Raw genomic sequence first — 72089 nt, forward strand, 5'->3', positions numbered from 1 at the left:
CCTCGGAATGCTGGCCATGCAAGCAACTAAGCAAGCTGATGCTGATATGTTGCTGCCTCTGTAGCCTAACATATACACCCCTCTCTCAGGGAGCACTGGGGCAGAGCTGAGGGCACTGTGGAAAGGCTATACTTCACTTGTCCAGCCTGCCACCACTGGATGAAAGGCCCTGAGGGAGAAGACATTCTACCTCTGAGCTACATCCCCAATGCTACTTTGTTTTTTGGTTTGTTTGTTTGCTGTTTTGTTTTTTTGAAAGAAGGTTTTGCTATGTTGCTGAGAGTCTTCTTAATTTGCTGAGGCAATCATTGGACCTGGGATCCTCCTGTCCCAGCCTCCTCAAGTACTGGGGTTTACGGACATGCAACACCATGTCCGATTCAGGACATTTTCTTCAGCCTGTCTAAAACCTACCCTACCACCCCGGCATAAGTGGGCTGTGGAAGTGATAACCAAATATATTTCCCTAGTACATGGCAGTTGTTTTGGGGAGACCAGCTTGCAGAGAGGGGGGGGCAAGAATATATTACTCACTGACTGGGTATATATATATATGAATTTCTTAAACACAAACATTAAAGGCACCACAATGTCTGTAACCCCATTTGGGCATTTTTGTTCATGTTTGAACATATCAAGAATATTTTTGAGGACTTCCAGGAAGATGGCGACCGAGAAAAGCGGGGCTTAAGAGCCCCGCTAACAACAAATATCCATTACCACAAAATCAGGGCCTTTCAAAGCCAGAAAACAACATCACCAGAGAAACAAAAAAAATCACCAGGCTCCAGAGAGAAAGCGGACTGAGAACAGAGCCACAGAGGAGATCCTCATGCCCGAGGACGCGGCAGACGCAGCAGCAGCGCCATACTGCCGGCGAATTCACGGGACGGCCACAGCAAGCCGAGGGGAGCCGCTGCGGAACAGCCAGGCGGGATTTCTCGGCGCAGAGGACATCTAAAGCTCCCAGTGTCTGAGCTCAGCACACGCTGCAGGGATTCAGAGTGGAAATCAAAACCAAGAAAAAAAAAACGCCAGCCCAACAGCCGAGAGCGTAGCAGCGGCGCCATATTGCCACCGGCGGCAACAGCACCGAATTCACTACAGCTACATCTGCGTACTCAAGAACAGTGAGTCAAATTGCGGGCCACAGCGGAGAAATCCCAGTACTGTACTCACTGGGACTTGACCCAGAGGGAGAGGGGCGGTGGCAGTGATATCACACCATAGGAGAACGTGCAACCTGGCACCCCCCACGGTCTAAAGCAGCCTCTATCGACTCTCTGGGTCGGAGACTCTGTGATACAACCCAGTAAAGGAGTAGTGGGGTCTGAGATACTACTGACTCGAGATCCAGAGCACCTTAAGTGAAGTCATAGTGACCCAAGGGAAGAACCCAGAGAAGGCACAAACTTCCGAAATCATGGGAAAGAGGAATAATACTGGAGCAATGAATGCTCACAACCCCACAACATCAGAACCCGATAAAACAGAAAATCAGAGATTTCTAGAAGATCAAATCAGGAATGTCACGGACTAATCTCAGTCGGTTTGTAATTTTCCATTCCCAGTCAAAATCTCAGAAAGATGGGGCAAAAGGCAGGTGGAGTTCTGCAGATTCTTATCTGCAGCGATTCTTTCTCCTTTAGGGACTGAATTTTCTTTAGGTCCCTAAATGACGACGCTTTGGAAAGAATCTGAGGTGGACAAAGGCTTCTTGAGCCAACGACACTTTATTACGAAAACCCCAAGAAATTTATACACTTCACCAGTAAAGTTAAGTGAAAGGGGGGAGGGTCTTTCAGCTGGCTGTTGGCCTTTGAAGAATTAACTTCTGTTCCTCTCCAAGGTCCCAAGGTCTTGTAGATAAGCAGTTCCAGATGGCAGCCTCCCAGGATAGTTAAGGCTTGGGAGCTTCTCGGGGGAATCTTTTTTAACTTTTCCTGGAACTTTTCCATCTTTTGGGCTCAGTTCATATAGCAAGTGTGGGGAAATGTGGTGATTCAGGTGGATGTGATGGAATTTCTTCAGGTGTTGGTACCTTGTCTTCTAAGTCTGAAAGCTTAAGCATACTCACAACACAGTTTGGCAGACAAAATATCACAAACAACACCACAAGGTTCTTAGTTTTAATTGTCAGATGTATTTCCTTAACTGCTGAGCACTCTTCTTTAGACAACAAGCCTATTAAAAGTCTACTTATCTTTAATAATCCACTTCCCTGTCACAAACTCTCTGCAGTCTGCTTTTAACTTTCTAATTTCTTTAATGTTCTTTCCCAGTTGGGACTTTCTTATGATAAGCTCTTTTTCATGCAAAAATGCTTTTCTTATTCTTACAGTATTTCTTTTCCTTCATACATATATATTTAAAATGTCTGTCCTTTATTTTGTAATATTTATTTCTAATTATGTGGCCAGTTTTTCTATCTCCTGGAATGCTCACACTGAGGTAAAAGTTAACAGTCTTTTTCTTTGGGTCTATTGTATTTGGGCAGCTAAGTTGTTTCTTTAAGGTTACACACAAGGTTTTTCTCTGTCTCCAGGCAGGATTTCAAGGGTAAATAATTATTTTAAACTGAGCTACTTTTGCCAGAGTTGATAGATAGTGATGAAGGTCGGAGGCCATTTGTGATTGCTGCAGCTGGGGTGCTTATCACATTACCTGAATTCTGGCCAGTTTCTCATTATTGTTGAGCAGAGCCAAGGACATTTAGACAAATTATTAGAGAGTTTATTTCCACGGACTCAGTTTCCTTTTATAGTTCTAATTTCACATCACTGGAGCAATTCGTGTAGAAAGTTAAAAGGAATAATAGTGAAGGGTATCTAAAAGTGGGGGGTACTTTGGCCAGAGACGACACCTTCTTCTTGGGGCGTTTTTACCGATTTAACTATGTGGAGTGGGGGTCTCAACACATAGATGCCGAGGCAGCAGGATGTCTTGGCACAGGAAAATAACTGTAGAAATAATAGAGGTGCTTCGAAAAGAACTCAGAGAGAGCCAAAAAGAGATAAAGGATGCAATTAATGAAGTAAAGGCCTCAATTCAAAGCACAAACAACCGATTAGAACACATGGAGAACAGAATCTCGCTCTTAGAAGATGAGCAATCCAAAAATGAACGCATAGTTTCTAATCTAGGAAAAAATATTCGACAGCAGGAATCTGATATTGAAGAAATATGGGCCCATTTTAAGAGAGCTAACCTAAGAATAATTGGAATAGAGGAGGGAAAAGAAAGTGAAACCAAAGGGATCAACAATCTCTTCAAGGAAGTAATAGCAGAAAATTTTCCAGACATAGAGCAAGAGGTCGATACGCAGGTCCAGGAAACTTATAGAACTCCCTTTAGACAGGATCGGAGAAGAGGATCCCCACGCCACATAATTGTCAAAATGACCAATGTGGAAGCCAAGCAGAGAATCTTAAAGGCAACAAAAGCAAAGGGGCAAGTGACATTCAGAGGCAAGCCAATTAGAATCACTCCAGACTTCCCAAACCAAGTTATGAGAGCCAGAAGGGCTTGGAGTAACATATTCCCAATTTTGAAAGAAAACAACTTCCAGCCAAAAATTTCCTACCCAGCAAAACTTTCTATCAAATTAGATGGAGAAATAAGAAGCTTCCATGACAAACAGAAACTGAAGGAATTTATGTCTTCAAAACCAGCACTAGAGAAAATACTCAAAGAGATTAACTACAAAGAAGAAATAGGTAACACACATCAGAACTAGAGAAACAAGATTTTCCATCCAACAGACAACTAAGATTGGTTATCTGTGGAGATTCATTATTTATGTTAGTCTGTTACCTATCTCTAAAGGGTATTGTTTGCCTTTATTGTTGTTAATTTTTAGGATTTCTAGTTGGAATATTAATATACCTTCAGATATAGCATTTGGAAATATTTTATCCCATTCTATTAATAACTGTTAACTCTGTTTACATTGTCTTTGGATATACAATATGTTTTTTTTATTTTTTAGGGAGTTTGTATACTCTTCTGTTCCCTGTGCCATTGAAATCATAACCAAGAAATCACTGCCAATTTCAATGTTGTGAGGTTTTATGACCCAGATTTTCTCCTAAAAGTTTATAGTCTTAAGATTTATATTTAGGTCTTTTATCTATTTTGAGTTAATATTTGTATATGGGATTAGGTAAGGGTCCAATTTTATTCTTTTCCATGTAATTATTATTTTTTAACAATATTTAGTTAAAAGATTATTATTTCTACCACCAAATGTTCGTGGAAACCTTGTCAAAAATAACGACAATATAGGGAAGAATTTAGGTCTAGGCTTTTATTTAACTCCAATGGTTTATATATCTGCCTTTAGAATAGTACTACACTGTTTCAATTATTGTAGCTTTATATGGTTTGAAATCAGAAAATATATATCTTCTAGCTTTGTTCTTTTTCAAGATCGATGTGGGTACCTAGAGTCCATATTCCATATTAGGATAGATTTTTTTTCTGAAAAATAAATATATAAATATATGATAGTTTCACCTAAAAAATAGAAAAAAATAGATTCTCTGGTAAGAAAGAAAGCAAAAAGAAATATTGAAATGTTATCTTTAAGTCATCAAAAGCTTGGTATCAGACAAATGAAACTGTTATGTGAGATTATCATTTTTAATTTTGGATAAATTGCTATAATACTAGATGTCAACTACTAAGCCAAGCATAGGAGGGGGGGATAGGGAGAGAACGGGGTGGGGATCGGGTGGGGGCTGACTGGGCAATGTGTGCATGTATGTCTACAAAAGTATGTATCCCACTATGATGTATGAATACAGTGCACCAATTAAAAATAAATATGAAAAAAAAAAGAAAAAAAAAAGAATTTTTTTTTTTTTACAAATGAGAATGGTTCAGGCACTCTGACTTTAGAGAGACCCTGACTAAAGGCCAGGTAGGATTTCTGTGTGCACAGCAGAGTTTTATTTCTTGTCCGCCTGGGCGACCACTGCTGCCCCGGGGAGAAACAAAAGGGCAACTCTTGAGCTGACTTGAATCCCTGAGCCCACAGAAAGCTGAAAGTCTCACTTAGTTTCAACTCTATCCTGCACAACTTGTTCCTAGTGTGGTTTTTAAATAGTAGCAGAAAGGCTTGATTTTACTTCCATTTCTTTTTTTTTCATATCTAGATTTTTAATTTTTTAATGTTTATTTTTTAACTTTTCATATTTATGTGGATCATATTGAAAATGGCATACATTCAGACTGTGCTGGGTCCCCTCCCCCCTCCCCTCCCCCTCCCAACAATGAGTGTCCAGGTTGACTATGCTACACTCATACTTTTACACTTATTTGAATGTAGCTCCTCCTTTAATCAACCTACTTCCACTTCTTCCCCCATCTCAGGGCTCTCATGGAGATTCTCAGGAGGTTTTGTTTTGTTTTTGTTTGTTTGGTTGTTGTTGTTGTTATTGCTGCTGCTGCTGCTGCTGCTGCTGTTGCTGTTGTTGCTGTTGCTGTTGCTGTTGTTGTTGCTGTTGCTGTACTGGGGTTTTGATAATAACCACAAGTGACAACCGGAACACCTTGCACCCAGGTGAAACTTACAACTTAGCTCATTCTCCCTGTCCACACAACTGTTTGAAAATCCTGCTGACTGACAACCCTCCCTACTGCTCAAATAGTAGAGTTCACTTGTCCCAGGTTACAGATTTGTTTATTTATTTATTATTTATTTATTTATTTATTTATTTATTTTTGTACTGGGGATTGAACCCTGGGGGCATTGTGCCTCTGAGCTATGCCCCCAGATATATTTTTCTTTTATTTTGAAACATAGCCTTGCTAAATTGCTAAGGCTGTCCTCGAATCTGCAATCCTCTTGTCTCAACCTCCCAAGTACTGAGATTACAGGAGTGTTCCTCCTTGCCGAGCTATAGAACTCCATAACAGCCCAGCACGGATCTCATTCCCCATGATAGGGAGAAGACATATATAAGCCACAGGAGCAGAACCCTCCTGTTACTTTAAAATTGCTTGGCTTATTGATGTCTCTGTCCGTAATTATGTAAAAAGATCTTTTTAAAATTAATTTCAGTCTGGCAATTTTGCCATTTCTGTCGACCAAAAAAACTCAATCCAACGCAACTTCTTTCTACAAGCACGATAGCTTGTGGGACAGCCCCTGTGAACCAGGTAAAGGAATTTCTTTTAATTTGGGCAAACACCAAAAGGGAGAAAATCCTTTTGGCAGAGAATAAAGCCATGTTATTTTGAAAGGAAAAAAAAAGTTAAGAGAGAATATAACATAAAAGGGAAAATATTTCAAATTTGTAAGGAAAAATATTTTTCACGAGAAAAATTTCCTCATGCTCTCATTTTTGTCTGGCATAGCCCACCCATGGCATTCCAAGCAATCTGTCTCTTAGCACCACAGCTGTGAAGTATACGCTTGCGGGGAAGGGAATTCAGTCAGCGTTAACCCTTCCTCATCCCAAGAGCCTCTTCACTTCACCGGGAGTCACCGGGTGCCATGTCTGGCCGCTGCCTCTCACACTTGCTGTCTAGAGTGTTTCCTGTTCTACACAACACTACTGTCCTTTAACGGAAGTGAGTATAATGGGGGAAATGGTAATAATTAGAATGTAGTATCAGAAAACCACATGGTCATTTTTGAAAAATGCGTTATGAATATTATCATTCAGGCTACCCTAGAACAGACTACCTTATAAAGAGTAAAGAAAAAAAAAAAACCTACACACTCTATAACAGAAATTCCTTCTGCTAGATCCTAAATTCTTTGGAAATGGCCAGATAGCAGATATTGTAGTCTTTGTCTCAACTATTGAAACCTGCTAATGCAGCGAAAGCAGCCCTAGATAATACACAATACACAGATGAATGGCGTTTCCATAAAACTTTATTTACAAAAGCAGAAGGCAGTTGGATTTGTAACATGGAGCCACAGTTGACTTTTAATCTGGAGGATAGACATGTTCTCAACTACAATGCAAAGGCTGCCTCTGGACTCTAAGCCTTAACCATCTGTTGGCCAGTTTATCTGAAAAGTTGTGGTATTTTATTTTATTTTCTTATGGTGCTGGGGATGGAACCCAGGGGCACTCTATCTCTGAGCTACATCCCTGGCCCTATTTTTATTCTTTATTTTGAAATACGGCCTCACTAAGTTACTGACAGGCTCACTAAGCTGCTGAGACTTAGAATCAACACAATGTTTGTAACCTCGTTTTGACATTTTCGGCCTCAAACCTACAATCCTCCTGTTTCAGCCTCCAAAGCACTAGGATTATAGGCACGTGGCACGGTACCATATTTTTTTTTAATTTAATAAAATGAATGTTCTCATGAAAAAAAATGTAAGAATAGATGCCTTCCAAGTATGTTAGAGGATTGGTTATTTTTCTACATTGCAATAAGATGGGTCATTGGGGAAAAAAATGAAAGTTTTTATTGCCTATGCATAGAATAAACTGACAAGGCACAGTAAAACCTCAAGGACTATTGACTGTTAGCTTGTGGCTCACCACACCCATTCTCCCTGCAGGAACTCTAGCACACAAAGTCAAGGTCGGTGGTTTCCAGGATTAGCTCCTCCTTTTATCTTGGTGGTATAATTGTGCATTTTTTTAAAAAGTCAATTTTTTTTTTTGTATGAACTGGGATACTGGGGATTGAACCCAAGGGTGTTCTACCTCTGAATATAGCCCTGCTCTGTTTTCTTTTTTTCTACTTGGAAACAGGGTCTTGCTAAGATATTGAACCTTTTCCTTGAACCCGCAGTCTTCCGGTTTCAGCCTCCCAAGTGCTGGAATGACAGGTGTGCACCAGCACACCCAGCTCTGACTCTAACTTTATAAAGCAAAGTATAAGGCTTGTGGAGACTCCCTATGACTTTTTCAAGTCATTGAAAATTGACTTAATTTCCTATCTGACACTAATAGTGACCATCCTTTTCTTTATTGAGAGGTTTTCCTGAGATTCTAGCAAACATCTTGGCCAGGACTTTGTTTAAATTTCAAACAAACAAATGAGTTGAAAACACCCATGCCAGTTGCCAAACTGTTGAACATCTGGAGGGAGCGGTGTTATCCCCTTGGTTACCTAAACTTCCTCCTCAACTGAGCTGCCAGCATTGGGTGACAAACATTGGCATTATCGGATTCCAATAATAGAATATTAATAGAATTTAGTAAAAAAAATGCAAATAAATTGCTTATAAATTGAGAGCTGGTATGTTGTGTGTTCCTAAATTATGTTGTAGGTTTCACTGCTGAGTCTCTGGAGAACATGAGGCAGCACTTTGGGCTGGAGCAGAGAAAGATTCTGGAATTCCTTTCTCTATTTCCTTGGCTGGCCCCAGTTTACAGATCTTGACCTGGTTTCCGCCTGGACTTTTCCAATGGTATAACATCAGAAGAGCTACTTTGCAATGTCCTTTATGTTGAACTCCTGAGTGCATTGCTTACTTTATGTTTGCACTGGACTCCTATTGTTCCTCCTCTTTGAAGTGTTCATATGCAGGGTGGGGGGTGGCTCGTTCTCTGTATGGTCAATGTGTTTTTAATAAATGATTAATGAAGGAATTTATTTATTCATCTATCCATGAATATTTATCAAGAGCTGACTACGTACTATTAAACAAAACAGGCAAAAGTCCTGTCCCAGTGGGGCATATATTCTAGAGGAGGGAGTCCCCAAAATAAACAGAATGGTATTAACAAATAGCAAGTTCTTTGAAGAAAACTAATATAGGAAAGGGGAATCGGGAATTCTGGAGGAAGTGGGGCTTGACTTTAAATATGGTAGCCAAGGAAGGCTTAAGGCCTATGAAGGGAACGTCTGAACTCAGTAGGGAGAAGAGAGTTCCAGGCAGAGACATCAGCAAGAGCGAGGGCCCTGAGGGGAAAGCCCACCTGTCCCTGTTGGAGGAGCAGCCTGGGGCACGGAGGCTGCTCCAGAGAGTGAAGGGGACAAAAGAAAAGGGATAGACAACTGCCTGGGAGGACTTGGGCATGTCCTCTCAGTGAGACAGACCAGTAACTTGCTTTTCTGGGTTCTTTAGTCTACTGGGCATGACCTGCTCAATGGCTTTGGTCACCTCATTCCCAAGGAGGGGTTTACCCCAGATGCCTGCCTATTCATTCATTTTCAATGTCTACTTTTCTTATGTGCAAAATGGAACAACAATGCCTCCTTTCCTTACGAAGGATTTTGAAGGGGTCACTATGGGAGCATGCATTTCAACTGTTCGAAAAGCTGGTAACACAACTATGTCACGAGCAACCATTTACCGAGGGCCTATTCTGAGGAAGGCAAATGGAATCTGTATAACAGATGAGAGGAAGAGATTGAGGGATTGGAGCCGTCCAGAAAGGAGAACAAAATCAATAAGATGAGGGAGGAGGGATAAGAAGAGGGAAATGAAGGAGGCAGTCCTACGTTTCTAATCATGCGATAAGGAATATGGCACTGGGGATTGGGCTGACTTGGTTTCACATCTTAGATATTTTATTTACTGGATACGTGACCTTGAGTAAGTAAGTCATCATTCGAGCCTATTTCAACCTCTATGTAAAAATGGGATTTGAGATGTGCTCCCACCACATTGTCAAGATTAAAAGAGATACTGCACCTAAAAATCTAGCATAATACCAGCACCAACTAACTCAATAAATATCAGGCCACCTGCTATTAGAGCTATCATCCTCATTTTAGAAGATTAGGAAACAAAAGGCCCATGCAGCATCTTATGACAATATATGCAGGAAAAGCCTCTTGAATGGAAACTTTGTAAGGATTCATTTTTTAAAGCAGTTGACTGTAAATTAGGCATTGGGCACAAATGTATTGCTTGAATCTTGATGAGCTTAAAGGAACATCTTTTCAGTAATTTAAATCCCTAAGAATTTGGCTCAGCTGGAAAACAGGAGTTATCCTGATGAACATATATCTATAGGAAAAAGAATTAATTCTGGAAAAACTTAGTGCTGATTCTACATTAAAAACAAATGTAGGAGACCTTGTGAGCCTGGGATAAAGACCGTAATGTATTAGCAGTTCCAGGAAAAGTAGAAGGCAGATTTGGAACTGAGCAATACAAAAGTGATATAGCACTGTGCCAAAAAAGGAGGAATTGAGTTAATCAGCTGCCAAGAGCTTTTCCATTCGGGACAGACAAGGTTTATAGCTGGCAGCCAGAGCAGAGAAAGCCTTGGTATACATAAATCTCATAAAATTATCTGAATGTATTCTGCACTGTAGCGGGCATCTGCCACTTTTCTTTTTGTCTTGCATCCCTTACTACAGAGAACTTCCTCTCCCCTACTCTGTATAATTCATTTGAGTTTATCAATCTCGGAGTCCTGCCTCCCCCACTCCATGGGGAAATTTATAACCTAGAGTGTTCAATCAGAATACTTCACTTCTTGGGCCACCAGTAGTGGTCCAGAGGGAGACACATAATGCAAGCTTGCTGACTGCCAGAACCATATGACCCTGGAGCTGCCCAGAACTTTACTGCTACCCTCTGGAACTAAGCCAACAATTAAATAAAAACCTAGGTAAGATGAATCGAAAAACAATTAGAGATAGAAGTGAAGACAAGAAAGAGAAAGGGAGGGAGAGGCTACTGCTGATTTTATTTGACTATTTTAATTTCTTGATTCAGCCATCCCTGAATTTCTTAGGCCTTTTGGATGGTTTGAGCAGATAAGTTTTCATCTCTTTTGACTTTCAGTTTGCATCGATTTTTTTCACTTACAATCAAAAGCATCAATTAAAAAAATGTGTAAGCCGGGCATGCTGGCACATGCTTGTAATCCCAGCATTTGGGAGGCTGAGGCAGGAGGATCACAGTTCGTGGATAGCCTCAGCTACTTAGTGAGGCCCTTTGCAACTCAGGGAAACCATGTTTAAAAATAAAGAATAAAAAATAGCCGGGCGTGGTGGCGCACGCTTGTAATCCCTGCGCTTGGGAGGCAGAGACAGGAGGATCGCGCAGGTTTGAAGCTAGCCGCGCGCGCTGGCTTAGGAGACCCTGTTTCCAAATAAAAATGCAAAAATAGGTCTGGGAGTGTAGCCCGGAGGTAGAAGGGCCTCCAGGAACCCCAGTACCACCAAAAAAAAAGAAGAAAAAAATAGGGCTGGGGGTGTAGCTTGGAGGTAGAATGCCCCTGGGTTCCATCCCCAGTACCAAGAAAGAAAGAAAGAAAGAAAGAAAGAAAGAAAGAAAGAAAGAAAGAAAGAAAGAAAGAAAGAAAGAAAGAAAGAAAGAAAGAGAGAAAGAAAGAAAGAAAGAAAGAAAGAAAGAAAGAAAGAAAGAAAGGGATAATGCATAAAAATAAAGAATAAGGGCAATTTATGGCAACCTACATGGGCTATATAATTCAGTCTACCCCAAAGTAAATAAATACATGTTTAATGGAGTAATGGGGGTTCATAGCCAGGGGACACAATACGTCAAATCAATCCTAACAAAAAGGCAGGCACTTGGCTCCCCATAAATATAGTAATAGAGCAATACTCAGTGTATCTGTCTATAGCTTAGCTAGAATCATCATATAAGTTCATAGCCTCACATCTTGGCCTTGAACATCTGATTAATAAGTAACTATTAAAGTCAGCACAGTAATCTCAGACCACCTTAGATAGTAAGACTGCTCTTATCAATTTGAAAAATAAGTTTACAAAAATAGGAAGGCTTCTAATTATACATAAAGATCATGAAGTATTATCTAGTGGATTTAGAAATAAAGTTAAAACTTGTGTGTTTAAAGTGTTACTAATGTTTATGAAAAACTACCATTAGAAATCTGACCAGTGTAACCTAATTTCAGTTTCATAATTAATTTTGTTCTTTTTAAGTTGCAAAATTTTGATAATTTAATAATGTTTATAAAAAGTATTTGGGTGTTTTGATTCATTATGGTTTTAAAGATAAATTTTTAGATTTATAAGCTCTTCAATTTCACTTGTTGAAGTTTAAGTCCGGTTTGTCTGTCAATTATAACTTTTTAAAATTCAGAGGAAGCCAGGTGTAGTAGTGCACGCTTGTAATTCCAGCATTTGGGAGACTGAGACAGGAGAATCATGGTTTGCAGCCAGCCTCAGCTACTTAGTGAGGCTGTTTGTAACTCAGTGAGACCCTGTTTCAAAATAAAGAAGAAGAAATAGGGCTGGTGTAGAATGACTCTCGGTTCTACCCCCAGTACAGCCAAAAATAAAATAAAATCAATAAAATGCAAAGAAATTTAAATGACAGCTTATTCCCATAAGTAGAAAGATTTAATCTGCCAAAATCAAACTAATCAAATAAGTGGTGGAGTGATTATTTAATTATCTAAATATTACTTGCTTTATAAGTAAAATCAGAATTATAAGGTGAACTTAATATCCTATTAGAGCCAGGCATGGTGGCGCATGCTTGTAATCCCAGCATTCGGGAGGCTGAGACGGGAGGATCCCGGTTCAGGGACAGCCTCAGCTACTTAGTGAGTGAGGCCCTCTGCAACTCAGTGAGACTCGGTTTTTGAACTCGGTTTCAAAATAAAGAATAAAAAAATAGGGCAGGAGGTGTAGCTCGGAGGTCAAATGCTCCTGGGTTCCATCCCTAGACCTGCAAAAAAAAAAAAAAAAACTATTAAAATTATACTTTCAATTTTGCAACTTTAGTTAACTGAGTATCATTTTAATACTCATATACCTATAAATAGCTTCTTTCTACACATAAAATCTCCCACTTCCAAATATTGAAAAAATAAACACATCATCATGGTGAGAAGAATCCTTACAGCTATAGAAACCCTAAATGCAACGACACTTCCTATAGAGAGTGAGAAGTGTGTGGTCTCTGTGGGGCATAAAGTACAGCAAATTGCATAGAAATATTCATAGCAAACAATGATGAACAAGCTGGATCAGCTGCGGGGAAATAAATGCAAAGAATCAGCGACTGAGAGGGTACTAACCCCTTACTTTCTTTCTTTAACGTATTTATTGAATATTCACATGTCAAGCTCTACTCTAGCAGTTCTAAGGCACAGGTGAAGAACAACCGATTAGAGGCTGTATGTGAGCAAGGCGGAAGGAGAGTGCAGAACTCAGCTGGGGACGAAGGGGAGATGCCAGCGGAATCTGTTGCTTTGACAGAGGAAGGATCAGGCTGCATGTCTTGGGTTCCTTAGCTTTGCCTGATGTCAGCAAGCATGGATAATCAGGAATGGGAATATCCCAAGACATCTACTGAAGGAAAGAAAGAAATAAAATGAAACAAGAACGAGAAAAATACTTTTGGTAATAATAAACTCCAGTAGCAAAAGAAGGAAGGGACCCATCCCAGCACTTGGGAGGCTGAGACAAGAGGATCCCACATTCACAGCCAGCCTCAGCTACTCAGTGAGGATGCCCTCCAAAACTTAGTGAGATCTGTTTCAAAATAAAGAATTAAAAATAGGGCTGGGGGTGTAGCTTGGAGGCAGAATGCCCCTGGATTCAATTCCTAGTACCACAGAAAAGAAAAAGAAGAAGGAAGGGGGAATAGAGCCCCAGACAGGTGGAAGAGGTGTGTGGCACAGTCATTACCAAGAAGAAAATAAATTGGGAGAGAAAGGGGGTAGGTACAAAGTCTTACGTGACTAATTTAAATGGCACTAAATGGGTAAAACACAGCAGAAAGTAGGAACAGGCAGTACGGATAGCAAGGAGAAGAAGAAAAAGGAAAAAAAATAAACCCTGAAGGTTCAGTCTGGGATTCAGGGAAGAAAATCTGGATATGAATTAAAGCACAAGAAACAAGACTGAACACCAGAATGTCTTGTTCCAAAAGACTGGGGCCGAGCTCCTCATGCTGATCCGGAGAGGAGGAAGACACGTGGTAGTCAGTCACAGCTCAAGAGGAGAGGCGCAGACCGTGCTGCAGAGGAAGGGCGGGTTTGGTCCTGGGCCCTTATTGCCCACTGAAGAACACACGTTTGGGAGTCCTGCCCCCACACCCATGTCCCCTCTGGGGACATGCCTCCAGAGTGTCTGCAGGCAGCCAGAAAATGGATGAGCGGCACCAATGTCAGTGTTTGGTGGGTGTTATTTTGTTGTGCTTTAAAAAAAATCCTAATATGTAAGTAAATGCATTAATTCCAAAAAATTACTTGAGAAATGAATAAATCAAATAAGAGAAAAGAAAAATTGCCACCCTAAACCATAGATTCCTAACGGAGATAAAGCTACTACTGGTATTTCTAATTAGTTATTTCAGGTTCTTTGCAGCAACTGCCAACCCACTCTAACCTCACCTACTCTCAAAGTTGGCAGTGATGGTCCATATACAGGAAATGTAGTGAACGGGACTGCTGAGTCCCAGTCAGGAATAAAGTCTTTCATTAGCAAAGCAGAGTACAAAGATATGGTGGCATGATTGGTAAAGGTTCTCTCAAGTATTTAAATGACACCTGACTGGCGAGTGTATATGAGAAAACAATTCTCCAGCAGGAAAGAATGATCCTAAAGGATTAGGGTGAGGGTGTGAAGTCCTCCCATATGGCTGGGACGAGTGCCCATTCTCACCAGCCAAACTAGAAAATCTCACAATTCATGGGTCATTGGGTAGAATACTCAGGTTTTGCCTCAGTAGTGGGGCAAAACTAGCTCTAGACTAACACTGCTCTGTCCTGCCTGACAAATCACAAAAGTATAACCTGAAAGACTCAAACTGTTTCCAAGCAACTTAACTGCACCTCAAAACAAAGCTCAAAATCATTTAAAACAGTAATATTAAAAAAAAATAATCTTCTGGGTGTGGTAGTACACACCTGTAATCCCAGTACTTGGGAGGCTGAGACAAGAGGAGGCCAGCCTCACTAACTTAGTGAGGCCCTCAGCAACTTAGCAAGACCTCGTTTCCAAAAATAAAAATAAAGATAAAAAGGGCTGGAAGTATAGTTCACAGGTAGAATGCTCCTGAGATCAACCCCTAACTCAAAAAATAAAAAAATAAATCCAACGTGCTAAAAGGAAAAAACATGATGTCTGGCATACACTAAGGAAAGTATGAGGAAGGCAAAGAGACAGGAAAATATGCCCGCAAATCAACTGAAACCAAACCAAACCTGAAGTAGATGTTAGCATTAACAGCAAGGATATTAAACCAGCCACTATAATTGGATACCATATATTTTAACAGTTAAGTAGAGATGTGAAAGATATTAAGAAGATATAAATCAAACTTTTGGAACTGAAAACATGTGTTAGAGATTGAAAAAAAGGCACTGAATGGGATTAACAGCAGATTAGAACAGAAGAATCCTGAAGACATATATAAGGAACCATTAAAAATAAAATACATAAAGTATCATGTAGTAAATATGATATTTCTTCAAAATAGACTTTAATAAGCAAAAGATACATGCTATAAACCTTAAGGCAACAATATGTGTGTGTGTGTGTGTGTGTGTGTGTGTGTGTCTTTTTAAACCAAAAAAAGAGAAAATCTAATAAGCCAACAGAGGAGAGAAAATAGAACCCTAAAAATAACTCAATCAAAAAAGCAGAAAAAGAGGGGGAAAGAAACAAATAGTAGAAAAGATACATAGAAAGAAGATAGCAAGGTGACAAATTTTAACCTTAGCATGTCAATAATCATATTAAATATCATTTACTCAGAGACCCCGATTATGATTGTTAGGATTGGGCAGGTTAAAAAAGCAAACTCAAAAAGCGGGGTGTAGTGGTGCACACTGGTAATCCAAGCATTCAGGAGGCTAAGACAGGAGGATCGAGGTTTGCAGACAGCCTCAGCTAATTAGTGAGGCCCTGTCCAACTCAGTGAGACCCAGTTTCAAAATAAAGGGCAGGGGGTGTAGCTTGGAGGTCGAATGCCCCTGGGTACAATCCCCAGACCCGCAAAAAAAAAAAAAAAAAAAAAAAAAGTAGAGTATTTAGGAGAAAATTTATAGTTCTAAATGCCTTATTAAAAAATAAGAAATTTCTCAAATAAATGGACTCAGCTCCCCTAAAGAAACCATTAAAAAAATGGAATCTAAATTAAGCAGAAGAAGGAAGTAATAAAGATCAGACTGGGATTCAGTGGAATGTGACTTAGAAAAACAACAGAGAAAATCAGTGAAGCCGGAAGTTGAGTATTAGAAAAGATCAGTACAAATGATAAGCTTCTAACCAGATTGATCAAGGGAAAAAAAGGGAAGAAAGTGCCAATGTAATCAATGAAAAAAGAAAAAAGTGACATTGCTGCAGACTCTAGAGACTTTAGTAGGATGATAAGAATATATTAAGAGTAACGTTGTTCCAAAATTACTGCCAACTTAGATAAAATGGGATAATTTTTGAAAGACACAAACTACCAAAACTCATTTAAGAAGAAATGATATAACATGAATAGCCCCATACCTATGAAAGGATTGGATTTATAGATGAAAATTTTCCTATAAAGAAATACTCCACACTTAATTCATTAGAGAATTCTACAAAACATTTAAGGAAGAAATAAGGCCAATTCTATACAAACTCTTTCAAAAACTAACAAGGAGAAAATACTTCCCAGATCATTACATGTGCAGGATCACCCTGAATCCAACTAGATGTCCTGAAACCAACTAGACAATGACAAAAAAAAACTAACAATATCTCTCATGAACATGCATTATGCATGCAACATATTAAAACAATATTTTAAGAAATAAAACCCAACAATAAGAAAAAAGGTAATTGAATATACATGCATAATGTTCAAGAAGGACTTATCCAAAGAATGCACAATTGATATAACATTCAAAAGTCATTGTAACTCAACATACTAAATTTTTAAAAACCATATAATTATATCAATAGATTCAGAAAAATAAGTGTTGGACAAAATCAATAGTAATTTTTATGAAAATGCAAACTAAACTAAAAATAAATGGAAATTTCTTCAATACAATAAAACACATGTATAAAAAGTACAGTTAATTTCTTACTTAGTGGTTAAAGGCTGCTTTCCTTCTAAGAAACAAGACAGTGATGTTCATTCTTTTTTTTTTTTGTTTTGTTTTGTTTTGTTTTTGTGGGTCTGGGGATGGAACCCAGAGGCATTTGACCTCCGAGATACACCCCCTGCCCAATTTTTTATTCTTTATTTTGAAACAGGGTCTCACTGAGTTGCAGAGGGCCTCACTAAGTAGCTGAAGCTGGCCGCAAACCGCGATCCTCTGGTCTCAGCCTCCCAAATGCTGGGGTTACAAGAGTGCACCACCATGCCCAGCTTGATGTTCATTCTTATACTGGTTTCCAAACCAGTTTGAAAACTCTCGCCATTGCAATTAGACAAAAAAAGAAATAAAAAGTATACAGACTGGATAATAAGAAATAAAATTGTTTTACTATATTGACAATATGATTATTTATGTAGAAAAACTGATGGAGTTTACTGAAAAAGCAAGTAGAATTAGTAAATGAGCTTAGCAAGGTTACCAAATGTATGAATAATATGAAAAAATCATTTTTATTTTTTATATATTAGAAACAAATAATTGAGAAATAAAATTTTTAAAATGACATTTATAATAGAATGAAAATATGAAATACTTAGAGATAAATCTAATATATATAAAATCTTTTCATCAAAAATAAAAAAACTATTGAAAAAATTTAAAACCTAAGCAAATGAGAGATACATCTTGTTCATTTTCTTTCATGATTATTTGTGAAATATCTATACATCCAGTGCAACTCCAATCAAAATCCCAGTAGGCTTCCTTTTCTAGAAATTTATTTTTGTTTTGTTTTGTTTTGTTTTGGTGGTACTGGGGGTGGAACCCAGAGGCTTTTTACCTCCTGGCTATACTCCCAGACGTATTTTATGTTTTATTGGAAACAGGGTCTCACTAAGTTGCTGAGAGCCTCACTAAGTAGATGAGGCTGGTTTTGAACCTGTGTGATCCTCCTGCCTCAGCCTCCCAAGTGTGAGGATTACAAGCCTGCGCCACCACACCCGGCAGAAATTGATAATTTGATAGTAATTTTCATATGGACATATGAAGACCTAAAATAGTCAAAACAACTTTGAAAAAGAGCTTAGTTGAAAGACTAACCCTATTTTCTAAACTTAAAAGACAAATCATAACTATAGTATCAGAATCAGGATAAGCAAATCAATGAAATAGACTAGAGTCCATAAATAGACATACATGTATTTGGATGACTAATAATTGACAAAAGTACAAAGTCAAGTCAGTGAAGAATAGTCTTTCTAAAAATGTTGCTGGAAAAATTTGGTCCATATGCAAAATTTTATTTTGCTCAATATATCTAATCATATGTAGGGATTAACTCCAAATTGATAATAGAACTAAACACAAAACCCAAAATGATAAAACCTAGAAGAAAATCTTTGTGATCAGACCAAAAATTTTATAATCATTATATCACAAACTATAAAAGGGAATAGAAAGTAAAGAACTTGCCACATCAAAATTAAAAATACTTGTTCTTGAGAAGATGTTATTAAGAATAAGAAGATAAGCTACAGATTGGGAGTAAATATTTGTAAGTCATATAATATGATCAAGGGCCTGTATCCAGAATGTGTAAAGAATACTCAGTTCACAATAATAAAAAATCAATAACTCAACTTTATAAAATGGCTAAGGCATTTTAATACTTTTCCAAGAAAATATATAGGTGACAAAAACATGAGAAAATACTCAATAAAAATAGTCACCGTGGAAATACAAATAAAACTCACAATAAATGTCACTATATTCCTAGTAGAATGGCTGCAGAACTACTGACAATGCAAAGATAAGTAGGCATACCATGTTGGTGGAAATGCAAAACACTTTAGAAAACAGTTGACAGTTTCTTAAAAATTTAAACATATGTCTATCATGGGATACAGTCATTCCACTTTTAATTATTTATTTAAGAGGAAAATGTCATGTCTATACAAAGTGATGTCCATGAATGTTCCCTGCAGCTCTATTTTAAATAGTCCAAAACTGGGGAGGGGGGACTAATTCACAGGTAAATTCTTAATTGTGGTTTATCTGCACAAATAATGTACATGAACTCTATAATGTGGATGAACCTCAATATAATTATGCCAAGGAAAGAAACTGGACATGAGAATGAATGCTACACAATTTCATTTGTGATGACATTAAACTAAAAAGTGTCTGCACAACAAAGGAAACTGTCAAGAGTAAAAAGAAAAAGCCTATGAAATGGGAGATAATCTTTGCCAGTTATCTGACAGAGGACTAATATATAGAATATACAGATAACTTAAAAGACTTTAAACTGAATTGAAATGACACTTTACCAAAGAGATACAAATGATGCATGAATAGATACATGAAAAATAGATACATGAAAAATATGTTCAACATCATTAGCAATTAGGGAGATAGAAATCAAAACTACACTGAGATTCCATCTAATTCCAATCAGAATGGCAATCATTAAGAAGTCAATAATAATAAATATTGGTGAGGATGTGGGGAAATAGGAACGCTTCTACACTGTGGGCTGGATTGCAAACTAGTTCAGCCACTTTAAAGACCACTGTGGAGATTCCTCAGAAAGCTGGGAGTGTATCCACCACATGATCTGGCAATACCACTCCTGGGTATCTTTCCAAAGGAGTCAAAATTAGAGAACTACAGTAATGTATGCATACCCATATTTATAGCAGCACAACTGACAATAGCCAAAGTATGGAACTAACCTAGGTGTCCATCAACAAATAAAAGGATTACAAAATTATGAAAAATACACACAATGGAATTCTACTCAGCAATAGAGAACAAAATTATATCATTTGCAAGAAAATGGAAGGACCTGGAGAATGTGTGTGGGGGGATAGTGGGGGTGGAACCCAGGAGCTTTTCTAACTCCAGGCTATACTCCCAGACTGATTTTATACTTCATTTGAAAACAGGGTCTCACTAAGTTGCTGAGAGCCTCACTAAATAGCTGAGACTGGCTTCAAACCTGTGTGATCCTCCCAAGCGCTGAGATTACAAGTGTGCGCCACCACGCCCAGCAGGAGAACTTTATATTAAGTGAGATTAGCCAGTCACAGAGAGTGAAGGATCATATGTTTCTCATAATATGTGCAAGCTAGGGAGTAAATGGGATTCAAGAGGGACTCCAGATAATGGAGGAGAAACCTCAGTGTAGGTAAGGAGGAAGTCTAAGGGAAGGGGAGGAGAAAGACTGAGGTTCATTAATGGAAATACCACCATTGACTATGTGTACATATGTGAATATAGCAACATCAGTCTCAGTACTCTATAATGGGAAGGGGGGAAATATGGAGTTGAGGGGGCACCAAGTGATGTGTGCATGTATGCCATTGTCAACATGATTTAGATTATGATGTGAGACTATACTGCACCAATGAAAGTATATTAAACAAAAATAAAATTCTAGAAAATGCAAACGAAGATATTGTTAGAGAGAGAGGGAAGGGGCAGGAAGAAGAGAACACAAAGAGCATGCTGAAGCTCTTGGTCATGATGCATATACATGTTATCTTGGTTATCCTCATAGCTTCAGGGGTGTGCACACATCTAAATCTTATCAAATCATATACTTAAAATGTGTGTGATTTATTTTATGTGAATTACACTTCAATAAAAGTGGTAAAAGCTAAATAAAATAAAACATACATATGCCAAAAATATCTCAAAATAGAAAGCTCTCCTTCCCCTTTCTCGGAGTTCCACTCATTAGTAATAACTGATTTTATATATATCTTAAAATTTCTTCTGAGGGTTATCCCAATAACTTTAAGTAAAATTATACTTTTATTTGTTTATTTGTGAATTTTAAGAGACATCTTTCTACCTCACTTTAAAAAGAAATAAGAAAATAAATTTGCTGAAACTATCACTTCTTTTCAATTTCTGCTCATTTAAATTTTAATATTTAGTTCTTTTTGTGGTTTTCCTACATAATCATCATCATCATCATCATCATCATCATCATCATCATCATTGAAAACAATTATTTAGCACTTTTTATGTGCCAGAAATTATCCTTTTATTTTCACAATAATTTTGTGTGACATTAACTATTTTATCCTCATTATTTTTATATGAACACAATTTTCATATAGACACCGTAAATAAACAATATGTCCAAATCTAAGTGAGAAGCAAAATTCAATTCCAGGTATCGTGGGTCCAGGATCTATGCTCTGAACAACTATGCTATACTGCTTCAGCATGTCACTATAATTAAATTAATTTAGTGTGTGTGTGTGTGTGTGTGTGTGTGTGTGTGTGTGTGTGTGTTGCTGGGGACTGAGTCCAGGGGCTTTCTACCTCAGAACTATATCTCTGGCCCTATTTCATTTTCTATTATTAAACGGTCTTGCTAAGTTGCTGAGAACCTTGCTAAATTGTTGAGGCTGGTTTTGGACCTTTGAGCCTACTGTGTCAGACTCACAAAAAAATGGGATTATAGGCATGGGCCATCATATTCAGCTAAATCATATCTTTAAAACCCTATTTTGATCCCTATTTTAACTTTCTCTTTGCATTTGATGAAGAAATTCAACATCACTACATTTTCTGTCACCCCTTTTCACCTCTCTCCAATCCTCCAGTTCAGCATCCTTTTGTTACCGCATTTGTCCTGCAACTATAATTAATTTTAAGGCATTGTCAATAAAGTGACTTTTTCCTCTCTCTCTCTCTCTCTCTCTCTCTCTCTCTCTCTCTCTCTCTCTCTCTCTCTCTCTGTACTGGGGATTGAACCCAGAGGAATTTTACCTCAGCTACACCCCCAGCCCCCTTTTTTATTCTTTATTTTGAAACAGGGTCTCACTAAGTTGCAGAGGGCCAAGAACCTGCCATCCCCCTGTCTCAGCCTTTCAAGTACTGGGATTACATACCCAGCTAGGTGCCTTTTTCAAACTGAAAACCAGAAAGTAGTATTCACAGGGAAAGTAGTACTCACAATTTGCAAAAAAGGCTCAGTGGCACAACTGTAGAACCGAGAAGTGCCACGGCACCTTTGTGCAGCTCTTATGGATAAATCCTTGTTTATGGAAAGGAGAGAATACAAAGTTTTAAAAGGGTTAGGATGGCACCATACCACAATGACCTACTCTGCCTCTGCCTTGTCACAAGGCCAGCTTCTTAGTCATTCTGTTTATAAAGGAAATCCATGTCCTCCTGAGAGAGATTCTTCACGGAGCTGCCGACTTCCGGCTCAATTTGGACCAATGGCTCTTTATGCCTGCCTCGAGGTTGTCGTCCTAGAATGACATTTCATGACAAATCTGGGTAACATCCTCTTCTCCTTGGAACCTATGACTCCCTTTTACTTGGATGCTTTTATGTTTTTCTTACGAGATCCTTTCAGAAATAGTTTATGGGTGGTAAATGGTCTGTTGAAAAATGCCTGTTTGAAAAAGTTTCACTCTAGATTGATAGTTTGGCTAGGTAGAGAATTTCAACCTCAAAAACATTTTCCTTCAACAATTTGAAGAAATGCCTCTTGTTTTCTCTTTCCTAGTATCTACAGTTGCTCATGACCTATCGAATGCCAATCAGAATCTCCTTCCTTTTTGAGTGATTTGCTCTGAGTTTTTAGGATCTCCCCTATATTTTCAGTGAATACAGAATCTCCCTTTTATTTTAGAGTCTTCCCTTTACTCTTATTGAATAAAATGAAAAAGAAAATAAGAATATATTTTGGGGTAGTTTTTTTATCCTTTTTTTCATTTTTTAGGCTTTTCTAAAGTCTTGGTTTCTCACATGTGGAAAATTCTCTCTTGTTCTTTTCTCTTTTTTTCTGTTTTCTAATTCTGAACATCTTTGAGATGTTAGAACTTTTAGGTTATTTTTGTCTAATATCTTAATTTTCCTTCCATCTTCAATTTCTTCGCCTAGGCTTTCCTTTGAATTTTTGACTTTGGCGATTAGTTTTGCATTTTAACAACTCTTTGGTTTTGATTGTTCCTTTTCTTGGCAACCTATTTTTGCTCAACAAATGCTTTTTGTGGGATTTTTTTCTTTATGAGAATGCTAAATATAGTTACTTCAAAGATAGTTTCTGTCTTCTACATTACTTATTTCCTGCAGGGTCCATGCATTTTTTCAACCTGCTCTTTTGATCCTTTTTACTCCTCGAATTTATATGAACCTTGGCTTTTGATCCATACTTGCAACTGAGGAAGAAAAGCTTATTCAATATAGTTTGATACAGCCTTGCCCAGGTCTCTTCTCCTGTCTACAAGGGTGATCATCACTGGTCACCTTTGCTTTAGACTTTTTGATGTAAAAGGAGGTAATAGGATCCCCTCTCGTTTTTTTCTTTTCCTACTTTGCAGCAAAAAAAAAAAAAAAAAAAGGAGAATTTTACCCAGAAAATCCATCACCCTTACTCATTTCTCATAAAGACCATTCAACTATTTTAAAGATTACCCCACTGGTTTTTGCCTGTGCCTGTGACACAGAGAAGGAGAATGTGGACTATGACTCACAGTTATTCCACAGTTGAAGTCTTTCCAACCCCACTCTCATACTCCAAGTTTTTAGCTTCTCTCCGGGTCTGCTGCCAGGAAAAATAGCTCCAGTCCCTCCTGAAGCCTTCTCCTATGAATGCAATTTAATCTGTTATTACAATGACATGGATTCCCACTTTAAGAAATTTGTCTATCTCTTATTCCATGATACCCATCCCCCTGTAGCCGCTAGTATCTTTAATTTATTATATTCTTTTTTATTAACACTTCTATGGAATTCAGGGGCCAAAAAGATTTACACATATGTCTCATCACATTTTCTCTACATCACTGTGATTGCCTGCTTACTTTCAGACAAAAGATAATAGCTTCCTCATCAGGACTTAAAATTTCTTAATTTACCTTTTACTTGTCAGTTTTCCAAATATTTGGGACTAGTGTTATATTTTCCTATGCTCTCCAGGTTAAATATTTCTAACTCCACTAATCATGCCTCGCTCAACTTCTAGTCCTATCATCCTGATTATTTTCTTCTGCACTTCCTCCACTTTCCTAAAAGAATTCAGTGCAATGCGTATGGCACCAATGACAGAAGCTAGCTCATAGCAGCTTAATCCTCCCTAGGCTACCACATATCTACACTATCGAGATGTTCTTACCTCTGTGCTCTAGGCAAATAAAAGTATCAATATTTTTCACCAGCAGCTGCTGTGAAAATTCTATACCAGGGTGACATATTTAAAACCCATAAAATTATGGCAAAATAGAATTTCCAACCAAGAATGTCCAGGCTCACTATCAGAGCTTTGAACCTAAACATAATTATATTATCACCTGAATAAGAGTAATTTTTTAAAAAAATTCTTAGTTGTAGTCATTCAGTAAAAAATAATATTAAGCCAGGAGTCGTGGTACACGCTTGTAATCCCAGCATTCGGGAGGCTGAGGCCTGAGGATCACAGTTCGCGGACAGCCTCAGCTACTTAGTGAGGCCCTCTGCAACTTAGTGAGACCCTGTTTCAAAATAAAAAAGAATAAAAAATAGGGTTGGGGTGTAGCTCGGAGGTCAAATGCCCCTGGGTTTCATCCCAAATCCACATCATCATCATCATCATCATCATCATCATCATCATATAATTTTTATTATATTATTATTATCTGCTGAGAAAGAAATTTAGTATAAGTTGATCTTGAACCAATATAAGCATGCAGTTGAACCCATTTTTCATATATATATTTTTTCAGTGTTTCACATGCAATTTCAAAATTTCAACATACTTTGCTTTCTCGTGAGTATACTTTTCTAAAAGCCTCATATTTTTATAAAATCATTACTAATTAAAATATATTCAATACTCAAAAATTACTAAAAATTAGATAAGAGAAGTATTGTAGTAACCTAAAACATCACAGCTATGGTAATACTCATTTATCACAAAGTTTAAAAATTAAATAAAATATTATCTGAAAAATTACAGTTCTTGTATAACAAAAATTTTTCTGATAGTTGTACCTTCCTGGGGATATTCTCTGTCCCTGTTCCTTGAAAAACATATTTGTAAACTGTAAATGAAAAGGAGGTTTTTCTTAGTAGATTCATATGTAGGAAATGAATTTTCTCAGATGTATAAAGGGACATAGACATTTTATGGGAATACAATAGAAGTCTTAAAATCTGTCTCTGTTATAAGCATCTGTGTATTTTTATTTATAAATGTGCTAAGCACTAGTGATTCAATAGTGTAATGGAAATCCTTGCCATCTCTATTGCCATCTCTTGGATTTTGCATGAGCAAAAGATACATAAATTCAAACTTGCCAGGGTGCTCTTTTCTATACAGTTTGATTTGGAAAGGTAGATTCAGAGGCACACCAAATGTGTGCCAGCCTCTACAAGCAAGAAGACTAGCATCTTTTCCATTCTCTGGGCCAAATGGACTATGTCAGTAACATTTATGAAATGTTTACTATGAGGATTCAGAGGTGAAAAGTTAGCTGGAAGAGGCTTTCTCAGGGAAAAAAATCATAATAATCATCTCATCCTTATATCCTCCAACCAATGAGAATTTGGACATTAAGTATTCAGTCTCTACAGCTGTATGGCTCTACCCAGTATGCTCAGTATTGGTGACCCTTTGGGGTCTCCTAGTTTTTACAACTGGATCTCCTACTGGCCTAAAAAATACTATGCCTTTGCCGTGGACACCTATTTTTAGTTCATAGAGTGTCCTGCTCTTCCACGCTTCCTTGTCCTCCCCTGAAATGCCCTTGCTTTCTTCATTCACCTGGAGTCCTCCTCCTCAGGTTTCAAAGCCCAGCTCAGACACTGCTTCCTCTGAGAAGGCATCCCTGACTCCCAGTGTGGTTACCTCAGGGAAGCTGTAGTGACAATGGTGAGAAAAGACAGACCAGGAGGTGGGTCTCAGCTCTCGCTCTGCCAGATGTGTAGTTAAGCAGACCTTCAGAATCTTAGTTTCTCCCATCTATTAAACGCACACACTTGCCTTGCAGACCTATTCTGAGGATTAAATGCAATGGGGAAGGTAAAGTCCCTAAACAGTGAGCTTGGCACATAGCACTTAATAAATGCTATTTTCTACTCTTTTGCCACCCCTTTGAATGGCATGAACTTAATATCTCATGCTTAGATCAACCGGAGTTCCTACTGTGAAAATCATTTGGAAGCAATAGTGAATTTTCAAATTAAAACCAGTGTTATAAATAAAAGCCTATTAAAGATGTTCTGATTACTTACAAAGATCCTTCTTATGACTCTAAAATAATTAGAATGATCTTTTATTTGAAGTACATGCATGCAGTATTTTCAAAGATCCTGATCAAAAGCCCCAGCATCGTGTGTCACAGTCTATAAATTTTGCATAGAGGTCAGTGTTATATTCTTAGTAATCACATCTGCTCCTTTACCTACTTTATAACCTCAGAGGTGGGCCAAGAACAACAAGGTACATTGATAGCAAAGTTTTCCAAAGGACAATAACATTATTAAAGCAATAACTATTAAATTTAACAAGAATATGCATTTTTCCAAGTGTTTCACCCATGCCTTCAACATTCTACAGACTTTGATTATCTCTCAAAGTATCCTCTATGACAGGTTTATAGTGCTCAGGGACTTAGTTATCCCAATATCCGGATTATGTGCGAAACTTCAACCTCAGTGTAGTTGGGTGTGCTTCTTCAGATGGGAGGATAAAGAATATGGCGTACTCCTGATCAGGTCAAAAGTTTCTATGCCTTTCCAAATAGTTCTTATTTCCCACAGCTACAATTTAAATTTTCGCTATGTTGTGAGATCATTGGGGATCACTGGTGCCTTGATTAGCTATTCACTCACCAACTTTATAAACACAGTGACTAAAGGCACAGCATATGGAGTAGAAAGCCTGGGTTCTAATTCCAACCCAAACATTTATTAGTTACCATTGAGTTACTTCCTCTATGATATGGACTGAATATTTGTATCTCCCTAATGTTCGCATATTGATGCTCTCTCACCCCAAGTGTGATGGTCTTGGGAAGTGGGCCCTTCGAGAGATTATTAGGTTTAGATGAAGTCATGAGGGTGGTGCCCCCGCAATGGAAATTGGTGCTCTTATAAAGAGGAAGAGATCAGAGTTTTTCCCTCTCCTCTCCTTTCTTTCCTCTCTCTCCTCTCTCTTCTCTACCCATTCCCCCCTCTGCATTTGAGAACACAGCAAGAAGGTGGCTGTCTGAAAGCCAAGATGAAAGCCCTCACCAGGAATTCAGTCAGGACATTGATCTTGCACTTCTTACCTCCAGAATGGTGAGAAATGAATGTCTAAGTCATCCAGTTTATGGTATTTTGTTACAGCAGCTCTATCTGACTTAGACACTGTGTCTGTCTTTGGCTTAACTTTCCTTCCTATCTGTAAATGGGAATAAGAATAGCACCTATATCATGAGAGCATAAGAAGCAGTCCCCAGCACCTTATCAATTCCCCTTAATTGTTATAAATAATTAGTGTTAAATCTTATTCCTTTTCCAGGTGCTGAGATGCAATGGCAAACAAAGGCACTCAACAGATATTTAGTAGATGAATAATGCAAAACCACAATAGGGTGAAACATAAATGTAGATTTTGGATACTCAGGTGGTTTCTATAAATGGCTGATGTCAGAAAACAGAAATTTAAACATCCATATGATTATCTGCCCAAAAGCAGAAATAGAAATAATGAACTTATCTGCCTAATGTCACAAGATAAACCAACGAAAGTAAGCCAACTAGCTCTATGTGCAAATATTCCTGTTTTAAATTGGCTGTAGTATGAATTGCTTCTTTAAGATGGGGTGGTGGGAATTTCTAAGCCTTGTTTAGTTATTATCCAAAGACACCAACTCCCCAGTCAAGTAATGTTTGGAAAAATAGATACTAACATTTAAGCAACTCAAAACTATAAAGTCTTAAGTGCTTCAGCCAAATTTTGTTTTGAAATTGAATATATGTGATAAATAAATATATGTGATATATGAATAAAATAGGGAGAGAGCCGGAAGTGGTGACACATGCTTATAATCCCAGCATTTGAAAGGCTGAGACAAGAGGATCGCATTTCACGGACAGCTCAGCTACTTTGTGAGGCCCTTTGCAATTCATTGAGACCCTATATGAAAATAAATAGAAAATAGGGCTGGGAATGTGGCTTGGAGGAAGAATGCCCCTGGGTTCAGTCTCTGGCAAAATAAATAAATAAATAAATAAATAAATAAATAAATATTAGAAGGAGACATTTGAATCAGATCATTGTTTCACGCTACTCTTTATATATTATAAATACAGGGTTAAGGCATTTCAAGAGACAAGCACCAATCCCTGATAACCACTGCAAAAAGTTCTAACACTACTAAAAGCAAAACAAAATTAAAAAAAAATCAAGATGCATGGCCGCAATATTTGCTGTAATATTTACAACTTCCTACAAGAACATAATCATCAAGCTGGGCATGGTGGCACACACTTGTAATCTCAGAGCTTGGGAGACTGAGTAAGGAGGATCACGGTTTGCAGCCAGCCTCAGCTACTTAGTGAGGCTCTCCACAACTTAGAGAGATCCTGTTTCAAAATAAAGAATAAAAAATAGAGCTGGGCATGTAGTTTGGAGGTGGAAAACCCCTGATTTCAATCCCCAGTAACACACACACACACACACACACACACACACACACACGAACATAATCATCTTTAGTCTGGTCATTACTGGTCATTTATTTTAAAAATTATTCAAATTTTGTGTGTTTTGCAAAAACTTAAAAAATTACTACTATCTGGGCTACGAATATAGCTTAGTTGGTGGAAAGCATATCCAAAAGTATCACTATCTAAACCTGCGGGGGGGCTGGAGGTATTAAGGAAGGTGTTTTTTTTTAGGGGGGTTGTTTGTTTTGGTGGTACTGGGGTTCCTGAAAGCCCTTCTACCTCTAGGCTACACTCCCAGGCCTATTTTATATTTTTATTTGGAAACAGGGCCTCTTAAGTCAGTGCAGCTGGCTTCGAACCTGCGCGATCCTCCTGTCTTCACCTCCCAAACGCGGAGATTACAAGCTTACAAGCGTACGCCACCACACCCGGCAAGGAAGGTGTTTTTAAGGAGTAAATGCAAGCAATTGGCATGGGCCACATATAGCACAGAGGTCCAGAAAGCAAAAATCACCTCCTTCCAGTTGAGAAAAGGTGAATTGTACACAGGACTATGAGTTCTCCTTTTATTTTCCCAGAGTGATAAAATATGAAGAGCTGTGACTGCTTACAAGGCTGATCAGTGTTAAGGAAGGCCTTCCCAGAGGTCTGCATAGACAGTGCGTCTTCACTCTGAAGGAGAGTGGGAGCTGGTTTCTTTAACTAATAAAAACAGAAAACAGAAAAGCCAGAAAGAATGGCGAGGCCACTCTCCAAACTACAGTGTGAGGAAGCTGTATGATCCTACACGCCTATAGGTTAAAGGTTTGACCCTGGCCTCCCTAGTTGTGATGGTTGGTCTTGGTTGACAATTTGACTGTATTGATGTCTAGAAAATGAGTAAAGCCCACTTCTGGGTGTGTCTGTGTGGGCGTTTCCAGAGGCAGCTGCCACGTGGGTCAGTGAATAGAAGCAGGGAGGTCCATCATAAATGCAGGAAATGCCATCCCACAGGCTGGGGTGCTGGATGGAACTGAAAGCAGAGAAAGGGGAAGTGTGCACTCCTGCATAAGCTCCATTCTTCTTGAGTGGGTGTGGTTTCTGCCCCAGCCATTGCCCCTGGACTTCAGACTCCAGATTCTTCAGCCTTTTAACATAGACTTGCACCAGCAACTTCCCAGGAAAATTCAAGATCTTCACCTTTGGACTAGGGCTGCATCCTTGGTCTCTCTTGTTCTGAGGCTTTCAGCTCCTTGGATTAAGCAGCTGTTGGTTTTCTTGGCTGTCTGGGATGAAGATAGTCACTGTGGGGCTATTCATCCTCTGATCATACAAGCCATCATACTAAATTCCCCATTTTAATTGAATTTACATCCTATTGGCTCTATGCCTCTAAAAAATCTAAAAGACAAAATTAAAATCGAGTGGTCAGTGGGACTGAATTCCTTCTGCCTCTTTTTTCTTTTTGTTTTTGGTACTAAGGATTGAACCCAGGGATGTTTTACCTCTGAATTATACCTCCAACACTTTATCATCATTATTATATTTATTTTGAAATAGGGTCTCACTTAGTTGCTGAGGCTAGCCTCAAACTTGTGATCCTCCTGTCTCAGCTTCTCCAGCACTGAGATTACAGGCATGTGCCACCATACCTGGCTCCTTTTACTATTTTAAAGGACCTTTGTGATTCCAGTGGGCCCACTTGGGTAACCTAAGACAAATTATCCATCATAATGTCAGCCAATCAATAATTCTAATTCCACTTATAACTTTTTGTTGTGGTACTGGGTATTGAACCCAGGGGCATTCTACCTCCAAGCTATACCCCCGGACCTATTTTTAGTTTTTATTTTGAAACAGGGTCTCACTAAGTTGTGGAGGGCCTCATTTGGTCCTTGAGGCTGGTGGTGAACCTGGAATCCTCCTGTCTCAGCCTCCTAAGCACTGGAGTTACAAACATGCACCACCACTTGAAACATTTAATTCCCATTTGTTGTGTATTTGTCTGCTTTGGTTGCCATAACAAAATGCTAGAGACTGGTAGCTTAAACAACAGAAACTTATTTTCTCACAGTCCTAGAAACTGGGAGTTGAAGATTGAGCTGCCAACAGAGATAGTTTCTGGTGAGAGCAGACTCCTTGATTGTAGACACCTGCATTCCCGCTGCGTCCTCAGGTGGCTTTTCTTAAGTGTGCACACACTTTGGGATTTCTTCTTGAGGGGACACTAGTCCTATAAGATTAGAATACCAATCATCTTTACACTAGAGGACTTATCTCCAAATATAGTCACACTGGAGTTAGGGCTTTGATTAGGGATTTGGGGAGAACACAACAGTGTAAATAGTCTATAAGGTCAGATCATGTAACATATTCCCAGGTTCTGAGCACCAGGATGTGGGCCTCTTGGTAGAGTCATTATTCTTCCAGCACTATGTTATATGTTGGATTTCAGACCCATGACAATCATAAGGTCAAATGAGAAACAAGGTGAGCCTGATCTCAGATAAAGGAGAGACACTGTGCGGGAGAGGTGTACTCAAGCTCCCCCCACCCCAAGTAGTGATAATAGAAGTTTGGGCCGCTTCCAGAGAGAGAACCTTTTTCTCTGGCATTAGCACAGGGGACGATCAATACAAACACTTACTCAGAGTAAAAGGTGGAAGTAGCCATGGTGCCAGGAGATGACAGTTACGCCAATGCGGTGACTCCCAAATGCCCAGGGCTTGATCGGAGCACTATTAAATGGTAGTGCATGCTGAGAAGATCCCGGTCAGAGGCTCAGGGGTCAAGCACTTTATACTGGGTTTTAAAATTCACATTTTAAGACAGCATGATGCATGAAAGAGATAAGAAATAAGTGTAATAATTTTTTTGTTATAAAGAAGTATGTCTCGGAAAAGGTCCAGAGAGAAGCTGATTCCCTAAGCAGGGCACATCTCTCATTTTTATATCCTCTTTTTATCATTCATGAAGGTCATTGGGTTAATCAGCCCATTCATCATCTGTGTCAGGGCACACAACAATGCAGCCATCTTTCTAAAAGGCCTGCCTGTTCTCCAGAGGAAACAATTAGCCCCTGGAGTAGGAGACGTACAGATTCCAAGGCTAAACAGAGTATCTGAGGCCTGAGAACGACTCTACTCCAACTCCCTTCTGTCTGTTGTCTCCCAGGCACCTCTTAGTGCTGGCAGAAGCCCCTAGAACACAAGCACTGAAAGTGGAGGAGAAAAAAAACATTACAACAAAAAACAAAAGGAGATTTTTCTCTTGTCCTTCTCTGGTGCCACTGAAGATACACAAAGATACACATTATATTACAGGATAAATTAGTAAACTCTACTGACGTAAATCATTTATATTTTTCATTTTGGTTGCTAAAGGGTAAAAATAACTATCTAACCATTTATTAAGATCTAGTGTCAGCCATAATCTGAACAGGATTCCAAGTGTCAAGACTAGAACTAAAGCAAAGCCTACTGGAACACAGCAAGTCTATTCAACTGTAACCAGTCCCTTTCTATGTCCATGGCAGACATTACTAATCAATCATAGCATTATTTCCTGTTGACCTCCAGGAAACTTCATAATCTCAAGACAGGGTTCTAGGCAGCCACTGCCAAGCATTCAAAGGTTGGCAGTAATAATAGCTATTTTCCTTTCTGGCACACAACATTTCTAATTTTTTGCTCTCCACTGGCAGCTTCTTTACTTCCTCCAAACATACCTAGGCTTCAATTATAAATAGTTGGGGAGCACCTGCTATATGCCAGGGCCATTTAAGGCAACAGGAAACACAGAAGTAACAAGTACAAGTGGAATGTGAGTTATACTTAATGAGGGAGACTGACAGTAAACAATCATTAAACAGATAAACAAGATTTTTCCCAGATATTGATCAATGTTCTAGAAAAAAAATAACACAGGATCATGTGATAGAGAGGGACTGGGGGTGGAAAAATGGGCACTGGTGGAGCAACCAGGGAGGTGCTCTCTGAGAAAAGTGTCTAATCTAGGAGGAAATGATGATATGGACCAGCCAAAGAGAGAGGGAGAAGTGTGTTAGTGGAGGCAGTAGGAAGTTCGAAGGTCCTGAGACAGGAATTGAGAAACTCAAGGGATACACAGAAGGTAGCTGTGGCTGGAGCACACTGAGCCAGGAGCCTGCAACTAACTGAGGTGGGGAAGAAAGCAGGGGCCAGATCGAGAGCGCTTTGAAGCCCATGTCAAGGAAATTCCCCTTTTTTCCTTAGTGTGATGAGAGGTCATTAGAAGGTTTAAACAGAAGAAAGGTGCAGACTGTGATTTGCTTTTACCAAACTGGAAAAGAATATGTATTGGATCCACCTTTACCAGGTACCCTTCCTTCCAGCTATCCACATCCTTGAAAGGGCAGTGCTGGCTTCCTTTGTCTCTAGGTCTCGTGGCCCCTGTATAAGATAAGCGCTTCATTTACTCGCTTGCAATTTTTTTTCTTTTTTTCTTTTCTTTTTTTTTTTTTTTTTTTTTTTGCGGGTCTGGGGATGGAATCCAGGGGCATTTGACCTCTGAGCTACACCACCTGCCCTATTTTTTATTCTTTATTTTGAAACCAGGTCTCACTGAATTGCAGAGGGACTAAGTAGCTGAGGCTGTCCGCAAACCACGATCCTCAGGTCTCAGCCTCCCGAATGCTGGGATTACAAGCATGTGTGCCACCATGCCCGGCTTCACTTGCAAATTTTATTGAGGTCCTGTTCTGTCCAACTGTGCTAGTCACTAAGGATACCATCACAAGGAAGACAGACAGTGCCTTGCCCTCATGGATTCTCAGGGCTGACAACAAACCCTGCCTGACACTGAAATTAAAGGCTATGAAATTGTGTGTTGAGAGGAATTCAGGAGACCACCACAAGAGCAGCTTGGGCAGCGGAAGGCTGAGTGAGGTGGGGAACAGCCTGGGCAGAAAAAGCTAAAGCTACTTGAGACCTAGGACAGACAGAGTTATACAGGCCAAGAAAAAAGGCCTGTTCTAGGTGGCAGAAACTGGAGGTAAGAAAAGCACACAGCAAAAGCAGAAAGCATTCAAGAGGACAGAAAGTGAACTCCCTCCCTATTATTAAAGTGCTCAGGTCACTTGGTACATAGAAGTCTTTCTCTTAGTTGTATTATTTCTCTTCCATATTTTTTGAATAATATATCAAGGATTTAAAAATATTACTAAAAGCTGAGCCCAGTGGCATACGCTTATAATCCCAGTACTGGGGAAGATCGCAGGTTCAAAGACAGCCTCAGTAACTTGTGAGGCTTGCATCAGCTCAGCGAGACCCTGCTTCAAAATAAAGAATAAAAAGTAGGGCTGAGGGTATAGCTCAGAGGTAGAACACCTCTGGGTTCCCTCCCCAGAACTGAAAAAAAAAATCATCTACCTGTTAAGCACATCAGAATATTTCCTTCTACTTGTTTTTCCTATGCCATCAACACCTCTGTGCTTTGTTGGGGTGATTCAATTTTGTGTCTTATTTTATATGTGTGGGTTTTTTTGTTTTGCTTTGTTGGGTTTTGTTGTTGTTTTGCTTAATAATACTTGTGAACATTATATGCATGAAAACCTAAGTTTACAGCAATCTCCTTGTTGATAGATACAAATATTTTTTTTCAAGTTTGTGCTACTAGATTATTTTGTACATAAACTTTATTTATATCATGGATTATTTATGACATATGTATCTTTGCAGTAGAATTGTCAGGTAAAAGCAAAGGCGTATTTCTAAAGCTCTTAGTGCCTACTTCCAGAGTGCCCTCTGGAAAGGTTCTGCTAATTATACCCCAGCAGCATCAAATGGGTGTTCTGTGCCACCACCCACACTGGTGAGCATTGAGCAGTGCTCTTTCATTAACTGCTGATACTTCATGGGTTAAAAATAAATTTGTTGCTTTAATTTACATTACTGATTTGCAATTCACAATTTTAACTGGTTTTTTGTTTATTTGGGGTTTTTGTTATTTGTATAACGTTTTTGAACAAGGCCTTTGTTCACTTAACTGCTTAGTGTTTTTCTTACTGATTGAAAGTTTTCTTTATAGATTAATTAAATGGCAACTAAAACCTTGCGATTTTATAGGCAAATGGCCTTCTCGAATTTGTCAGCTTGAGTGCTGTTCTTCTATAGTTACATTGAAGAAACACATTCTGCAGGGTCTTGTCCTCATTCACTTTAGCTCTCGAGCAGAACCTCACGTGCTGGCACTATGAGTATTCTTATCATATTATTTCTCCCAGGCAGTGAGGAGTCCATCTTGTTAAGTTTCACCATTTCCATTTGACTCCCAGTTCTGTCTTTCTCCATAGGAAATCAGAATGAACATTTAAAAATCTACCACCGACGTGTCAATGCATCAGAAAGAACATGCGACTCCTCACGTGGTCTCTGTCTTGACCTCGCTTTCCTCTCCCTCCACGTTGGGCCATCCAATCTCGCTCATCAAACTGCAGGGGAGCAGGCCTCTGAGAGTCAGGACCGGCCCTGGATGGCTCTCCCCAGGCCATTCAGCCTCTGCATCCTTCAGAACAGTCCTGCCACACAGCCTCTGCCTTCCTCCCAAGGCTTTCATCCTTTCTCACAACACCCAACTGCTCTTCCTTCCTGGCTTTTCGCACAATTAATAAGCGTGTGTGTGTGTGTGTGTGTGTTCAACATCTATCTTGTTATCCCCAGACAACACTTGTGTTTTGTTTGAGATGAGTGTCCAGAGGGGAGGAAGGAGTGAGCGTGCTGCTGCTCTCCTCAATTCAGCTCTACTTACCTCTCAGTTTGCAGAAATCTCTCCAGGTTCAGAGAAAAGATGGCTGACCTTAGCTTTTGGTAAGGGCCACCTTGCCCAACTTCAGGATAAAGAGAGCTTTGTGGAGGGAGAACCATCTGGCCTGAGCTTGGTCTCACAGAATGAGGCAGCCATTGAGAAAGGTACTCTAGACAGAAGCAGCCCATCTGAAGTGGCCGGGACCACACAGCACACTCGAGGAAACCAGAGTGTGGCCAGGGCTTACCTTTCCAAATGAAGGGCTCTCCACTCCTCCACTCTGCGTTACAGTGTGCCAAAATTATATGCATAGGTGCTGAATACAGAGTGGATGACCAGATGAATGAAATGATGCACATAAGCCTCGAATAGAGCAATATACTCTGAGAATGTCCTTTTTCTCTCTACCATTGAGACCTGGCTGGAGGCCCTCTTCTGGAACTTATCCTCATCCAACTGCGGTACAAATAACACTTACCACTCTGTTATCTTCTATTGTTCTCAAATTGTTTGTTTTCTTTCTAATCTTGCCTTCCTGGTTAAATATAAAAACCTCAAGGGCAGGAATCTATTTCTCTTTTTCTCCTCCTTTTCTTCTATCATTATGATTAATTTTTTGGTGCCAAACATACCAAATTCAATATAGTTCCCCTTTATCCTAAGTCTTATCATGGTTTGAGTTACCTATAATCAACCATGGTCCAAAAAGGGAAATTTTCGGAAATAAACAATTAACACATTTTAAATTGTATTCCACTCTGAGTACTGTAAAGAAACTTCCCCACTCTCCTGCCTGATATGTGAAACATCCCTTTATTTGGTTTATACATGCTGTATACATCACTCATCTGTTAGGAGGTTAGTAGCCATATCAGTTTTCAAATCTACTGCCACAGAATCACAGTGCTTATGTGTAAGTTGCCCTTATTTTACTTAATGATGGTCTCAAACTGCAAGAGTAGTGATCCTGATAATTTTATTCTAGTACATTGTCCTAATAATTATTCAATTTTATTGCTGTTGTAATTTCTTAATGTATTGTATCTAGTTTATAAATTAAACTTTATCATAGACATGAAAAAATATGATATACATATATATGATATGAGATTTGGTACTGTCCATGGTTTTGAACATCCACTGGAGATTTGGGGAACATATTTCCTGCAAAAAAAAAGAGGTGACTACTAATATCATCCGTGTTGTGTTTGATTTCTATGGAAAGAGAGGAGAGGGGGGAAAGGCTGGCAATGTTAACAAAGGGGATTGCTTTGGGGGGGCACTTTGGCTTAGGTGACCTCTACAACCCTCCCACTGCCTTGACAACCTCTTTTAAAACTAAGATTTCCTGGAAATGAATTAATGGGATATTATTCAAAGGTTTCAAATCTTTTATCAAGAGATAGCTTACCAGTACATCACACTCTGTAACCAAACATATTAATTTTCAACTTTTTGAACAAATCAGATGTAATCCTCTTTGCTACCATGTGGCAAACCAAGGCTAAAGCTACTTTTCATATATAATGAAACACGACTATTACTTCAGCTTTAATATTTCAGCAACCCAAAGAGTCACCAAATCCATAAGTATCTATTACCTCTCTGTGATCTAGTCTGCCATATCTTGCCAATGCTTTCCAATGGTCTCCCTTCATGCACTCTTACCCTTCTTAGCACATCCTACCAAAAACAGCCAGGGAAAACCAACTGGCTTATGGCATTTTTCTCCTTAAAATTTCTTCATTGCTGCCTTGCAAACAGGACAAAGACTAAAATCTCTAACAGTGCCTTTAGAGCATGGCACGATCTGGTGCCCAACCATCTACATTTCACACCAAGTTTCTCATGCTCTGGGGTCCAGCCACGTGGAACTTCCTTCAGTTGCTCACCTACCTTCCTCTAGCTACCCTGCTCTTACTTCCTTGGCTCAAAAGCTGACTTTCAGAGTACCCATCCTTGAACCATGTAAGACAACACAACCCATCAGCCATGGTACCCACACTCACTGCACTTAACTACATCTGCAGTTATGTCTTTGTTCATATAATTATTAATATAATGCCTGCCTTCTCAGTCTACAAACTCCCTAAAGAACTATGTCTGTTTTGTTTAACATTATGCCTACAATAGAACTTGGCATGTAGTAGGAATTTAATATTTAGAAAATGAATAACATCTGCAATAGATGTTAATAAGATTCTTTTACTTGGATTTCTTTATTTTTTTTTTAATTTAAGCCAACTCAAGCCAAAATTCTAATGAATTAAATTCTAGGAAAAGGGGAAATTAAGTAAGGTATTTCTCTTCAGATAAAAGGATAACAAATTAGCTCAAATTAGCTCATATTCTTAAATTTACTCAAGGTCAACATAAATTGCTTATACTCAATCACATTTTCCCCCAAACAATTAAAAACAATTCAATAAGCTTTTACTTAAGTGATCTCAGCCTATTTGTGAGTTTTGGCTTACAAATGAAGAAAGAACCTTGATATTTAAAACTCCTTGAACTTAGGAGGGGAATTTGGGACAAAAAGCAAGGAAAGACACAATATTTTAGTTTGTAAAATTGGTTTATTTACAATTTGGTATTTTAAAATTATATCTGAAATTTTTATTTTTGTATATTTCCCTGGCAGGCATCTGTATTTTCTTAAATATGGAGGCAAAGGATAGGAAACCTGAGTAAGTCTGAATTTAAGAGATTTACCTACTGTCAGTAAAATTTAACTTTTAATCCCTGAGAATTAAAGTGTCAAAAATAATGTTTTCATACACTCAAATATAGGAAAAAACATCTTTTAAGAACACAGAAAATAAAAAAAAATAGCTACAATAATTAACCTCCCCACAAATGGCAATATAGGTCACTCTTCTGCAAATTAACTGAGAGTTGTGGGCAAGTGCATTTTAAGTTACTGGGTACCCCTAAATAGAAAAGGATGCTCTAGTCCTCAGGTTGTTGTAGTATCTACCATATGAAAAATATCCTGGAAACTGCTAATATCTGTAAATAACAGAAATGCCCATTGCTGGAAGAAACTCTCTTCCCCTTTCTCAACTGTTCTGTGCAACCTATGGTTAGGAATTTCCCTTTATTGTCCAAGACCAAAATTACCTGATTAAAACCCACACTTTGAACTTTGCAACTTTTATGAAAATCACTTCAAAGCAAGTCACTTCTTCAAATATCAAGTGAGAATAATAATAGCTCCAAGGAATCCGTGAGGATGAATAGCGGTTCACAGGACACCATGAGATATGCAAAAGCGTTGCTTTTTTCCTATTGGAGTAATGCTCTGTGGAACACCTGATAGAGTTACAATATATCTTTTCTGCTCCTTGTTACAGATGGCTAGTAAACATTCCTAAAATGTCAGCTTTCTTCAGAAAAGTAAATACTAATTCACTCTTTTCCTTGCTAAACTTCCTTCAGATGCAAGAAAGGGGCAATTACGCCTTTCCCCCATATACATGAAATGCACCACAGATATTAAGAATGTGACCATAGCAAAACATTAAGTCAAAGTCAAACCAAATAAACCAAACACTGCAGTAAGATGCAATTTTCTTATGTGTACACAACACACTGGCAGTCATTTTCCATGGGGGATGGCATTAAGCATCACCAATGACAAATGTTTATTTGCCTACTGGCCCAAAGGAAACACAGTGTAAACAAACAAGAAATGAAACAAAGCCACAAATAACCTTTCTTCACATTCCTAATCAAATCAATTTTCCCTTCTTTAAAAGGCTAGTATCAGTGTCCACTCGCAACATTCTCTAGTGCTGGTTTGAAAGCTAACATTTTGTATAGTCGTTGGTTCCAAAAGGGAAGTGATTACAGAGATTCAAAGAGAATATAACATGAATCAACTTAAGAAATAATTTTGAAAGACTTGAGTAAAGGAAAGAGTGAGGACTATGATCTGCCCTGAGCTAGAGCCGAACAATATATTTGTAATTACCGCTTTAGCACCAACTTGCAATTTTAAACATAATGCTCAGCTCTTAAAAACTTAATCTTAACTCCAATGTTTTGCTTTGGGTTGTTTGATTAGTCGGGTATTTTGTTTTTGTTTGGTTTTTCACAGGGTATGAACTTTGAGACCCAAGATAAGGAAAAACAGAAATCTATGATATTGGCTATGAGAAGACAAAATGTGGGCTGAGGAACTCCTGCAGTGTCCCCTTGTTTGGGCAAATCCCACTATTGAAGACACAAAGGGATTCCCCAACCGCTGGTGGCAGGAGGGGTGTAAAGATGTGAGGTAGTTCTTTCCACACGAGGGAAATACCTGTCTACATAATATTCCTGATGAATTACCAGAGTTTCTGCTTGCTTCCATCTGCAAGTAAACTCTTAGTGTGGTGCCAACTGAACTGGACAATGTGAGCCAGCTGCAGCTCACGAACTTTACTTCCTGACCCAGTCACGACAGAGATACTAAAATCCCCAAAATGTGAAGAATAGAGAACACAAGCACAAAAATTGCAAAAGCGTGAAATAGAGCTGGGGAGAGCACCTAAGAATACTTTACGAGGACTTGTGTGTAGGCAAGAATGAAGACAGTGAAAAAGAAATGACATTCTGCTCCCATAGCATAACTGCTGCTTTGAAAGTTATACAAAGTTCTACCATCATAGAGAAGATGGCAGACATCATATAAAGATCAACATAAAAATATTTTAAGTAAAGCAGTAAGAGTATCCTGAAAACAGCAAGAGCTGCCTACTAAAACTTTAGTCTCCCTTCCTTGAAATTTGCATATTTAATATTGAACTAATAAATTTTTGCTGATAAGCAAACTGCCACAATGGACTATGTGAACTTCTCCAGCCACCGATGACAGAACTGTATTTAGCATTTTAAACTCTTCCCAGGCCTACAGACCAAGAATGATACCAGCAATAGATCAGGAGTTAAATTATAGTTAGAAAAGGGGAGAGAAGTAAGGTAGGACATTAAAATTTTATTCTGAAATTATCTCTGGCCACAACAATAAAATTTAACAAATATTCACTGAACAGTCTTACTCCTGCCATTAGCTGTACAATACATACAGTATCATAGAACTGGCCACTAGGATTAGAATCCACTAGAACATATTCCATGTTAAGTGGCGACAGCAGCATCTCACAGAAATTTTTACATACATATATACACAGTCCACATTCAACCATTTTCACATATTTTCAGTACACACAGTTGCAGCATATTACAGTCACGTGTCTAAGTTGTTGCTCGATAAAAACCCAAGCCACTGCCTAGACATAACTGTAGCAGTTGAGCTGAGTATAATTACAATTAATTTTATATGTCCATAGCAGAGAGATGTACAAGCCCCTAAGAAACAGAGAGTTCACAAATACTTGTGTGTGTTTTTTTAATGCTACCACAGCATTATGTTGGGCAATATTAAAACCTTTACCAACCAAATCAGTTTTTTTTTAAAAAGTCTTCTGCTTACCATAAATATTCTTGATGAAAAAAATTACAAAAATGAATGCTCTCTTTAAAATAATTCACACATTTATTTTAAGATTCCAATATGGCCCAATGCTACTGATGCCTAAGTGTTTTCTAACATTCTGATGGAATCATTTAATATGACTCCAAACCACCCATTAAGTTTAAAAGTGGCTTAAGTGCCTTGCACCCAAATTGTAAAAATCCCTGGCCACCCTTACTAGAGCCAGGCACATAGAAAAGGAATGCACTTTGGTTCATACCAAATGCCCTGGGATTAATCACACTATAAAATTAAATGGTTTGAGGTAAATTTTTACAAATACAGTTGATTTTTGTCTAGTGTTAGCATAACAAAAAAATATCTTTTAAAAAATCAGTCTGATGTTAAGATACAACAAAGATCATCTTTAACCCCTTAAACATAGGAATTCTATGTGTAACTAGCTGATGGTGATCTTGTTCAGCGCCTGACGATTCACGCCTTATGGTTTCTATTAAGGCCTGTAACTAGATATTTAAGACAGAAGCATCTTTGCAGAGGTGGGTTCCATCCTTGCTGCCTAGTATTCAAAGAGTTAAAGAGGCCAAAAAATGCATGCCCTACAACATGGCATTCAGAACAAAAGGCACATTGTTAACACTAAGGGCACAATTTCTCCTCTACTGTTAATCTACACTGTCTTGCATCGCTCTGTTGCTCCACTGTTGTCGCAATACATTTAAGTGGTGATGAACACTCCGGTGGTGCAAGAAACGGAGCCAAATGAGACTGCAACCAAAGACAAGACGACACTGTGCTATTCCTAAATCTGAAAACAGCTCAGACATCCCTAGACAACGGTAACCTGTGAGACCAAGGACTGTTTCCAAGCCAACTCCTAGTAGCCTATCAGAGCCCTTTATTTGTTTAGGTTTTAAAATCACAGAGATGTAACAGTTTTCTTCTTTTTTTTTTTTTTGACATAATAATCAAACTAGGACTTTTTATATTTTATAAGCAGCTCCATTACTAAATGCTGAAACATGGCAGCTCTTGTAAATAAAGAAAACCTCACTGCATTGGGTGGGGGGGAGAAAAAAAATCCCCATAGCACTGCACATTATAGTTTGGCGTAAAAGTTTCCGGTTGCATTTGTGAATAAAGAAAGTCACAAATGCACTACTGCTGGCATCTTAAGAACCAGTTCTGTGTGGTGGGGAAAAGACAAGCATTATTCGTCCATTTATAAATTTTCACATGTGTAATCATTTTACAGGGAAATTACTAATGGCAGGCTCAGGTTCATAAATTTTAAACCTATATATGAAAATGACAGTGGAAATGAAAGAGAAAATAAGGGGGGAAATAGCCTTCATATTTTTAGTTATTTTAATGTCCTCAAAAAGCTAACCAGCACTAAGAGACTCATGGTTTTACAAAGCCACCAAACCAAGTCTTACACTTCTTATGTCTTTAAGCCAAAATCTCAATAAATAAGTGTTTATGTCCTATAGACCACTGATTGGAAGTATGGTCACATGAGCATCACTTAAAATGCAACTTACTAACATATTATTGCACTTTCACAGATTACACATCAGTGTGTACAATAAGCTAAAGAATTTGACTAGGGGAAATAAGCTATCATTTCTAAATATAGAAGTACAAATTAATTTACCAGTGACACCTTTAAATAGTAAATATCAATATCACTCTTTTAGTAATAAGCTAATCTTATTACTGGGGTTTTTTTTTGGCAAATATCTGAAATATTTCCTGAGCATATTTTTCCACCAACAACTGGCAAAGCCTTGAGATAAGTAAAATTTTTGATCAAAACTACAATTTTTCCTTCCTTAAAAGTAGAGAAACTGTAGGGTTACTATTAAAAGAACTTAACCGGAAACTTTCTTGGCCTCACTGGGGACCATGCTTTAAGTACTTGTAAATCAATTTACAGGCAATACAATAATATCTGTGCATATAAAAGGTTATTTATCCTAATTTATACTACCCAAACCTATTGTCCAAACAGGCAGAAATCTTTCTATATTAAATTGCACATACTAAATGTTTTTCCACGTGCCTTGAACTTGATATATATATCACTGTTCATACATTAGTGATAAAATACTGAAATTTTCACTGTGAAAATAATTTGTATTCAGAGAAGAAAATATTCTTTCACCTATCTCTCAGTTACTGTTCCAGGTAAAGTGTCATTCCCACAAAAAGCAATCAGTGCAATCCAAAAGAAAGTAAAATAAAACAGAGGAATGCAGTTTCTGTGGTTCTTCTAACAATGCAAAGGACAAGTCAAACCATTTAACTTGAGGTTGAATTTCTCCTCCTTTTAAACATGTTGTCGAAGTTGGCTTTCCCGAATGGCCATAGTGACTTCTGTTCACCAAGAGGATTTTCAACCATCTTTCTTTCTTAAGAAAGAGTCGATCATTTCCCAGGCTAAGGGAACCTTACAGTGGCACCTGAAGTGTGTGAACTCACTCTAAATCTGCTAAACCTTCTTTGGAACTATGGAAACCCCCACCTTAAGTAGCTAGGCTGCTGTTCCTTTTGAAATTGGAATAGGAAACGACGGTCGCAATCACAGCTGAGATGTCTCTCTGTATTAACAGTCTCGGCTATGCAGTTAAAGGAAGAAGACAAACTAAATGTAGGCAACAGATGTGTAGTAAAAGAGGAACAGAGAGAAGAGCAAGGAGAAGTAAGGAACAGTCGTGGAATACATTTCTAAAATTAGGTGCAAAACCAATTCCGTAATAGGAGGCTTTCTGACAAAACAGCTTGCCGATCATAGTAGAAAATTTGGAGGAACACACACGTTTCCGTTTCCACTTATCCACGAAATTCTGCCTTGCCAGCTTTTAAAATGTCAGAATGCTAACTGGGCAACTTAAAAACCTTGGGGATCTTATATTTTGCATTTGTCTGATTATTTTCTTCAGAAAACAAAAATTTTCTAAGGTGCAATTTTTCTTAGAATGTCATCTTGATCATGACCATTTTTCTCCCATGCCCATGACAACCCAGATTAATTTATGGAAAATGGAGGCAGGGCATGCTACATCTGTGCATGAACCTGGAGTATGGGGGTGGGGCCTTGAGGGGTCACCGTCCTGGGGAGAGTAGCATACGAACCATAAAAACATAGTGAATGTCTTTGACCAATCTGTAAATGCGCAGCAGTCATGAAGTAATCAATGGCCTGCCACTGATGTTATTACTCTGCCACACTAAATACAGTAAGGCTCATCGTACTTTTAGAACACAAAACAGTTTCAGAAAGTATAAAAACTTAAAGCATTGTCCCCATGTACTTTATAAAAACAAAACAAACAATTTTCTTACATTAAAATTAAGTGCTGAAAAGATACAAATGAGTTTTTGAGCAAATAAAAACAGGTCTGAGCTACTCCTTGTCAACCCAATAAGGCTCAGCTATGTCGTATCTTTCAGATTACCAGCATCAGGGGACTCGAGCTCAGCTAACGAGTTTTGGCAACACTGTCCTCTGCTGAATATTCCCATTGGCATCTGTCATCTGCGCCAAATTAGTCCTCAGTTTGGAGGCTGAGCTGGAAGGTGGAGGTAACTTGGAAATCGACGTGATAGCACCAGTGCTCTCGCTGATTCTTTTCACTGAAGTTTTCTCCCCGGTCGGAGGCTTTGGCAACCGCCTCCTGAGCCAGGGGTGCCGTAAAGCCTGGCCCGGGGTCATGCGAACCGCAGGATCCCATTCTAAACACTGTTTTAAGAAGTCAAGAAATAGGGGATCGTCACATCCCTTCAGTGCATTCCCCCACTCTCTGCTCTCTGGCGGGCCCCTCAGTTTCCCTCTCCGGGAACGGCCTCCATTGAGAACCACGGAGCCATCTGAAAGAGTCGTGACGGTGCAGTAACGGGGATAACCCTTGGAGCTCACAAAATTTTTGGCTCGTTTGGATGCATCCAACAGTTTCTGGGAGGGCATGCCCAACAGCTCAATCATACAGGCCAGCTGGTCCCCTTCATCCTCCCCAGGAAGGAGGGGGTATCCCGTCAGGAGCTCTGCTAAAATGCAGCCCAGGCTCCACATATCGATGGGCATGCCGTACCTGGCCCCAAGGATCACTTCTGGAGCCCGGTAGAAACGCGACTGGATGTATGTGTAGACACGCTGATGCTCATAACAACTGGAGCCAAAATCAATCACTTTAATACTGCTTCTACCCTGCTGCTTTAACAAAATGTTCTCGGGCTTAAGGTCACAGTGAATTATTCTGTTTTTGTGCAAAGCATCCAAGCACTGTAGAATCGAGTGGGCAAATTTGCGGACCAAAGGTAGGCTGAAGCCCTGGAATTTATTCTTCTTGATGAGCTCATAGAGGTTTATACTCAGCAACTCAAACGTCATGCAGATGTGGTTGCGGAAGGTGAAATTCTCCAACATGTGGATGACGTTCATGGTGTTGTCCTTGTCCTGCTTCCGTAGGTGCTCCAGGATTCGGATCTCCTCCGCAGCCTGCCGGTGAAAGCGCTTCTCGTTCCGCACCATCTTGAGGGCAACGTGCTGGTGGACTTTGTGATCATACGCCTTGACCACCTGCCCAAAGCTCCCTTTCCCAATGACCTTGAGGACCTCGTACCTGTATGCCACATGATCGTGGGGCACCTGCACATACGATCCCTGGTCATCATCATAGCCACCATTGTTGGGTCCTCCCGTCATGCCTTGGCGCTTCTTTGCATTTGGACCCAAGAAATATATTTCAGGGTAGCTGAAAATCTCATGGTGTTCAAAGGCTGTTAGTTTTTGCATGTATTGCTTCATTGCTTGCTCAGGTGTCATGGGGGTGGCTTTGACCTTCCCCATGCTTTCCATAGACTTCAGAGAGGCGGAGCTCCCCTGACGTCTGTGAATGCTCTCCAGCTGCCGCTCCGGCACCACCGGCAGGCCCGTCTTGCCCACTGTCGTAAGCCCGTTTGGTTGTGTGGTGAGCACTGTCCGCTTGTTACTGTTGTCCTCAAACAGCTGCTGCACCTGGATCTGCCCATGACTGTGGCTGCTGACATGCAGGTGATCATTCATTGTGTGCTTACTGCCACCAATCTGTAATTCAGACAGGAAACATAAATTGAATGCCTGCCTGTTCAAAATGTGATCTTTCACCAGTCAGTCCTCATCCCCACCTCCACAAAACCCAACTTGGTTTGAATCCACAGTCAAGACAGTCTTAGGAAATAGAGAGTTGTGCACCCAGGCGGGACCCCATGAACACAATGACTAAGAACATGGATGTGGTGCTGACAGGCTCTGACACAATAAAGGAAAGAGGCCAGGTGACTGGTAAGGCTAGGAAACACAGGAAGGAAGGAACCCACAAATGCCATACCTAACAGACGAGTGGTTTGCTATACAGAGTCCTTAGATTAAGTTCCTCATGGAGGCAGAGACCAATCTTTCTTGTTCATCATTCGGTACCTATCATTGAATATCAGACCTGACACACCACAGGTGTTCTACTCCATCCACACTTGATGTAGAAATGACTTATGATACGGAAAAGGCACGAGCCAATCAGCATCTACACTTGCTCCCCAACCCCAGATCACAGAACCTTCCACATTTCAAACAGCAGTTTCCTTATTAACATGAGGACAAGGACCAAGACTATCTTGTGTACTCTTTCAGCAAAGAGTCCAGTTCTAGTCCAAAAAAACATGTCATCGCTATTTTCTTTTCCTTGGAAAGCTGATGAAACCTAGGAAACTTATGTGATCCAGTGACAAAGAAAATTGTGCTTGTAGGCTTGAAAAATCCCCATACTGTAGTTATCTTGTAACTATTTTTAAAAGATTTTTAGGCTTTACTGACTGTAATGACCATTTTAAGCCATTCAGCCCATCAAACCAAGTGACCACCATACCATTTTGGGTCTTTTGTTTCAGTCTATGGCTCTGCTTTCTTAAGGCATGCATTTCAATGGACTGATGGGATACTCAGCTTTCCAACATAAAATACAAGTAGCAATTTCAGGCATACATGGTATCCCTAAACAGCCTTGTCTCAACAAAACTAAACTGTTAAATCAAGGTCTTCTCATGAGAATCTTCCTGGGATTCCTCCAAGCAACCGGATATACGATTATCATAAGAAATTTCAAAGATTAACCTGTCATTCACAATCTGCCTCATTCATTCCATTGGTATTAACAAGAGTCCAGACACAAAAATGGCAATGTTCCTGTGCTTCAGGAGTTCACAATAAACTAGCTAAAGTCCTCTGTCAACAGTATTTTTTCTATTATCCCCTACCAAATCCTACCTTTTGGGCTTTTTTCTTTTATACTACTAGAAGAGTGATAGTGCTCCATAGACGTAATGTAGTAATTTGCAAAATGGCTTGGGAACACCTTTGACATGCCTAATGTGTGTAATGACAATCTGCAGTGAGGTTTCTCTCTGCTTGCTTCTAAAATAGAGAAGAAGATAGTTCCTGGCCTACCTGACTATGAGTTCATAGAGATCAAGGATTCTACTTCTCGGATAAATTTTTAGAAGACTTCCCAGTTGAGCCCTTTTATTAAACTCAGAGATGATACTCCATTCTAGGTGACCTTATATTCTATTAAGAGTGGCTAGACAGGTTATCTTCATTTTACACCAAACACAGGCAGTCCATAAAAATACATTAGGAAACTCTTAGGCATCTTATGAAAGTAGTACAGGCTTCTCAGGCCTCATTCTCTGCACCCCTCTTCTCCACTGTAGTCTTTCAAACATGAGGAACAAAATGACCTAAAATTCAAAATATATCTCTTCTACAGAACCACTCTCTTAAGGGAAGGAGGAAGGCATTCCAGAAAAAAAAAAAAAAAAACCTATATTACTTGTATACATGCTATAAAAGCATAAACTTTCATTAAGGACAACATTAACCTTGAAGCTTTAAGATTCCTAATATGACAGCCAAGTAAAAACTTCTGAATATCAGGAATTCACTTTAGTTTTTGCTATAGCAGTTTTTGTTCCGCACAATTCAAAAAATGATTATGAAATGCTTTAGTAACTAGACCTAGAGAGTTGGACCATAAACTGGACCCCTCCTATCTCTCCGACTGTCTTCTCTTGGTCTCCTATTGTAGTACCAACTATTAGTTCACCTGTCCTGAGTTAGGTTCAAGGGTTCAAGGTTCAGATCTTTTGGTGTCTCACCCCTACAATTCACTGGTTGATCCTGACTTCTGGCAGGGTTTCAGCACTACTCATTGGCTGATATCTACCCTTTAGTAGATAGTACCCTTCAGACTTACTGAATCCATGTCTCCCCTCTCAAGACACAGTTGTCCAACTGCTAATCAGCTTCCTCTCCCAGAGCCAACTCAAACTTAAGTCATGATTTCTCTACCCAAGTGGTTTCCTTCTCATGACCCTCACCTTTTGGACAAATGGAAGCATCACCCTACATAATTACTTAAGTTGAACACCTGGAAACTGCATACCTGGAAAGCCCTCTCGGCATCTCCCTCTACCTTCCCAAATCATCAGGAGGCCTCGTCACATCTATTAACTCATACTTTTTCCCATCCTCTTGTCTACCTTCCTCTTGTCTTTCACTGGGACAATCAAAGTATCGCCCATAACACACCTCCTTGTTCCTTAGCCTCAAATTCCTCAAATCTCTTCTTCACAATGTTAAGAATCCCCATTTCAAAATGTGTCAATCCGAGGCTGCTCCTGCTTCTGTTTACGGCCCATGGCTACATCCCATTTCCACAGTGAATACAAGAACCTGAGGAGCTAAAATGTAAAGCCTAAATAATCTAAGCCCTCCGGTCTCACCTACCACTGTCGCTCTTCTCTCTAAAGGAACAATCCCCAAGACCCATGGAAACATGGTGTACTTTTATATTCCTCTGCTTTTGGGGCAGTCACATTTCATATGAGCCAGGGGAATTTTCAGTTAGACGCACATGAAATGAATCCATCTCCACTATTTAGTAACTGCAACTTTGTGACCCTGGGCAATTTACTTAATCTCTGTGAACTCCAGTGTCCTTGTCTGCAAAAAGAAGGTAACAAAGCTACCTCATTAGGGCCATTAGGAGGATTAAAAAGGTAATATGTGCAAAGTGCTTAGTATGGTACTTAGCAAGTGAGGGCTACTATTATTGTCCTTTTCAGACACTGCTTGAAATCTCCTTTCTCCCCCTGTCTAGGTGACAAACTCCTATTTACTCTTCAATGCCTGGCTCAACTCTCACCTCCTCTGGCCTTCTCAACAGCTCCTTCTGTACTTACAGTACACTGCTCTATTATTAATAACACTTACTTCATTTTACTGTAATTGCTTTCACATCATATGCACCCACCTGGTTGTGAGCAATTAAAGGGCAGTGTCACCTCTTATCTTTCTAACACTCTATTAAGGTAAATTCAGACATACAATAAATACTTCCAATAAACAAAAAACATCTGCTGAACAGAAGAACACATGTCAGTAAATCCCTGTTAACTCTCAACTTCCTTAGAATTATTTTTGAGAAATATACTTTGTACCTTCAAAAGAAAACATGAAGTCAATGCCCAGGGAGTTGGGAAATGTCCCCAGTGGCCTAAGTCACAAGATGTTAGTACATCAGCAGTGGTTCAGAGGCAGAGGAGAGCTGGTTAAAGAGGACATGTAGCAGCCGGGCGTGGTGGCGCACGCTTGTAATCCCCGCGCTTGGGAGGCGGAGACAGGAGGATCGTGCAGGTTCGAAGCCAGCACGACCCTGTTTCCAAATAAGAAGTACAAAATAGGTCTGGGACTGTAACCCGGAGGTAGAAGGGTTTCCAGGAACCCCAGTACCACCCCCCCCCCAAAAAAGAGGACCTGTAGCAGATGTATCAACCAAACACCTAAAAGCCACACTTGGGGCCTCAAACTTTCCAGAACTTAAAAGAGATTTACATGAGAGCTCTAGGAAAATAGGAATTTGAGTCTCACACACTGTAGGACTCTCAAAATCACAACCAAACTCTGAAGTACAATCAACTGATCTATAGAGGGAAGGGGACAACTAGAAAAGCCAGACCATTTGCAGAATACATATGCTAGGACTACATCATTAATGTAAAGCACACTGAAAATCTTGCATGCCTACTTGAGCCTCCTGGTGTCTGAGATACTGGCTAATTCCTACTTGCTAACATCTGGAAGTGGGTTACATTTAAAAACAAACACTAAATGAATACCACAGTTAAAGGAGTCACAACTGATAGGTTAAATGGAGGAACCTACAAAAGTCTCCACTAACCATGAATGACTTAGCATTAAAAACTACTACAGAGGAACAACAGTTTAACAAGTTTGGTAGTTTTAATCTCTTCAAATAAAAAAATGGCAAATTTTTCACTGTGTTAATATTTCTGGGCACTTAAAAACGTTCCCCAAGTCATCTTAGAAATGTTGTAGTATTATGAGAATAACAATGAGTCCAAAAAGACTGAGATGTTAGCTCTTCCCCAGTACATACTGAAGGTCTGTGTGGCCCTAAGCCAAGTGTCTACTTTCTTCTTCCAACTGTTATTGTTTTTTCAAAATAAATTTTAGCCAGGTGTGGTGGCGCATGTTTATAATCCCAGTATTTGGGAGGCTGAGACCAGAGGATCATAGTTCGCGGACAGCCTCAGCTACTTAGTGAGGCCATCCACAACTTAGTGAGACCCTGCTTCAAATTAAAGAATAAAAAATAGGGCAAGGGGTATAGCTCGGAGGTTGAATTCCCCTGGGTTCCATCCCCAGACCCACACACAAAATAATAATAATAATTAATTAATTAAAAAGAATAAATAAATATAAATTTCAATTATTTAACTTCAGTTAATTTTACAGAGGCAAAACAGGTAACCAGAGACTGGAGAGTGCTTTAAATATTAAAAGTTATAAAAGTGATAAATATGAATATTTTTAAATTTGAAAAACTAAATATATTAGTATCTACTACACAATATTAAAAAAAAATCACTAAGGTAACCAAGATAATTATTGAACGCAGCACTTGAGAGGTTGAAACGGGAGGATTGCAAGTTCAAAGCCAGCCTCAGCAACTTAGCCTCTTTGCAACACAGCAAGACCTTATTTCCAAATAAAAAATAAAACTGGGCTAGAGGCATGGCTTGGAAATAGAATGCCACTGGGTTCAATCCTCTGCACCACGGGGGGGGGGGGGGGGATAGAGGCAGGTATACTTTAGGACAAACAAAAATAAACTAATGACTAAAGTATATGACAAAAGATATAAAGACACAGAAAACAACGGGGAATGGGCAATTCCAAGGTTCATAATCTTTATAATCACACAGTTGCCTGCCTATTATATCATTTACAAGGGAAAATATGGGCAAAAATTCTATGACAAAAGACGAGTTTCCTCTTCTTACTGCCCCTTTCTCCCTACTCATTCTAAAATAGTTCTTCTCGGGTGTGACTGCTCTGGAATTAAAATCTTAAAACCTGACAAATACATGGGAGTATCAATCTGCAAAGGTTCTTGCATTTATAATAAGGCCAGTACAATTTCCTGGACTTGGGAATGCCAGGCACTATATATTAAAACCAGACTCAGGAGGCTGCGAGGCTGTATAGTATGCATTAGTGTGAGTTGGCTTGGGAATCTTGGCCAAATGAGTTCACCTGTGTAGTCTACTTCCTCCTCTAACAATGAAGGAGAAGAACCAGATAAATTCGGTGGTCCTTAAAACTTTCCTATTCCATAAATTCTGTGATGCTAACAAATGAAATCAAAACCAAACATCATTCAAAACTCAAATTCACACTTATAAAACCAAGCATTTAATAATTAACAGCATACTGGAGTTTATACTTAAGTTAGAAATGGGTAAACCAGGCGTATGCCTCGACAAAACTCAGACATCTCATCAGAACTACTGAAGAGCATGTCCACATATCTTCTCCTTTCCAGCACACCACAGGCTATCCATCATTCTTCCAGAGGAGACTTTTTGTTTTCACTAATCTCATTACATATTTCAATTGCAAAGAGGCTCTGATCAAGCAAAGCCCATCCTTAAAAAAAACTGGAATTCAGATGCAAACCAAGTATTCCTTTCCCAGTTCACATCATGTCATGTGATTACATCAACACATGGAAAAAACCTGGATGGTATATTTTCCAAATTGTCAGATAATTCTAAACCAAACCAAAACGGGGTGGGGGGGGGAGGCAAACCCTTACAACCAATGGCAGTTCCTTAACTAAAATGTCACTGTGACAAGAACATTCAAGGACAATATGCAGAATCTTCCATCCTACCTGCAGACTTTCCCTTCCATCAACAGTTCAACACAGATTACTTAATTTCTATAATAGTGAATTCCTAGCCCCTGGGACTAGACATGTCAGGAAAGAAAGAGAATGATTAACAACAAAACATTTTCCTACAAAACTTGTCTACATCCCTCCAAGTCTAACAGGATGTCTACTGTCTAGACATCCGCTCACAAATTCTTCCCCAATAAACAAGTTTGCCCATAGCATATGACCCCAGAGCTGGGCCCCCGAACCCTGGGCTACAAATGGTCTTTTTCTACTCAACTTTCACTTGGCAAACAACCACATCCCCAGCAAACATCCCTCACACAGGACCATCTTAGGGTCTTCTCTGAAAGATCCAGTTGAGAGCAAGATCTTACACCCTCACCTGTTCCCCAAGCACAGCTCCTCCTCTAGGCTGCCAGTCCCAGACCAAGGGCCCTTCCTGGGAGCAGGGGAAGGTGCATGTTGAAGTGGAATCCAGCTAGGCTTCAGCCACCAGCCCCACGCTGGGCTCTCCCTCCCTCCAGGCCCTGGGGGACCATAGCACCTGTCAGGCTCCTTTCCCTTGCCACCTACAAAGCAAAGCTACCCCTTTCCTTCTGAACAACATCCACCTAGAGAATCCTACTGGGGTGGCTTGTTTTGTTTTGACTGCTGCTGTGGCTCTTAATTTTGTTAATGTTAATTACAATTTCTGCTGTGCTCAAACCTGTAGCACTCATAAAACATGCTTACACACGCGGGGGACAATTGGCGGTGCTCCCTGCTGGCTGGAGCCAGGCCTCAGAGGCTCTTGGGGGATCGATTTTCCGGGCAGGGCAACCTGGCTGTCCCCTAACACAAATCTGTTTCTATAAATACCCACGACCCACGGGAGGGGTTGGGGATGTTTACCTGGTCGGAGAAGGGAGCTGTGGGAAGCAAGGAATAAGAAAGAAAGAAGAAAGAAGAAAGAAGAGAGAGAAAGAAAGAAAGAAAGAAAGAAAGAAAGAAAGAAAGAAAGCAAGCAAGCAAGCAAGCAGGCAAGCAGGCAGGCTGCCCGGAGGAAGTTCCAAGGAAGAGGAGCCCCGGGGTGGGCGGGCTCCGGAGGGGAAGTCAGGGGCCCACGCCACCAATCTTCCTTTGTGGCTGCAGCTCTGGCTCACCCAGGTTACTGAGGGCGGCGTCGAGGACAGGCCCCCGCCAGGGCGCGGAGCCGCCCGCACTCGGCCCTCTCCCCCCCGGGGTCCGAGCCCTGGCAGCCGGGTGTTCCCCCGGGGCCCTCCCGCCGCCCACCCCGGCCCCGCGGGCTGGGTCTCACCGTGTGGACTGCGGCGGCCGCGTTGCTGGCCCGGAGAGGCGGCAGGGCGATGGGGGAGGGCGGGCCGGTCCCCACTCCGCTCCGGGGGGCCCCCGCGCCGAGCCCCGGGGAAGCCTGCAGCTGGCGGACGGCGCTGTCCCCTCCTCGGCCTGGGAGCCGCGCGCGGGAGGAGACAAAAGAGGATCAGGGGGGGAAAGAGTCACCAGACCCCCACCCCGATGGCCAGCGGAGCCCCTCTCCGACGGTAAAATCGGGGCGCGGGCAGGGGGCCCGGGCTCGGCTCCCGGCGCGCACGGGCGGGGCTCGGGCTGCTGCAAAGTTGAGTCGGGCCCGGGAGCGGGAGTTCGCGCCCCGGCGGGGGCGGCCGGCCGAGGCCAGCAGGGCGGCCCCCCAGGAGGGCGCCGGGACCCCCGGGCCACCGCCAGCCCCGCGCCCGCCCCGGGCCGGCCGGGCGCGCCCTCCTTACCCGGCGGGTAGGCGGCGGGAGCGGCGGCCGAAGGTTTCCTGGTTAACATGGCCGCTGGAGAGGCAGAGGCATGTCAGGGCTGCCGTCGCCGCCGCCGGTCCTGCTGCTCCTTCTCGCGGCCGCCGCCGCCTCCGGGCGGCCCCTGGCGCGGCTCTCCGCCTGCTACAGCCAGACACACTCAGCCCGCTGCATGCCCCCGGCCCGGGCCCGCCGCCGCGAGCCCCCGCTCTCCTCCTCGCCGCCGCCGTCCTCCTCGTCCCCGGGCGGCGGCAGCACCCCCCGGCCCGTGCACATGCCTCGCCCTCCCCCGCGCCGCGGCCTCCGGCTCCCTCCCGAAGGGGCGCGGGGAGCGGGCTGCACCGCGAGCGCCGGCTGCGAGCCTCCTCCCGGCCCGCGCGCCCCCGCGCACGCTCGCCCCCCCGCGCGCGGCCCCGCGGACAGCCCCGCCCCCCGCAGGCCCCTCCCCGGACTCCCCCGGCCCGGCCGCACGCGCTCGCGGCGCCCCTCCCCCACCCGGCCGCCCGCAGCAGGGGCCTCCTCCTCCTCCCCAGGCTCGGCGGAGCGGCCCCGCCACTCCCGCCGGACCCGCAGCCTCCGCTCGCCCCCGCCAGCCCCCGCCGACCCTCGGCCCGCCCCCCTCCGCTCCCCCTCCGACGACCTTTATCCCTGCCCGGCTTCCCCTGCAATGCCCCTCCTTTGCCTCACAGCGCAACCTACCGCTGCTTCCCTCCGACTGCAATCGCTGCAGAGACCCCTCCCCTTCTAAGCGCGCCCCTAAACACAAATGCATTTTGCAGCTCCTAATGGCTGCTTGCAAACAATACTGTCTCCCCCCTCCCCACGCTCCCGGGTCTCAGCGACTTAACCACCCTCCTTCCTAATTTATCGTGTAGATAACTTAGTTGTGCAAGGGTCACCTCTGAGCGCCAACCCCGGTGGAGGGGCTGCAGCCGAGACAGGTGATCCCCAACGTGGGCGAAGGAGGGGGCTCCCCTCCCACCTCCACTCCACCACGCACACACCCTCCCGGATTTACTGACACCAAGTGACCGCTCTCCAGTCGCTAGGACAGGGGGAGGCACAGAGGCGCGCGTGGACGGCAGCTGGGGAAGCAGTTGGCTGCGGGTTGCTAGGCAAAAATAAACATCAGAGACGCCTCCCATTTCCTTACAACTCCGAGCCTCTCCCCAGCGCGGCCACAGGAGTGGCACACCTTCCTTTCAGCTCCGTGCAGCGAGGGAGCGACCTCCAATTCCTCTCATTCTCGGAGATGATTCTTTCTCCCTTCCCCTCCAAGACACGTGGAGAATATCTCTGCTTTCTTAATTTGCCACGAACAGTTTCTCTTTCTCGCGAAGACCTCCCCCAAATCGCTTGCCTGTCTAACACCTGCCCCTCATACACAGCACACACAATATGCCTTTGTCCAAAGGTCACAGGTTGGCCGGGCGTGGTGGCGCACGCCTGTAATCCCAGCATTTGGGAGGCTGAGACAGGAGGGTCACGGTTCGCTGACAACCTCAGCTACTTAGTGAGGCCCTTTGCAACTTAGTGAGACCCTGTTTCAAAATAAAGAATAAAAAATAGGGCTGGGGGCGTAGCTCAGAAGTAGAATGCTGAGGATGGGTTCCATCCTCAGTACCGCAAAAAATAAAAAAATAATAATAAAAAAACAAAGGTCACGGGTTTCTCAGTTTCTCTCTAGCTTCCACAGATCAGTGAAAATATATGACCCGGGAGTGGAATGGGACCCGCAGGGAAACACACCACAAATACTGTGTAGATGTATGTTTCTGTCACATTGAACCTCATTATGGTGTATGATTACAATGTACCAATCAAACTATGCTAATTAACAACCCTCCCCCCCCCCAAAAAAAAATAGATCACAGGGTTTGCCATTTCAACAGTTAGGAGGAGGATGAAAACCAAGCAAATCCCAGAATGCAGGGCAGAAAGTTATGCCATCCACTTCCTTCCTAAGAGGTGCCCAGTTCCTGAAGTTCTCCGGTAGACACGGGTTCACTGGGCTCCACCCTGTCCCGGGTGTCTCCAGGCCCTCTGGCTGGATGCAGGGTGCAGGCCCAAACTAGTGCAGACTGAAAGTGGAAGGGAGTCACCTCCTGCAGAGTTACATCGCCTCTACTGTTTGCAAATTGTCATAGCAACCTCCTACAGAGATCACCCTCTGCTTTATACAAATGCCAAAAACAGAGTGTTTTCAGGTACTGTTTGACCCTCCCAGAGCCTCTGGGGTTCCTACAGAAGAAATAAAACTGGGGGCATTGGCAGAGGGAATCAGTGACAAAAAGAAGTTTGCACAGTAATGTGTATAAAATTTGGAGCCTCCTCCTAAGAGAGTATAACCACAGTAAAATAGTCCAATCATAGCCTTTAAAAGAATTATAACTGAATTGGTCCTGGCAAGAAATATCTCCCTATGCCTATCAAAGGAGACTATCACATTTAAATCCACTTGAGAAAATATATTTAGTGCTCAGAATGAAGGAAAAAGAGGTGGGTGGGTTACTAAGTAGCTGAGATGAGACTACAATGTATTTCCTCAATCCCAGTCTCTTTTACCTATGATATTAGACCACCTTGCACTCTCTAGAGAGCGTGTCTCTCTGTCTCTCTGTCTCTCTGTCTCTCTGTCTCTCTCTCTCCCTCCCTCCCTCCCTCCCTCCCTCCCTCTCCCTCCCTCCCCCCCTCTCTCTCCCTCCTTTCCCCTTCCCCCCCCTCTCCCAGCTACACCCCCAGCACTATTTTTTTATTCTTTATTTTTAAACAAAGGTATCTTACTGAGTTGCAAAGGGCCTCACTAATTAGCTGAGGCTGTCTGGGAACCACAATCATCCTGTCTCAGCCTCCCAAGTACTGAAATTACAGGCCTGCCCCACCCTCTGATTATGAACATTTTTTTTTTACAAACACAAAGAATCATTTAGCTTTCTAAAATTTTTTTATTGGTCATTTAATTTTAATTAAAGAAAAATACATGTTTGGAAAACTGTTGTTTTATGAAATAACAAGTATATTCTGGTTTTATCTTTTCATCTTAATGTCAGAAAAATGTACCGTTAAACTAATTCTTAATGTTTGTGTGTGTGTGTGTGTGTGTGTGTGTGTGTGTGTGTGTGTACTAGAGATTGAACTCAGAGCTATTTTACTTCTGAGTTACACTCTTAGCCCTATTTTACTTCTTATTTTGAAAACAGGTTCTTGCAAGTTACTGAAGCTAGCTAGCTTCTCATCTGAAATCTTCCTGGTTTGGCCTCCAAATTATATTCCTGGCTATTAATGTGTGTGTGTGTGTGTGTGTGTGTGTGTGTTTTGACAGATATTACACCCCAACCCCAGCCTTATTTTTATTTTATTTTATTTGCTAAAATTTACGTTGCTAAAAGCCTCACTAAATTAATTGTTGAGGCTGGCTGTGGATATGTGATCATACTGTCTCAGCCTCTTAAGTCACTGGCATTATAGAGATGCACCACTGTGCCAAGCTATTTTGATTATAAGTTTTATGCCTTTGAAAATTACATTAATTCTTACTGACCTCTACATTGGTATTAGCCATTGCTTAGATTCCTCTCATTCTATTGAATGGTAATGACCTCAGCTGAATGAATGTCCAATAGAAAGATACGCACATGTTCTCCTTGGACTATGGGGAAGCACAAACTATGTAAATGTCCTCAAAATTTATTTTCATAAGCCAGGCGTGGTGGCGCACACTTGTCATCCCAGTATTTGGGAGGCTGAGACCAGAGGACCGCGGTTCGCGGACAGCCTCAGCTACTTAGTGAGGCCCTTTGCAACTCAGTGAGACCCGGTTTCAAAATAAAGACTAAAAAATAGGGCAGGGGTGTAGCTCGGAGGTCAAATGCCCCTGGGTTTCACCCCAAGACCTGCAAAACAAAAAATTTATTATCATAATCTATCATTGGTTATGGTATATGACTAAACTGCACATATATCTCTGTATAAAATTCCACAACACATACTACCATGTTTAATCTTCATAACTGGTAACCGACCAGAGCGGACTTGACTTCAAATAGTAACTTCCTTTGGGGGCCTGATTTGGTCAGTAACCTGATCCTTGGTCCTTGAACATTGTAAATCTGCTATCTGTTCTGTAATGTTTTTAAATTCCAGATTTAAGTAGATGGCCAAAAATTGAGCCTTCTGGATAGAGGATGATTTTTTTTTAAACTGGGAAAAGTACTGATCACAAGGGAAATTAGAAATTATGAATAGAAAGAAAAGAAAAGAAGCTGGGCGTGGTGGCGCAGGCTTGTAATCCCAGCATTCAGGAGGCTGACACTGGAGGATCATGGTTTGCAGACAGCCTCAGCTACTTAGAGAGGCTCTCTGCAACTTAGTGAAACCCTGTTTCAAAATAAAGAATAAAAAGTAGGGCAGGGGATGTAGCTTGGAGGTCAAATGCCCCTGAGTTCCATCCCCAGACCCACAAAGAAGAAAGAAAGAAAGAAAGAAAGAAAGAAAGAAAGAAAGAAAGAAAGAAAGAAAGAAAGAAAGAAAGGTTGACAAGTTGTCTAATCCTCGACTGAAAGGGAGGGAAAGAGGAAATGGGGGAGAGGGCACCAAGTACTGTCTGAATGTATGCCATTTTCAATATGATCCATAGAAAAAGAAAAAGAAATTAGAACTAAACAAGAAAATACAGACTTAAAACCATATTTCTTCATTTAATTGCTTTATCTCAGAAACATTTACAAAAATTTAGTATATGCTAGGCCTAGGCTATAATGAATCAGATATAGTGAGCTATGCTTCAATCTGGTAATCTAACAGTACATGTTGTTTTATTCATTCAAGCAATAAATAGCAAGCATCTAGCATAGTTTGGGCACTATTGCTATGGGTTGATATGGTCTGAATGTTTGTGTCCCCTCAACCATCATGGCCTAATGTCTATCAATGTAAACTTCTCAGATGTAGAAGGAATGTATATCAGAATCAAATGGTCACGAGTATCTGGAGGGTGGACCTGTGGCCACTGCTGGTGTGGAAATCAAGAAGAGCTTCCTGTATCTTTAGAAAGTTGGTGATTTGGATGGTCTGTGTTGAAATTTTAACCTCAAGGTGATGGTAACAGGAGGTATATACTTTGAAAGGTGATTGGGTCATGAGGGCAGGCTTTTAGAAAGAGGCCACAGAAGCTGGGCTTGGTGGAACATGCTTGTAATTCCAGCATTTGGGAGGCTGAAACAGGAAGATGGATGTTCACAGATAGACTCAGCTACTTAATGAGGCCCTTTGCAACTCAGTGAAACCCGGTTTCAAAATAAAGAATGAAAAATAAGGCTGGGGGTATCACTCAGAGGTAGAATGCCCCTAGGTTCCATCGAAAGAAAGAAAGAAAGAAAGAAAGAAAGAAAGAAAGAAAGAAAGAAAGAAAGAAAGAGGCCACAGAGCCAGGAGTGGTGGCGCATGCTTGTAATCCCAGAGTAAGACTTGTGCTACACTGTTAAATAAATAACCCCTGATTTTGGACATTACTTCTAAGTCCACAAAGGAAGATAGGAATTGTCTGTCATGGGGATGTGATGGGGAGCTAAGCAAGGTATATAGGAGGCAGAAGGGGACCCAAGAGCTCTCTTAAGGTGTCTGGTATCCAAGGAGCTGTGCTTAGTGGATGTTCCATTTTTATTTATTTATTTTCTTGCAGGTCTGGGGATGGAACCCAGGGATGTTCGGCCTCCAAGCTACACCCCAGCCCTATTTTTTATTCTTTAATTTGAAACAGGGTCTCACTAAGTTGACAAGAGCCTCACTAAGTAGCTGAGGCTGTCCGTAAACTGCGATTCTCCAGTCTCAGCCTCCCGAGTGCTGGGATTACAAGTGTGTACCACCATGCCTGGCTTAGTGGATGTTTTAAAGATCTGGGGGTTTTCCTTTCAGACAAGCAAACCTAAACACCCAAGACAAAATGGGATGTGCAGAGTCACGTAAACATCATGTGTCCTGGCATAGTCAACAAAATTCACAGTAAAGGGAGCTTATATATTTGTGAAATATATATTTCCCTGTTTTGTGGCATAGAATTCCTAAAATCCTCGGAATCTTTTAAATGATCATTTCTGTTTGCTAATGAGTTGACTGATGGATAACGGCTCCTAGATAGCTTCAGAGGGGGATCTTCATGCTAAGGACATAGGAAGGGTTGAAGGATTGGGTCTTTCAGCTACCCCCCTCCCCAATTTCTTGGTAGAGAAAGGGGATTACCCATTAAATTGATTAAATGGTTTATGATTTAATCAATCGTGCCCATGTGATGAAGTCTCTATAAAACCCAAACGTGACCTGGATGCACCCCACACTTTGCCCTATGCATTTCTGCATCTGCACCCTTTGTAATAACTGGGTAAGTACAAGCATTTCCCTGCATTCTGTGATCCATTCAAGGAAATTAATCAAACCCAATGGGGTTGTAGGAACCCTGGTTTTAGGTGGCTGGTAAGAGGCACATGTAATTCAATATGGATCTTGTAGTTAGCATCTCAAGGGGAGAAGGAAGGGGGATGGTATTGGGGACAGAGCACTCAGCTTGTAGGGTCTGGTGCTATCTCTATTGCATAATGTTAGAACTGAGTCAGATCTGAGGACACCCACCTGATGTCCACTGCTGAACTGACTACTTGCTTTCTGGTAGGAAGAAATCTGTGTCTTCTTCTTTTTTTTTTTTTTTTTGGTGGTACTGGGGTTCCTGGAAGCCCGTCTACCTTCAGGCTATACTCCCAGACATATTTTATAGGTTTTATTTGGAAACAGGGTCTCTTAAGCCAGTGCGGCTGGCTACGAACCTGCGCGATCCTCCTGTCTCCGCCTCCCAAACGCAGGGATTACAAGCGTGCGCCTCCACGCCGGGCAAAATCTGTGTCTTCTTTGATGGTCACAGAATTCTTCTTTGCTGATTGTTATAGTGTGAGAAAAGAGTAAGATGTGTTATTATTTATCATTAGTAGTAGTAGTAGTAGTAGTAGTAGTCGTCACACAGTCTGGATAGAGTCAGGTTAGGAATTATCCTAAATTTTTTTTCTGTATAAATGTTGAAACAAGGTACAGGAGTTTGTTTTGGCAATTAAGAATTTGCTAAAGAACTACTCATTTGGTGTAGCATGGACTCTGGGTGAGGCAAGTCTAACTCTTTTTATTTATTTATTTATTTTGGAAAATACTATAAATGATGATGTACTCCATGTCTCCATGACCAAGGTACAGAAACTCCTGGAGACCATAAAGAATTTATAGCCTAATGTCCACTAAAGTAAAACTCCTCAGATGTGGGAGGCATGGATGTCCAAATTAGATAGCCACCGGTATCTGCATTTAACTCTGATGGGTAAGCCTATTGCCACTGCTGGAATGGAAAGCAGGAAGAGATTTCTACACTGCTAGAAATTTGATGACCCAAGGTATTTAGGAAGACTGTGTTCAAGGGACTTACAAAGCCAATTTTCTCAATCTGGAGTTGAAGAGGGTACATTTGTCTCCAAAGCAAGCAAGCTATTTGGAAAGTTTGGAGAATTATTCTAGCACTTTTCCAGAATGGTTCATTTTATTTTCCCTCCTCATAAATTGTACCTTAATACCAGGATTACTGTTAAAAGCCAGTGAGCAGGTGCTGTAGTTTGGATCTTAAATGTCCCCCAAAGGCCCACATGCTCACAGCCTGGGCTCTAGCCCGAGGCCCTGTTTGGAGATGATAAAGCCAAGGAAAGGAAATTATGTCACAAGGGACATGTTCCTCCCAGCTTCCAGGCACCGTGCCATGAGAGCTGTACTCCACCAGACACTCTCTCCAGGATGTGCAGCCTCATCACAGGCCCCAAAGCAGCGACTGACATTCAATGGACTGAAATCTCTGAAACCATGATCCTAAATAAAACTTTTCTCCTTACAAGTTGTTTACCTCGGGTGTTTCGTGATAGTGATGCAAAGCTGACTAACACAACAGAGAAAAGAGAAACTGCTATCCTGGAGGTAGGAGTGCTTTGATAAAGAGCTCATAGACATCCCAGAGAGACCTGTGCTCAAGCCTACCTTTGACACAACCAGGACAAATGCCAGCAGAATGGCACCCCTGTGTTCAGGAGCTTCCGGATCGCTGTGACTCCAGTAGCTTCTCCTCAAACCCGTTCTCCCAGGGGTGTGGCCACACCTTTGACAGTACATAGACCAGTAGCAGGTAGAGTTATGCTCCAGGAGACACATCCATGAGGCTGCACTTGGAGCAACTGCCCAGGAACAGACTTATTTCAGGTCATTAGGGATGGTTCCAGACACTGCATTTGGTGAGCAATAGACATGCAAAAGTGATAATGGAAACTCAGTAAAAAAAAAAAAAAACTATCAGGGAGTTTGTTATGAGAGAAATAATAGTGCAGTTCTACAGACCAGGGAAGAGTAAGCATAAAGGATCCCATGGTTCTAGGTTCTGAGTCATCCGTGCATCTGGTAGCTCAGAGCAGGAGGGAGATATCTGTTCCATGAGCATTCTGAGAGCTACACCAGACACCCCTGCTGGTTTGCCTTAGTGTAGACTAAATAAAAATTTACTGAATGGAACTGAGTTTATTTTAGCTAAGGATGGGCTAAGGTCAATCACATTCAGACTGTCAGGATTACTCATACACAATGAAACTTAACCAATTGCTTTTTCATATATACATATATCTGGCTAGCTATAATTGTATGCAATATTGAGTATAACATGTGTTTAATTATGTGTTTATATATATACATATATATGAATTATTCAATGCCTACTATGTGTCAGGTGTCAGGCACTGATCTAGGTATTTGGAACAAAGCAGATAGATTCCGTGCTCCATGGATAGAACAAGGTAACATTTCCATAGAGTGGAAAGAATTGAGGAGCTGTGGATATCTCCAGGCAGAGGTAGAAGTGCATTCAGGGCGCAGCACAGAAAGGCAGGTGGCCAAAGCAGTGCGGTGAAAAAGAGGTGAAACCGGAGATGAGATCAGAGAGGATGCCAGATGCCAGGCATGTTAAGGAATTTGTATTTTACTCTACCCTAGGTGGGGGTGTATAGCTCTCTCTTTTTCTCAAAATTTTCAATATCGACAGTTTTTTTAGTCTTTCAAATTCACATTAAATTAAGTGTTTGCAGAAGATAAGACCAAATGGAAGCCATGGCCTCTGTTCTCAAGGAGCTTTCAGTCCACTTGGGGGAAAAGATGCACCCCAGAAATTGTAAACAACCAGTAACGGGCATGGTGTGCTGCGTAGTTTCCTTTTGCTCCCCAGATCCATTCTCTATTCTCCCACCTGACTCTGTGCACCAACTTTCAGTGGGATTTGGCCCATGGACGATAATAGCAAGAGATCAAAGGGAGGGCCCAAGGGCAATGAAGTCAGGCTATGTATTTCCCTCCCTATACCCTTTTTATTTTTGCAGTACTAGGGATTGGACCCTGGGGCCCTAAACAACTTGGGGATATAAGTGTTCCCTAAAACTTTAGACCTTCCAGCTCCAGGCCTCCAGGGACCAAGAATAAAATACAACATTTATTTTCTCTTTGGATGTAAGTCCGTTAAAAGGAAAGTTCAGAAAAGTCCAGATCCATGTATCTCTGCTCACCTAGGAAAATAAAGGATGCTAAACTATCCCTGGTTCTGAGGGCTACCTCAACCCAGGTTATAGGGGATGAATGCAGCAGGAATCAGGCTAAAAATCCCTGCCAAATAATAATGGTCTCTTTGCCAACACCTCAGCTGCCCAAGTGCTCTCAAAACAATACTTAACATTTGTATTAAATACTTGCTACATCAGGGCACATTCAAAGGACTTAACCCATATGAACAAATATGACAATGAGCTATCTAGGCAGTAGGTATCATTAATCCTATTTTAGAGATGAGGAAACTGGTTAACTAACCTACTCCAGGTCACAAAGTAAGCAGATGCCAACACAAGGAGTCTGACTCTAGAGTCTGTGAATTTGCTGTTGGTAGAGATTTGACCGGGAAGATCACTACCATGATCACCTTAATCTCATTAGTGCCATCAGTAACATTTCATACCACACAATGAACTGTTCAGTGAAGCCCCTTGTGTTTATATGGTCGTCCTCAGTAACCTATTACCCAAGGCAAGCTTACTTCATGAAGAACAGGGAGCTGAAAAGAGGTATCTGGTGTGCATAAGTAGAGGAAGAGGCAGCATTAGGGTTAGAACTTGGGTTTGTTGATTACCAACACATTTATCTTTATTCCCCTAATCAAATATTATAAAAATTCCTTCAGGTCACCCTAAAAGCACATACCATGCAATGGTCAAGATTTTATGTTGTAGGACTTTGTTCCTCTTATGGCCCCAGGAGTGATTATAGCTTTTTGCAGCTGCAAGTTGTGGTGCACAACTGTAACCCCAGAAACTTGGGAGGCTGAGAGTTAGGAGGATCACAAGTTCAAGGCTAGCTTGGACAATTTAGCTAAAACTTGTCTCAAAAAAAAAAAAAAATCAAAAGGGCTAGAATGAAGCTCAGTGGTCGAGCACCTCAGATTCAATCTGCAGTACAAAAACAAACAAATAAAACAGAAAATAGTAAACTTTATCAAGTTCACAAAATAACTCTGAGCACAAGTTCATTATTTCCCTTTTACTTTACTATAGCAAATCTGCCCCCTTTTGCCTCAACTGAATAAAGAAGAGGAGGTGTTCCTGGTGAAGAAGGTGAGTGTTCTCTACCAATATAGCCATCCCAAAGAAAGATCGAACCTGGCCCAAGGCCTTGTGGAACTGCTTCTACTTAAATCATACATTTATACATATCTATACTTTTATTCAAGCTGAAGTCTGGACTGACAATCTGCTGGCTCATTTGGGTTGCATAAACAAGCAGTGGCTGAAAGCCGAAAAAAAGTGAATGAATAATTTGGGTAATTGTTAAATAGTTCTGGATAATTTTTTAACATTTCTATAAAATACCTTTGACTGATGAAAATCCACTTTAAATATCATTACAGAAAATGAATGCATCATGCTTGTTAGTATAAGATGATATTGGATAGAACCATTGTTCACACAGAAATATCCTCTAATGAAAGTTTTAAAATACAGAAACTCTAAAGAAAACACTTGCATTTAACACATGTACAGATGAATGGCCCTTGATCAGCATTTCCAACTGACACAAATAATAAAAATTAACCAAGAAATAATAAACTACCGGTAGGCAGATAATAACAGATGTGAAGGAGACATTAAGAGGGTGGGGAGATTGTTAAGTGATCACTGACATTTGTAGAAAGGAGAAAAAAGACCCCAGTTTTCCTATAACCTGGAAGGGACACAAAAAAATTAAAGCATCTGGCAGGCTTAGACAGAATAATGCATTAAAAGAGGAAGAAAGGCTAAATAAATCATGTTACACTGGCCAGAATGAAAAGCAGGAAAACTAGTGTAGGAGAGAACAAGAGAAGAAAAAATGAAAAAAAAAACTTTATAACATTTTTTTTTATAAGAAGAGGGACATGGTGAAATGTGAGGTAGGGCCATGCATGAGATAAAGCTAAGAACATAAAACACAGAAAGCAACACCACTAGCATACTGGCGTCAGATGGCTTTCTTAGCACACACACTGCTGTGCCTGCAGTTTCTCTTATCTCAGGGCTCTTTCTGCTTCTTGGTCCACCTCATTCCACCTGAAGCAATTTATGTTCTCCCTCTCACTGGGACCATTTCACCCCAGGCCTCTGTTTTTCCCTTCTCTCTTCTCTTATACCAATGATCTGCTATCCTTTCTTCCTTATCTAATTAATACACAGTGAGAGATGAACCTGCCCAACCTTTAATACATGCTTTAGAGGAAAGAACTCATCAATTGCTTTATTCTTAAACTATGTGTCTCGGTCTGTGTTGTTCACCTGAACCATCTCCTTGTAACGTCACAACAAACCAATGAAACAAGTCTGTTATCCTGATTTTAAAGACAAGGAAACAGAGACTGGGAATGGTTGTGCGACTTGTTAGTAGTTGGCTGTGAATGCACCTGCATTCTAGGACATCTGATACCAAAGCTCTCTCTTCCCTACTCAGACAGATTGCATGTATGCTGTGGGGCGTAGAGGTTGGGCACGTCCCTGTCTTCTACCCTTCGCCCATATCTTTTCATCTGACCTTGCAATGGCACCATCAGCCTCTCTGATGCGCCCTCCCCAATGGCTGAGAAGTGGGAATGAGGAGGAATCACTTGAGTAGTCTTGAGCCTGCATGCCCACTCCAAGCAGGAAAGCAGCTCTTCCTCTCCCTCTGGGCCTGTTTCCATGGTGCTGTTTCCCAGCTTGGTCCTGATTTTACCTTCCCTTATGTGCCTATTTCTTCAACAGAATTGCTTTCCCTAATGACTGAGCTATCAAGACAGCATCTGGAAATAAATGAAAACCCAGAGAATGTATGCAAAGAAATACTCTCTCAAGTGTGTGAGCCAGACTAGAAGGGTGCATTTCTGATGGGATTCATTCGAGCGCCATCATATTTGTAAATAGAAATGTTGACTAGTAAGCTAAGTTGATGGGAAAAAGATTATCCCCAGCCAAGGAATTACTGCACATTCCAGATATTCAAAACAAGCAAAAAAGCATACTTGACACCAAGGCTTTTTAGGTGAGCTTTTCCTCCCTAAGAAATAAACAATTAGCATCATCTTTTTTTTTTTTTTTTTTTTTTGTGGTACTAGGGGTGGAACCCAGAGGCTTTCTACCTTTGGGCTATACTCCCAGACCTTTTTTATATTTTATTTGTAAACAGGGTCTCACTAAGTTGCTGAGAGCCTCACTAAGTAGCTGAGGCTGCCTTCGAACCTGCGCGATCCTCCTGTCTCAGCCTCCCAAGAGCGGGGATTACAAGCGTGCGCCACCACGCCTGGCTAGCATCATCTTTTGATGAATGTGCCCCTTTGTGGGCTGAGGACACAAATACTTGAGATGACCAAACATTTATAATCCACTTATTTCATAAGAATAAAATAATATGATGGTCTTCTTAAAGGAAATATGTTCTCTCACATGATAAGACAACAGGAAAGAAGACACAAAATTCCTTGTTTTATTTATTTTTTAATTAATAACAGTTTTCCATGGAGCTCACTGGCAGTGACGAGTGTCTAAAAGGACCATTTATGAAGAGTAAGTCAGGAGGAAACACTAATATCCTGAAATCCTGTGAGGTCTTACTCAGTGCCAAAGAAATCACCAAGCACACATATGGCTAGCTGGCACCTGCGGCAGAGCCCCACAGAAGTGTGAGAAGTTCCTTATATTTGAGAAGGACCAAATTTCAACAGCAGCTTTCAACTTCTAACCCTGTCAGTAAATCTCCCAAAAGTTAACAAATTAAGACCCGCTGAATTTAAGGGTAAATGAGCATGCTACATTCATCAGCTTCCCATTGACTTAATTTTTTCTAACTTCTTTTTCCTCTCAGGGTCCCAGCCATTTTTTCTTTCATCACTAAATGATCATGAAACTATTCAGCATTATCTATCTATCTATACAGTGAGATGGGGTACCGTTAATGGACAGCATCCTTCATCTCTCTGAACACCAAATCACTTTCTACTTTCATTTTAAGCAACAGAAAACTTTTTAAATTCCCTAAAGAACTTGATGAAATTTTGATTTCTCACCCAGGAGGCCATATAAAAATAAGAACTACATTCACTTTTTAAAAACCGATCTTGAGAGAAGATGAGGTCAGAAAATGTAAACACCCTTTCTACATGTAAAATCTCATAATGAAGACTTTCAAATGGCAACATCAACTATCCAGAATACAGTTAAAGACAAGATAGGAATGTTCTAGCATGCATACACACGTGCACGCGCACACACACACGTACACACGCACACTTGATGTCACAAAATCTATGCATTGTAGTTTATGTATTTTATTAATAAAAGAGTCACTCATTCTTTTGTTCAAAAACAATCCACAGCATGATCCCAGGGGAAGACGAACTAGTACCAAATGTAGCTCTGCCATGTACTAATTTTATGACCCTTGGCAAGATTCTCAACATCTCTGTGTTTGTTTCCTAGTCCATAAAATACTATCATCATTGTAGGATTCCTATGTGGATTAAATAAAATAACCTATTTTAAATGCACAAAACAGAGCACATAAAAAGTACACAGTAAGTGTGAGCGAATTGCATATTAGCATTAGTGAATCAAGAGAGGTTCGAGGGTGTGAGTAAAAGATTCATTGGTAATCTACGGTAAATAAAGAGACAGGGAAATTACCAAAAACATGCGAAGATCTAAAAAACGTAGTGGCTTTAAGCCAAAGATCACAACAGCCATACATCCTGAATTCTTCAGTAACCTTAAGTATTGACAATAGATGCAATGAATGTGAATAAGAAATAGCTCAATTTGCTCTTTATTACTTATTCTGAGCTATAAAGCAGAAAAAGTGTAGTAATTTTATAAATATTTTCATTAAAATATGTAAAACTTAGTTTGCTCCTTATAAGGAGCATGTTTCAGTTACAATGAAAATGTCACTGAGGAACAATACCTCTTCCTGGCTCTTAACCTGAAGACTCATTGTGTCTGGCATAGGTAAGAAACTATGTGGAGGCTTGTTGAATAACTTTAACAATACATGCATGTGAGAGATTTCCAATATTCTAGAATACAAATGAATGTGAAATGTCAATTGATGATATGCACCGGAGTTCACACTGGAGGCACAAATCCATCTGACGATGTTTCGTTCATTTAGACTAGTATTTGCTGCTACTATTCACTACTAAGTATTTACTACATTTTACTACTAGTGGTATTTACTGCTAGGATGGGCGGCTATCTTATCCTGTACTAGGCATTAAAAAGAAGCACAAAATGTGTCTCCTCAGTGAGACCCAGAGGCCATTAGACTGAGCCCCACCATGCACCATTCCCTTGACTGTCTCCTGTATCTGTTTATTCAAATGAAACTGAAGGCTGTGTCTGATCTTTTGCTCTGGGAAAGTTGGTGGGTGCCCTGACACTCCCAGTTCCTTTTCTTTCTGGACTTCAGTAACTTCTGCCATTACTTTACCGTCTTGCTCTTTCAACTCCCTACCCCTTCAGAAAAAAAAAAAAAAAGAAGAAAAAAGAAAAAAAAAAAGCCACTCTCTCACCTAAGGTCTTCAGCTGATAAGAAGGTTAAAATGGAATCCACTCTGAGCACTGTTATTCTTTCGATTATTTTAGAAAAAAAATAAATACAGACCTCTCCCACCAAATCTATAGGTATACATGGAAATAAAACCACCACAGGACAAGAGATTCTTAGAAAATCCCCTGCAGGATAAAAACTCTTCTGTGATCCTTTTAAAATCACAACTCTGAAACCATGGTCAAGAGATTGCTTGTGCTATCTAAATGAAGTATTCCACCAAATTGAAATTTTCTAGATAGAATGATGGAGAAAATTAGTTACTAGGGAGAAGCATAAAAAATAGCCAGAGTCATAATGAAAATCTCCCCCTCTGTGTGTTCATTCCAGTTAGAGCCTGTCCCTTCCATCAGCCTATGTGATTTCTAAGGCCAGACATCTTTCCCAGAAATATTCCAGGAGAATCTTACAAAATGCCAATTTATTTTATAAACAACAACATGTAATTTTATTCCACGCTGTATATATATTTTTGCAGACAACTTTAATTTGAGAATATTTATACACGAATAATAATAAAGTTGATAACCTTCATTTAAAAGTTTCAAAATGGTAAGATGTTACTTTTATTCCATTATTATTTTGATTTTATTCTCTTGTGTTTGAATATTAGGACTTTGCATTGAAACAGAAACTTCAGGTTATATACAAAAAAGGAATGTTTCTTCTTGTGTATGGGAAATAATTATCACAACTCTGTATAGAGATTTAATGGTTCTGTTTAGTCAGTAATTAAAATTGCTTATATTTAAATGGCAAAGGTAGAAATCACAATGTTAGAAGTTATAGAACAAAAGCAGCCTGAACATATATTTTGTTTGGCTTACAGGAGGCTTTTGGAAAAGTGTGAACTCAATGCCAGTATTTAAAAATCAGTAAATGTCCAATCTCTAGCTTTTCTGGAAACAAGGCAAAAAAAATCTAGCTGCACTGCTTCCCACTCACCAGTGTGGGGTGGCAGTGAAGTACCTTCCCCTACCCGACCTTTTAGCACCCACTCATCTATCCCCCAGCCCACACCAGCAGATACCCTGTGTCCTCCTCCAGGTCACCACAGCCCTGACTGCTTCCTGCTATCTTGTGTTTGCTAGGCCAACTTTGCCTATTGACGTTGCCTGTCTTTCCCCAGCAGACATTTGGGTCTTTAACTTCTACAGTGAGCCTTATATTTCTTGAAATTTCCTCATCACCATCACTCTGTAACTTTAGAGTTGTCCATACCCTGCTTCCTTTTGTTGCTTATGTTTCATTGTTTGATGGGATTGTCATGGCTAGCAGAGGTCAACTGTGATTTGGGTGTCCATGTTGAGAACTTTCAGACTACTTTTGTCCATAGATATATATCCGTCACAAGAAACATTGTTTTTACTTTGTGCTTAAAAATCATGTCCGTTTATACTTAATACCAAAATATGTATAGATGCTAAAACTATTGCTTACTTGAGCTCTAGTACAACAAAACAGAAACCATTCTGCCCTTGGGTGACCTGGCACAGACACTGTAGCCACAGTTAGCTCTGTTTTGAGACTCTTTATACATTATAGGCATGAAAGTGATATTCTTAGTGTTTACCAGTTTGTCATTTTGGAAAGTCGATGAGGTCCTGAACTTCTTGTAGAAGTTCATGGACTCATGGACAGTTTTGAACCAAGAAGCACTTCACATGTGGGCCAATGCTTTAGAAGCACTCTGCTCAAAGTGACATATTCAGGATACAGATAATCTTAAAGCAAACTGCTTATCTGACATCACTACTCAGATATGTATCATAGCCAAGACCGATTATCTGCTTTCTACTTTTATAAACCCATTTTTCCCAAGTGTGTCCCTGATGTCAGCCCAGGGGAGCACCAGCCTTCAGGCCATTCTTGATTTCCCTTTGTTCTTACACATCTCACCTTATTCATCTGCAAATATCATTAATTTTACACTAAGAAATCCATCATCCACCTAATTCCCACTCCTGCCACTAATATCACCATATCTCTCACCTGCAATACAGGAATAGCCTCTTACCTGGTCTCCTTTACCCCCTGGATTCTCAACACTGCAACTGAATGGCAGTGCATTTCTTTCAAATGCAAGATCATGTCACCCCTTTGCTTGAAATTCCTCAGTAGTTTCCCAGCAGCCAGAGTGGAAGCCAAAGACCTTGGAGTAGCCAAGTTTCCTGTATGATGTACAAGCCCCATCTTTCCTTCTCTGATGCTGTCCTGTCCCATCCTCCCTGCTCCCTGCTTCAGCCACACTGGCAATTGTGCTGCACCTCAAACAAACCCCAGGTGCCCATGCCAGCGTTTTCACTTGTACTGTTCCCTTCCCTGGAGTGCACTTCCCCTGGAGAGCCCTTGCCTCCTTCAAGCTTTGACTAAACAGTGCCTGACTGCTCTGCTTAAAATCCCAACATCCCCTCTCAGACACTAGTTGTTATTTTCATTTTTATACTTATTACATTCTGACCTATTATGTATCTTTATTCAGTTATTTCTTCTTTATTTGCCTCCACTAGAATATGTACTTCCTGAGCTGGGTGTGGGGGTGCACACTTGTAATCAAATCCCAGCATTTGGGAGGCTGAGACAGGATGATCTGGGTTCACTGCCAGCCTCAGCTACTTAGTGAGGCCCTTTGCAACTCAGACCCTGTTTTAAAATAAAGAATAGAGCCGGGTGTGGGTGTGGTGGCGCACACTTGTAATCCCTATGTTTGGGAGGTGGAGACAGGAGGATTGCGCAGGTTCAAAGCCAGCCACGCTGGCTTAAGAGACTCTGTTTCCAATTTAAAAAAAAGTATAACTATATGTCTGGGAGTGTAGCCCGGAGGTAGAAGGGTTTCCAGGAACCCCAGTACCACCAAGAAAGAAAGAAAGAAAGAAAGAAAGAAAGAAAGAAAGAAAGAAAGAAAGAAAGAAAGAAAGAAAGAAAGAAA

General features: G+C 40.6%; 1 protein-coding gene across 1 annotated transcript; it reads right to left on the bottom strand.

Annotated features, from left to right (window-relative positions):
* Positions 1-44353: 44353 nt before the first annotated feature.
* On the bottom strand, positions 44354-53987 carry DYRK2 (dual specificity tyrosine phosphorylation regulated kinase 2; the record flags this gene model as incomplete). Its single annotated transcript, XM_080705404.1, has 3 exons — positions 44354-45961; positions 53473-53621; positions 53939-53987. 3 exons carry the CDS (start codon positions 53985-53987, stop codon positions 44354-44356), a joined length of 1806 nt encoding a protein of 601 aa, XP_080561530.1.
* Between the last annotated feature and the right edge of the window lie 18102 nt (positions 53988-72089).

Source organism: Muscardinus avellanarius (genome assembly GCF_963383645.1).
Source record: "Muscardinus avellanarius genome assembly, chromosome: 11".
Lineage (NCBI taxonomy): Eukaryota > Metazoa > Chordata > Mammalia > Rodentia > Gliridae > Muscardinus > Muscardinus avellanarius.